The sequence below is a fragment of the Aegilops tauschii genome, chromosome 7, assembly GCF_002575655.3.
Source record: "Aegilops tauschii subsp. strangulata cultivar AL8/78 chromosome 7, Aet v6.0, whole genome shotgun sequence".
In the NCBI taxonomy this organism is placed as follows: domain Eukaryota; kingdom Viridiplantae; phylum Streptophyta; class Magnoliopsida; order Poales; family Poaceae; genus Aegilops; species Aegilops tauschii.
This window is the reverse complement of record NC_053041.3, coordinates 372,668,967-372,741,055: the sequence shown is the minus strand read 5'-3', so window position 1 is coordinate 372,741,055 and position 72,089 is coordinate 372,668,967. Positions and strand designations below refer to the sequence as shown.

Here is a 72,089-nt window from a genome sequence, read left to right as displayed (position 1 = left end):
TCATCAAGATCAATCAAGCAGGAAGTAGGGTATTACCTCCATAGAGAGGGCCCGAACCTGGGTAAACATTGTGTCCCCCGCCTCCTGTTACTATCGACCTTAGACGCACAGTTCGGGACCCCCTACCCGAGATCCGCCGGTTTTGACACCGACAAAGGTCGAGCCGTATTATGGACCATAGTCTAGCTATGCCTCCGTCTCTGCCCATGGTATTTTCAGTGCGTAGTTATGTACGCGCGGTACGTACGCCACCACTTGGTCGAGACTAAGACGGAGGTCGAATTGCTAGTCTAACTCCTGATGAGTCAGATTGTCATGCTGGGGAGTAGTTCGGACTCGTTTGACAGTGTCCGGGAACTTGGCCGCTGAATTAAAATTCTGCCTTAAAAGGCCGCTCTGTACTTCCGCTGCCAGGGTCGCGGTGTGCTCCTCGTTATGGGGGGAGCGCTCCGTGTTTCCATTGACTGTTATGACGCCACGTGGTCCGGGCATCTTGAGCTTGAGATAAGCATAGTGCGGCACCGCATTGAATCGACTGAATGCGGTTCGTCTGAGCAGTGCATGATAGCCACTGCGGAAGGGGACGATATCGAAGATCAACTCTTCGCTTCGAAAGTTGTCCGGAGATCCGAAGACGACCTCCAATGTGATTGAGCCCGTGCAGCGGGCCTCTACACCTGGTATAACTCCTTTAAAGGTAGTTTTTGTGGGCTTGATCCTTGATGGATCGATGCCCATTTTGCGCACTGTATCTTGATACAGCAGGTTGAGGCTGCTGCCACCGTCCATGAGGACTCGCGTGAGGTGGAATGCATCAATTATTGGGTCGACGACCAGTGCGGCTGAACCGCCATGACGGATACTAGTCGGATGGTCCCTGCGATCGAAGGTGATCGGGCATGACGACCATGGATTAAATTTTGGGGCGACTGGCTCTAGCGCATAGACGTCCCTGAGCGCGTGCTTGCGCTCCCTCTTGGGGATACGGGTAGCGTATATCATGTTCACGGTTTTGACCTGAGGGGGAAACTTCTTCTGTCCCCCTGTGTTCAGTGGACGGGGTTCCTCGTCCTCGTCCTCGCTTTGCGACCCCTTCTCCTTGTTCTCGGCATTTAACTTGCCGGCCTATTTAAAAACCCAACAACTTCTGTTGGTGTGATTGGCTGGTTTATCGGGGGTGCTGTGTATCTGGAATGGACGATCGAGTATGCGTGGATGAGCCCAGGTTGTTCCTTTTGAATGGCTTCTTCCACTGGCCGGACTTGGAGCCACTGAATCCGGCGTTGACCGCCGTGTCATTGGTATTGTTATCGTTGCTTCGATGCTTGTGTCTATTGCGTCGGGGCTTGCCGTTGTTATTTCTGGCTTCAGAGGTGCCAGGTTTACTTGCATTGTTATTGCTACGGGCTAGCCAGCTATCTTCGCCCGTGCAAAAGCAGGTCATGAGTGCCGTGAGGGCTGCCATGGACTTCCGCTTTTCTTGGCCGAGGTGTCGGGCGAGCCATTTGTTGTGGATGCTGTGTTTGAAGGCCGCTAGGGCTTCGGCATCCAGACAGTCGATGATCTGGTTCTTTTTAGTTAAGAGCCTAGTCTAGAATTTCCTGGCCGACTCTCCGGGCTGTTGGACTATGTGACTTAGGTCATCGGCATCCGGAGGTCGGACGTATGTACCTTGGAAGTTATCATAGAAGGCGTCTTCCAGGTCCTCCCAGCTGCCAATGGACTTTTCGGGCAGGCTGTTCAGCCAGTGCCGAGCTGGTCCCTTGAGTTTTAGTGGGAGGTATTTGATGGCATGAAGATCATCACTGCGGGCCAGATATGAAGAAGGAAATCTTCGATCCATACCGCGGGGTCTGTTGTCCCATCATATGATTCGATGTTCACGGGTTTAAACCCTTCTGAGAATTCGTGCTCCATCACTTCATCAGTGAAGCAAAGGGGGTGTGCGGCACCTCTATATCAGGCCACGTCGCGGCGTAGCTCGGATGGAGTCCGTTTGCGGTTTTCGGCCCGGGCGTGATTATGCTTGTCACGTCCAGCTAGGTAGCCATCGTCGCGTGTAGGGGCACGCCCCCGCGATCTGTAGATCGATCTAGTCTGTCCTGCTCTACTGTCCAGGTCCTGCCGCAGGTCATATGTATATCCCCGAGCTGTTTTATCTCTGCCTTTACGGCGAGGTAGTACGGGCTGGTGTTCGGCTTGAGTTGCCGCTTTGTCCAGGCCACGTGGTGGTCAGTCAGCCGCATTGCGCGCTGATGGTATGGGCTCCAGCGCCTCGTCATCGAATTGAAGTAGCAATTTGCGCTTCGGGTAACTTTGGTTGGGCGCTCGAGGATGTATTCCTCGACTGCCAGGACATTAGTCCATCTATCGTTAAGCAGATCTTGATCAGCTTGAAGCTGCTGCTGCTTCTTTTTCAGGCTCCTTGCAGTGGTTATTAGCCAGCGCTTAAAGCGCTCCTGCTCGAGAGGTTCCTCAGGCACGATGAAATCCTCGTTGATGAGGCTCACATCATCCTCGGAGAGCGGAAGATAATTACTGTCCTCCGAGTCTTCGTTTACGGCCTGTTCATCGGGTACTCGCCCATCTTCCTGTTCGTCCTGTTCGGAAGTTGGCTCAACGGGGTCTTCATTGTCTTCGGCATCATCCAGAGTATTGTTTTCTCCTGTGCCGGTATTGTTGTCTTTTCCACGGCGTGATTTAGAGCGGCGGCGCTGACGTCGGCGCTTTGGCTGTATCTCAGGAGGTTTATCCTCGACTGGAACTTCCTTATCGTCGCCGCAATTCTCTTTGGGTGTATCCACCATGTACACGTCATACAAAGAAGTGGCCGTCCAGCGTCCGGTGAACGGTGGGTTTTGGGCCTCCTCTTCTCCGGCATCGTCGTCCATACCATCGATGTTTCAGGAGTTGTAATCGAGCATGTCTGTTAAGTCCTCGACAGTGGCTATAAAGTGAGTGGTGGGTGGGACGTAAAATTCCCTGCTCTCAGCCCCTAGCCCGGGCTAGGCATAGTTCGGACGTTGCTCCTCTGTAATGATATTGGATCGCATTAAGTCCAGAGCCTCGCTTAAAGGCGAGGTTTGATTAGAGAGAAGAGAGTCTGTGGCGGCGGGAGGGAGACCCCTAGGCCGAACTCACATGATGTTGGTCCTGAGGATTCAGAGCCAGTATCCGGGGAAGAGTCCGAATTCGCGATGGATGCCGGTGACACTACTTCCTCCGACTCTCCTGTACTTGGTCTAGTGGCCGCAGATGGTCCGGCGAGCTCAGGGAGCCTGTCTTCGGATCTGGCGACACGCTCCGGATCTAAGGCCAGAGCGGACGTCGGGGGCGCGAATCCTTGGAAGATCAAGTCTCCTCGGATATCGGCGACATAGTCCAGATTTCCAAAACTAATCTGGTGGCCTGGGGCGTAGCTATCGATCTGCTCTAGATGGCCAAGCGAGTTGGCCCGCAGTGCGAAGCCGCCGAACACAAAGATCTGGCCGGGGAGGAAAACCTTCCCTAGGGCAGCATTGTTGTAGATGATTGATGGAGCCATCGAACCTTCTGATAACGACGCAACGGAACTCTCAATGGAAGCACCAATGTCGGTGTCAAAACCGGCGGATCTCGGGTAGGGGGTCCCGAACTGTGCGTCTAAGGTTGATGGTAACAGGAGACAGGGGACACGATGTTTACCCAGGTTCGGGCCATCTCTATGGAGGTAATACCCTACTTCCTACTTGATTGGTCTTGATGAATATGAGTATTACAAGAGTTGATCTACCACGAGATCATAATGGATAAAACCCTAGGTGTCTATCATGTATGATTATGATTGCCTCTACGGACTAAACCCTTTGGTTTATATAGACATCGGAGGGGACTAGGGTTGTACAAAGTCGGTTATAGAGAAAGGAATCTTCATATCTGAACGCCAAGCTTGCCATCCACGCCAAGGAGAGTCCCATCCGGACACGGGAGAGAGTCTTTTGTCTTGTATCTTCATGGCCCATCAGTCCGGCCCATGTCCAACAGGTCGGACGCCCGAGGACCCCTTAATCCAGGACTCCCTCACTCCTTCCCTGCGTGGTCAAGGGGTTATTTGTCAAAAAAACACCTAGACCGTTCGCATTCGCTTGACACATGGAAGCCGAGGCGATGGCAGCAAAGAATCAATAGAATATGATATTTAATGAGGAGCCAAACTATCGTCAATCCGAAGGATAATGAAGAACCCGCCTTGCAAAGCCGAATACATAAAGCCGGATACTACATCGTCATTGAAGGCAAGTTCAGGGGCTACTGAGGGAGTCCTGGATTAAGGGGTTCTCGGATGGTCGGGCTATGTGACATGGGCCGGACAGATGGGCCGTGAAGATACAAGATAGAAGGCCTTCCCCCGTGTCCGGATGGGACTCTCCTTTGCGTAGACGGCAAGTTTGGCGATCGGATGTGTAGTTTCCTTTCTGTGTAAACCGACTCTGTACAACCCTAGCCCCCTCCGGTGTCTATATAAATCGGAGGGTTTAGTCTGTAGAGGCAATCACAAATCATACCAGCTAGACATCTAGGGTTTAGCCATTACGATCTTGAGGTAGATCGACTCTTGTAACCCCTATACTCATCAAAGTCAATCAAGCAGGGAGTGGGGTATTACCTCCATTAAGAGGGCCCGAACCTGGGTAAACATCGTGTCCCCTGTCTCCTGTTACCTTCGATCCTTAGACGCACAGTTCGGGACCCCCTACCCGAGATCGGCGGGTTTTGACACCGACACCCACCCCCCTACACATACACCCCTAAGATAGATAATTGGGTAGTCTTCTCCAGGCTCCAGCGAGCTTCTTCATCCCCCCCCCCCCCGATATTTCTTCCTTCACGTAAAATGGACTCATCAAAATTGTGTTTTCAGGCGACTGTATACATGGTTCGTCCTTCACAGACTGCTTTTATGCAAGGAAGAAACATCATAGATGGAGTTGTTATCCTTCATGAAATAGTCCATGAATTACATCAGAAAAAGTTGAATGGGGTGGTACTTAAAATAGACTTTCAAAAAGTTTATGACAAAGTCAAATGGCCATTTCTTCAACAGACTCTCAGAATGAAAGGATTTTCTGTAGAGTGGCGCGCTATGATCCATAGCTTCATTTCTAGAGGTAGTGTTGCCATTGAGGTCAATGGCGGCATTGGACAATATTTCCAAACGAAGAAGGGATTGCGACAAGGTGACTCATTATCGCCCATGCTATTATTCAATATAGTGGTGGATATGCTAGCGGTCATGATTGAGGGTGCCAAGGTTGATGGCCAAATTGATGGGGTAGTAAGTCACCTAGTTGATGGTGGTCTCACTATACTTCAATATGAAAACAATATGATTCTCTTCATGGATCATGACATCGAGAAAGCGAGAAATGTGAAATTAATTTTATCAGCATTCGAGCAACTCTCAGGTTTGAAGGTCAACTTTCATAAAGGTGACTTGTTTTGTTCTGGCGAGGATCAAGACGAGGCCCACCTGTACGTTGAAATGTTTGGATGTGGGTTAGTTTCCGATCACTATTTGGGGATACCGACACATTAATGGAGACTCACAAATGCTGAATGGAAATGATACGTCTCCAACGTATCTATAATTTATGAAGTATTCATGCTATTTATTATCATTCTTGGATGTTTTACAATCATTTTGTAGCAACTTTATATCATTTTTTGGGACTAACCTATGACCCAGTGCCAGTGCCAGTTGCTGTTTTTTGCATGTTTTTTATATCGCAGGAAATCAATATCAAACGGAGTCCAAACACCGCAAAAGTTTTTGTGGATTTTTTATGGACCATAAGACCACAAATGGGCCGGAGCAGCACCTGGGGGGGAGGGTTCCCCGAGGGGGGCCAAACCCACCAGGGCGCGCCTGGGGGCCCAGGCGCGCCCAGGTCGGTGGCCTCCCGCACCCCCTCTTTACCCTATAAATTCCCAAAAATTCCAGAAACCCTTGGGGGGTTAACCTAGATCAGAAGTTCCGCCGCCGCAAGGTTCTGTAGCCACCAAAAACCAATCTAGACCCTGTTCCGGCACCCTGCCGAAGGGGGGAATCATCTCCGGTGTCCATCTTCATCATCCTGGCGGCCACCACGATGAGGAGGGAGTAGTCCACCCTCGGGGCTGAGGGTTTGTACCAGTAGCTATGTGTTTAATCTCTCTCTCTCTCTCTCTCTCTCTCTCTCGTGTTCTTGAGATGTCACGATCTTGATGTATCGCGGGCTTTGTTAATATAGTCGGATCATATGGTGTTTTCCCCTCTCTATCTTGTTGTGATGAATTGAGTTTTTCCCTTTGAGATTTCGCTGTTATCGGATTGAATACTTTTATGGATTTGAGAACACTTGATATATGTCTTGCAATTGAATACTCGTGGTGGCAATGGGGTATCATATTGATTCACTTGATATATGTTTTGGCACTCAACTCGCGGATTCCCGAGGTGACATTGGGGTAATCTATGCATAGGGGTTGATGCACGTTCTTGTCTTTGTTTCTCCAGTAGAAATCTTGGGGCACTCTTTGAAGTTCTTTGTGTTGGATTGAATATTATGAATCTGAATTTGCTTTGGTTTTATTTTAGTACGAACTCTTGGTTAGATCGATCGGAAAGAATAGCTGCGTGTTATTTTAGTAAAAACTCTAGTATAGCTTGATCGGAAAGAATAGCTTTGAGGTGGTTTTGTACCCTACAAACAATTCCGTCTTATGTTCTCCCCTAGATAGGAACTTTGGAGTGATTCTTCGTTGTACGTTGAGGACGGTTATATGATCCAATTATATTAGCATTGTTGAGAGATTGCACTAGCGAAAGTACGGACCCTAGGCCTCATTTTCAAGCATTGCAGTACCGTTTTTGTGACCGTTTACTATTTGTTACCTTGCTGTTTTTATTTATTCAGATTATAAAAATATATTTCTACCATCCATATTACACTTTTATCACCATCTCTTCGCTGAACTAGTGCACCTATACAATTTGTCATTGTATCGGGTGTGTTGGGGACACCAGAGATTTCTTGTATTTGGTTGCAGGGACGTTTGAGAGAGACTATCTTCATCCTACGCCTCCCAAGGGTTGATAAACCTTAGGTCATCCACTTGAAGGAAAATTGCTACTGTCCTACAAAACTCTGCGCTTAGAGGCCCAACACATGTCTACAAGAATAAAGTTGCGTAGTAGACATCAAGCTCTTTTCTGGCGCCGTTGTCGGGGAGGTGAGTGCATGAAGGTATATCTTTAGATCTTGCAATTGAATCTTTTAGTTTCTTGTTTCATCACTAGTTTGGTTTATAAAAGAAAACTACATAAAAATGGAATTGAGGTTGCATCATATTATTGATAATCTTTATAATATCTTTCTTGAAAATGATGGTTCGGAAAATTGTCCTCAATTGTTAGAAGAAGAGTCAATAAAATGTTTGGCACAAAATATTTGAATGATGAGCATGATTGCAATGTTGTTAGCATGAATTGATGATGCTAATGATATGCAAAGCCATAAGCTTGGGGTTGCTATATTTAATGAATATGATATTTTTAGTCCACCAAGTTTTGATGAGAAAATTTATATGATGATTGCATGCCTCCTATTTATGATGATTATATTGTTGAAAGTGGATTTGGAGAGGTCGTGACTTTATTTAGTGATGAATCCACTATTTCGGAAGAGGCTCCAATTGATTATGAGAAGAAAGTTGCTATCTATGATGATTATGGTGATGACATTTATTCTATAAAGAATAATGATAACCATGAAACTTGTCATCATGATTTTAATTTTCAATCCCATGATAGTTATTTTGTTGAGTTTGCTCCCACTGCTATTCATGAGAATAAATTAGCTTATGTGGAGAGTGAGAAAATTTCTTTGCTTATGTAACATGAAAAGAATACTTTATGTGATGATTATATTGTTGAATTCATTCATGATGCTACTGAAAATTATTATGAGGGAGGAACTTATGCTTGTAGGAATTGCAATAATATCAAGTTTTCTCTCTATGTGTTGAAAGTTTTGAAGTTATGCTTGTTTTGCCTTCCTATGCTAATTGATTCTTGTTCCTACAAGTTGTTTGCTCACAAAATCCCTATGCATAGGAAGTGGGTTAGACTTAAATGTGCTAGTCATATGCTTCATGATGCTCTCTTTGTGTTTCAATTCTTATCTTTTATGCGAGCATCATTGAAATCATCATGCCTAGCTAAAAGGCATTAAAGAAAAGCGCTTGTTGGGAGACAACCCAACACTTTTACCTACTGTTTTTGTGTGTTCACATGATTATTCTACTGTAGTGATCATGTTTTATTGCTTTTGTTTCAATAAAGTGCCAAGTAAAGACTTTGGGATCATGTTGGGTGATAGTTGATTTGATCTTGCTGAAAAACAGAAACTTTTGTGCTCATGAAAATAATTCTCATTTTTAAGAGAAGAGTGCTTTTGAGTTGATTCTTTTTGAATAAGTTTAATATACAAATATCTCACGTGGTCCTAATTTTTCAGAATTTTTGGAGTAGCAGAAGTATGGTTTGAGTACAGATCATTACAGACTGTTCTGTTTTTTTGACAGATTCTGTTTTCAATGCATAGTTTGCTTGTTTTCTAGTTTCTATGGCTTATATTGCTCAATATAAATTGTGGAAATGATATGCTACAGTTGGCATTGTGTGGAAACTATCAGCATCCTGGGAACGGGGGTACCCAGACTTGCCCGCATGCGGCCCAGGGCGCGGCTCAGCTAGCGGCCTGGTACGGCCCATCTTCATCAGCAACCACTCAAGACCCTCGCGAGGGGCCAAGCCTCATGAGGCGGACGACACAAGACCTCCTCAGGGGCAGCCTCACTAGGCTAGCTCCGGAGGAGCGGAGATATCTACGCAAGGGGTACCTCGCGAGGTTCGCGTGACGTGAGCCATGACGACCAAAGCCAGGCGGGCACTAGCGGGCGCAGAGTACCAGTTGCCTCTTTGGTGCTAAAGAGGCAGGCGCAGGCGAGGAGTCCCGAAGCGTCAGGCAAAGGTTTCCATATCGGTGCAATGAGACCAAGACCAGCAGGACGGCAAGACAAAGGTCACCGCAGAGCCCACGGCGGCGTCACCACCAGAGCCTTTGGCAGGCGAAGACCACCTTTTGTGAGGATAACTTGTACTATTTGTCTCCCTTCGAAATTGGACGTTGTGGGATCCCTTCCCGCCTAACATTTGGGAAGAGGACCCGGGCCTCTATAAATAGGACTAGCCACCACCCTAGCTAGGCGAGGATCATTCGGACCATCCTGCACACACAAGCTCACCGAGCTCAAGAACACCTCTCCTCAGGAGGCTGTTCATCCCTTGTACTTGTTCATCCTTAGCCTACAAGGCAATCCACCACACCACACTGGAGTAGGGTATTACACCACAACGGTGGCCCGAACCAGTATAAACTCTCATGTCTCTTGTTCCTTGGGTTCGTTGAGCTAGGCCTTAAGATCGTTGTGAGAGCGAGCTAGGGAGAGAGAGATCTTCGTGCGCAACCCAATGTTCGAACCTGAAGGGTTTGTCGGAACTCATAATCCGACATTTAGCATGCCAGGTATGGGTGCGCTGAAGCCTTTCTTCCGATCCACGCTCCATTGCTCCACCGCAACCATGGCTGACGCTGGCCGAGCCCGTGCTGAGCGTCGGGCCGCCCTCGTCACCCGCGTCGCTCAGACGGCACCCGTTGGCGGACCTCCCCACCGTTCTCCATCGCCCACTGCCAACGCCACCACCGGCCTGGAAGGGAATGAGCAGCAAGCTTCATCGCTGCACCCCTCCGGGCGGCGGGACGGACGCACCGCCACCCCGTCGGTGACTCCGGCCGGCTCGTCGTCCCACGCTCGTCGCGCGCCCACGGACGCGCAAGCCGTGCTGCTCATGGCACGTGAGCTCCTGCGTTATCGCCCGGTCGACGACCTCTACGACGACTGGCTGGACCGCATCGTCGAGCTTGTCAGTGCCGCTGGGGGCTCTCCTGCACCGTCCCTCTCGCTACCTCGCCCACCTCCAGCCGCATGAGATGGTTCTCGCGGAGCGCCTCCTCCACCTCCGCATCAAAACGGCGTCCTCGCACCAAGACGCGCGGTCCCGCGGCGTGACCCGCCATGCCGGGTGCCCGCCCACGAAGAAGGAAGCTGCCAAGAAGTCCCGAGGCCGCAAGAAAATGCCCCTGCACTCCCAGCACCACTGCGTCAAGACCGTGTGCCGCCTACGGCGGCGGCGCGAGGATATCAAGATCAGGCTCCGCCTCTGCGCAGCGTCGTCTGGCCCAGCAAGTTCAAGCCGAACCTGCCTCCGCGCTACGAAGGCACCCCCGACCCCGCGGAGTTCCTGCAGCTCTACAAGCTGAGCATCGAGGCGGCCAACGGTGACGAGAAGGTCATGGCGAATTGGTTCCCCATGGCCCTCAACGATGGTGTGCGCTCGTGGCTTCTGAACTTGCCCGCGGGATCAATCTCCTCCTGGGGCAAGATGCGCGAGCATTTCGTCGCCAACTTCCAGGGCACTCGCGACCGCCCGCCGGCCGCTGGTGACCTGCGGCGCATCAAGCGGCAGCCAGGGGAAACTCTGCAGAAATACATCCAGCGCTTCAACAACGTTCACCTCAAGATCCCCAAGGTGACGGACGAGGCCATCATCTCCGCTCCGATGGAGTCCGTGAAGTCAAGATGAAGGAGGAGCTCGCCATCCATGAGGACCTATGCACGGCCCTGGTGATGTTCAACATGGCGACCAAGTGCGCGAGGGCTAAGGAAGGGCGCCTTTCCCTCCTCGAGCTCCCGCTGCCGACCAGGAGGACAAGATGGCCAAGATCAAGGACGTGAAGCGCAAGGGGGCTGCCGTGCTCGCAGCAGAGCTGGAGATGAAGCGCGGCCGCGACCACCCTGAGTCGTACAAGGCCAACCGCCCGTTCTGCGCCTTCCACAACGTTCACAGCCACAACACCAGCGACTGTCAGGAGCTCAGGGCCATCCACGATGGGCGCTTCGGTCGATGCCCCGAGCACAACGACCGAGGATACAGCCAAGGAGGAGGACGAAGTGGGGGACGCTGGAACGACCGCGGCCCCCGTCAGGAGTGGCGCAACCGGCCTCGTGAGGACCGCTAGCAGGACCCGCCTCGCGAGGGCGCTTGGAGAGACCAGCCTCGTGAGGACCGTCCTCAGGGAACGCAGGGCTCCCTCCGCTGCCACCACCACCAAGGAGGAACGACGGCCATCATCAGGACGAGGGGGCTGGGGGCTTCCAGGAGCCACGCGCCATCGCCTGTATCTTGGCCAATGCAGTTTGCTCGCGAGGTGAACGCGGCTCTTCCCAGGCTCGAGGCCACGCGCCCGCTCAGGTGGTCCAAGTGCGCCATCACCTTCAGCTCATCAGACCAGCTCAAGTGCGCGGCAACCACCGGCGTCCTCCTGATGCTCTGCTCACCCGTCATCAGCAACGTCCAAGTCACCAAGACCCTCATCGACGGCGGTGCAGGGCTCAACGTCCTGTCCGTCGAGACATTCGACAGCCTCCAAGTGCCATACGATCAGCTGCAGCCTACCAAGCCCTTCTCAGGAGTGACCGACGGCTCCACCACCCCGATAGGGCAGGTCTGCCTCCCTATCACCTTCGGCCAGCGTAACAACTACCGCACCGAGCTCATCGCTTCGATGTCGCCCACATCCGCCTGCCATACAACGCCATCCTTGGGTATCCAGCCTTGGCCAAGTTTATGGCAGTGACCCACCACGGCTACAACGTCCTCAAGATGCCAGGGAGCAGCGGCATCATCACGGTCCCCTGTGAAGAAAGATATGCGGTGTGCTCCCTCGAGCACGCTTACCAAGCTACTGCGGCCGAAGACCCCGACAACGAAGGCATCTTGTACCCTCCTGAGGCCATCCCCAAGAAGAAGAAGCAGCTACTCCACCCAGGGCCTCAGGAGAGCGGCGTTTACAGCGGTACCACCTCAGGATCTGCGCACGCAGCCGGGGCGCCTCCCTCCCTCGCATAGGAAGGCGCGCCCGACGGATTCCTCAAGCTGGGCTCGGGGGCTCTCTTCTGGAGGGCCTCAGACCTAGCCAACGTCACGAGAGGCGCTCGGGCACCATGTGGAGGCGTGCTTCGCCGCGCGTTTCCCTCAAGAGGGCACAAGGCGTGGAGCGCCCAGTGCTCAGGAGTTCATCACCAAGGCGACACAGTAGCTTCAAGAGGCAAGGACCATGCGCGGCGACCGCCGCCCGCCACCCGGCGCGGCCCCCATCCTGGCGAGGACGGCGGGCTACGCGTCTGTGTCGACATTCCCGGGCTCAACCGAGCCGCATCTCAGGGAAGTTTCTGGCCTTCGTGCGTTGGACGGTGCGAGGGTCCACCTCACAGCTATGTTCGCATGCCATTTGGCCTGCCGAACGCGGCTGTCACCTTCCAGCGCCACTTGCGGAGCATTCTGGCTGCTCAGGAGGCCAGGCATCATGCTGTCCTGGTGGAGATCGCGACAGTTCTTCAGGAGCCACCTGGGCCTACGGGGCCTCCTGAGGCTCAGGACCCTAGCGGCTCATGAGGAGCAACTTCTTCGGCATGCATCTATGACTACTCCAACATCACTCCAGCTACGGTATCAGGTGACTCTTTCCAGTTCATTCAGTTGGGGGCGCCCCTCGGGCAGCATTATCCCCAAGTCGCATGGGCCTGTCCCTACGACATGTATCCTTTTGCATCTTTAGCTTACTCTGTTGGGAGCGCCTCTTGGGTTGCATCATCCCCAGGCCGCTCGGGTCTGTCCCAGTGGCATGTATCGTTCTTGCATCTATCTGAGCTAACCTGCCTCATCGCTTGAGTCATTTCATGATTAACACTAGTTTACCTGTTGCCCCTCGCGGCCACCCGCGTTGCTGACCGGCCTCCTGCTCATCCCGCAACGGGGGCTACACATGCTGACACGGTGTTTGTGCTCAGGTCCGTCCCTGCAACGCTGACAAACCTGAGCGGTCGAGCTCTGGCTCGCGGCAAGCCCCGCGCACGTCACCTCACCAGGCCCTCAGTGCCTTCATCTTCTTACGGAACGACCAATGGCAGACCAGCAAGCACGGTTCAATCTGTATTCCTCCCTCGCGCTAACCTGCAGGAATCTCCGGAGGCTGACAACGGGCGGCACCACAGGCTCCTTCTTTTTTCACACAATTTGCTTGCGCGTTAAAGGGGGGGCTCCTGAGCATGGCGTCTCAGGAGCTCCTACCGACTCTCCAGCCCTCACCCCCTGGCCTTGACCATGGCATCGCGACCTGGCATACCAACGGCGGCTGAGCTCGCTCGAGGGTCGGGACCAGAGGACGAAGAGCACCTAGAAGAGCGTGAAAAAGGGAGGCCAGCGCGGGCCTAACCCAATCGTCTCACAGCCGCTAACGCACGAATCGGATGCTGCACACGGAAGCCGACCCAGGGCCGATAAGATAAGTCTCGCACTCAAACCAGCCCAGCGCTGTGACATGGGATTCCCATCTCTTGCAGCCTTGCTACGGTGACGCCACCTTCCTTTCCTTCCTTCAGGTAGTTGCTTGCACGCTAAAGGGGACCTCTTGAGCATCGCGCCTCGGGAGCTCTTACCGGACCTCGGGCCGCTCACCTCCTGGCCTTGACCACGACATCGCGACCTGGCATACCAGCGACGGCTGCAGCCTGCCTGGGGACTGGGGCCTGTCGGCGTAGAGCACTAAGCTACCGCGAGGTTGGAAAGGGGGGACCAAGCCGAAGCAAGACACGCAATCATAAATCTTCGTAATAAGGACGATATTGACACAAAAGGCACTACAAATCCTTTACACACCCCCACGGGGTTCACCTTGATTCCTCGCAGGGAACAAAAGATGAAGGTTTCTAGGAGTCGCATCTACAGGCGTCGCCGCCGACGCCATCATCAATAGTGGGCCACGGGGGCTGACGCCAACCCCATCCAGATCAACGGCGGCGACGGGTGGATGCCACTGCAGCGCTCCGGGCACGGCGAGAGCTCGGGGGCACGTAGCTGTTGTCACTCATCTCCGGAGTCTCGTAGGGCTCGGGAGATTCACTGGACTCCCAGGCGCCGTCGCTGCTGCTGGAGGAACTGCCGGCAGGATCAAGGGCGGGGCTAGCACCCACCGCTGCGCCATCCTGGAGACCCCCTCCGGGGCAGCATTCTAGGCGACGGCCTTCCTCATCGAAGACCTTGAAGAACATCATGGAGGCGCCGTCGTACTCGAAGTGGATGGCGAGGGCGCCCTTCGAGCGGCAGGCGCGGGCGACCTCACCCCATCCGTGGGTCATGAAGATCTTGCCCGGGGAAACGACCTCAACATCTGCTCCCGTCGCCGGGGTGTCGCACTCAGCGTGCTGCAGCCACAGCTCGAGTGGCCCCCTCGATGGCATCTCTTCAGCGAAGAATTGCAGGAATCGGATCCACGAGCGGGTGGCATCGCCGCCCACACCACGAGTTCATGAGAGGAGCCCTCGGCGTGGGTTCGCGGGGCGGCGGCGCGCACCGCCGCGGCACGCCCACCACGGCCAAGGCGCGAGCGGCGCGGGCCGCTGCCTCCCCCTCCGGAGCCTTGCGCATAGGAGTACAAGGGCAACGGGTAGCCGGGGGGAGGCCGCTCGTGCCAAGGCCTCGTCACCTCCGGCCTCACGACAACGTCGCGAGAGCGGGCCAACCTCTTCTTCGGTGGGAGTGGCCCAGGCTCTTCGTGGGGGGTTTTCCCCTTCTCAGCGGCGGAGAATCTCCGTATCGGTGCCATGAGTGACGCAGCAAGGAGGAGGAAGAAGAAGCGGGCGGAATGGAGGAAGAGATGAGTGACGGGGGCTCCGCCCCCCTCCTCATTTATAGCCAGAAGGAGGCCAACCGCCGGCCTCCACGATGGTAGGTAATGATGGTTCTTCTTCTGCATGCAGCAGGGACTCGTCAAGTCGGGAGGCTGTCGAGGCAGCGTGGGGAAGCAGAGACGCCCACGTCCCGTCAGTCGCCATGCGTCAATCAAGGCCGCAGGCTATTGGGGCCCGCGGCGCTCCGCACTTGCCCTTTGGCTTCTCCTCGAAGCCAAGTCCGAGCGCGCCTTGGGCCGGGGACTAATGTCGGCGTCCTGGGAACGGGGGTACCCAGACTTGCCTGCCTGCGGCCCAGGGCGTGGCTGAGCTAGCGGCCTGGTACAGCCCATCTTCATCAGCAACCACTCAAGACCCTCGCGAGGGCCCAAGCCTCGTGAGGCGGACGACACAAGACCTCCTCAGGGGCAGCCTCGCTAGGCTGGCTCCCGAGGAGCGAAGATATCCATGCAAGGGGTACCTCGCGAGGTTCACGTGACGTGAGCCATGACGACCCAAGCCAGGCGGGCGCCAGCGAGCGCAGAGTACCAGTTGCCTCTTTGGTGGTAGAGGGGCAGGCGCAGGTGAGGAGTCCCGAGGCGTCAGGCAAAGGTTTCCATATCGGTGCAAAGAGACCAAGACCAGCAGGACGGCAGGACGGAGGTCACCGCGGAGCCCACGGCGGCGTCACCACCAGAGCCTTTGGCAGGCGAAGACCACCTTTTGTCAGGATAACTTGTACTAGTTGTCTCCCGTCGAAATTGGCCGTTGTGGGATCCCTTTCCCGCCTAACATTTGGGAAGAGGACCCGGGCCTCTATAAATAGGACTACCACCACCCTAGCTAGGCGAGGATCATTCGGACCATCCTTGCACACACAAGCTCACCGAGCTCAAGAACACCTCTCGTCAGGAGGCTGTTCATCCCTTGTACTTGTTCATCCTCAGCCTACAAGGCAATCCACCACACCACACTGGAGTGGGGTATTACACCACAACAGTGGCCCGAACTAGTATAAACTCTCGTGTCTCTTGTTCCTTGGGTTCGTCGAGCTAGGCCTTAAGATCGATGTGAGAGCGAGCTAGGGAGAGAGAGATCTTTGTGCGCACCTCAGTGTTCGAACCTCAAGGGTTTGCCAGAACCCGTAATCCGACAGAAATAATTATGAATCTTGTCTTTGATAGTACCAAAGTGAAATGGTTTGCTCTTTATCATACTAACCTCTCTCACGAAGTTCCGTTAAGTTTTGTGTGATTGAAGTTTTCAAGTTTTAGGTGAGATGTCGGTATGAGGAGAGCAAGGAGTGACAAGACCCTAAGCTTGGGGATGCCCAAGGCACCCCAAGGTAATATTCAAGGAAGATGCAAGCAACTAAGCTTGGGGATGCCCCGGAAGGCATCCCCTCTTTCGTCTCCAACATTATCGTTAACCTCACTTGGAGCTATGTTTTCATTCGTCACATGATATGTGTTTTGCTTGGAGCGTCAATTTATTTTGTTAGGATTTGCTTGCTGTTATTTAGAATAATATTTTGCATATTTTATTTCAATAAAAGTGGCATTGATAGCCTTTACTATGCTTATTTTACAAGTCTACATGTTGTTGTTTGAAAACAGAAAGTTTACCGCTGTTACAAAAATTCCCTAGAAAAGTCAGAATGTGATAAAATGTTGAAACTTTTTGAAAAATGAGCTCTGATAAATTCTATACAATTTTGTATATTTTTCATAATTTGTGGAGGTGAATAAGTATTGATACTCTTGCATTCTTTACAAACTGTACTATTTTGGTAGATTGCTGTTATGATTGCATTGTTTGCATATGTTTGCTTGTTTAATGATTCTATTTGAGGATAGGAGTATTAAATATGCAGAGGCATTTAGTATTCAATGTTGAATAATAATGTTAGTGATTTTCTACAGTAGAGAATGATAAGGTTTTTGCATTGGTTTATACTAACTTATCTCACGAGTTCTTGTTGAGTTTTGTGTGGATGAAGCTTTTGAGATTTAGGAAAACCGTGATATGAGAAGAATTAAGGGGACACAAAAGCTCAAGCTTGGGGATTCCCAAGGCACCCCAAGATAATATTTCAAGAAGTCTCAAGTATCTAAGCTTGGGGATGCCCCGGTAGGCATCCCACCTTTCTTCTTCAACAATTATCGGTTAGTATCGGTTGAGCCTAAGTTTTTGCTTCTTCACATGATGTGTGCTATTGTTGGAATGTCATTTTATTTTGTTTTTGCTTGATGTTTTAATAAAATACTTAGATCTGAAAGTTTTTAAATAAAATAGAGTCCTCAAATAGTTGTCAGGGAGGCTAGGTAAGCAGCACGCACATCCCGTCAACAAATCTCTTTTCTGTGGAATTGCTCTAGTGCTTCACTTATATCTTTTTGAGCACGGTGTGCTTTAGTATTTTTGAAGAAAACCTCTCTTGCTTCACTTAAATTAATTTGAGGGAAAGAAATATTATGCTCATGATCTTCACTTATATCTTTTTGGAGTAGCTTGTCATTTACTCTTGTGCTTCACTTATATCCTATGAGTAAATTGTTGAATAAATTGAATGTCATGAAATTGAAATCATATCATGCATAGTGGTAGCTTCACATCGGGTTTAGAAAGTGAAATCTTTCGAGGCTTGACAATCACAATATTGGTCATACTAGCAATTCACGAATAATTAGTATAAGGAAGAGAACTTTCACATGCAAATACACTATCTTGGAAATCTTTTGTGATTGTGAGCCCCCATCAAAATATTATATGCCAAAATTGTTGACGTTGGACAAGGAAGACAACGTAATGGTTTATGTTTGTTCATCTTCACATAGAATTTATATTGTCATAGATCCTTCAACATGTGGTGCTTGCCCCCCATCTTTGCTAGCCAAAAATTCCGCACCAAGTAGAGATACTACTTTTGCATCCAAAAACCCTTAAACCCAAATCTTATCTTCAAGAGTCCACCATACCTACCTAGGGATTGAATAAGATCCTTCAAGTAAGTTGTCATCGGTGGAATAAGGCAATAAAAATTGCTTCTAAAAGTGTTAGATCATTTAGTGTAAGAGAAAATTGAGCGTTGTACGAACTTGTGATGGCAAAGAATAAAAGCGATAGACTGCATAATAAAGGTTGCTATCATAAGGGACAATATAACATGACGTTCTTTTGCACTAAGGGGTTGAGCATACAAACAAATAAGCGCATGGCAACCTCTGCTTCCCTCTGCGAAGGGCCTATCTTTTACTTTTCAGTATTTACTTTTATGCAAAGATTCAAAGTTTTACTCTCTATTCCTTTTTATTTTTCTCCTTTGGCAAGCATCATGTGGTGAGGAAAGATCTAGGCACATATATCCAGTTGAATATGGGTAGCATGAGTTATTATTGTTGACATTACCCTTGAGGTGAATACGTTGGGAGGCAAAACAATAAGCCCCTATCGTCTATGTATCCGGTTGAAACGTTTTGCTCATGTGTATGTGGTGAGTGTTAGCAATCATAGAAGACTATATGATGGTTGAGTATGTGGAGCTCTTACTTAACCTCTGTTGAATAAGTTGAATTGCAATTGCTTGGTGACTGAGAACATAGGTTGTTGAGTTTCAAGAGAATTCATTGTTTGAACCTTAACATGTGAATTGGTTGCTACTTTAACATGAGAAGTTTTATAAGAAAGAATTGTTGTTATGATGCTAAGAAAAGTGATTGAAATTATCATTGGTCAAAGTTGTGCACTTTGCTAGCATTCACACTTCATAAATTATTTCTTTTATCATTTACCGACTCAAGGACGAGTAGGAATTAAGCTTGGGGATGCTGATACGTCTCCAACGTATCTATAAATTATGAAGTATTCATGCTATTTTATTATCATTCTTGGATGTTTTACAATCATTTTATAGCAACTTTATATCATTTTTTGGGACTAACCTATTGACCTAGTGCCCAGTGCTAGTTGTTTTTTTTGCTTATTTTTTACATCGCAGGAAATCAATATCAAACAGAGTCCAAACACCGCGAAACATTTTGTGGATTTTTTATGGACCAAAAGACCACCAATGGGCCAGAGCAGCACTTGGGGGGTTCCCCGAGGGGGGCACAACCCACCAGGGCGCGCCTGGGGGCCCAGGCGCGCCCAGGTGGGTTGTGCCCACCTCGGTGGCCTCCTGCACCCCCTCTTTACCCTATAAATTCCCAAAAATTCCAGAAACCCTCAGGGGGTTAACCTAGATCAGAAGTTCCACCACCGCAAGGCTCTGTAGCCACCGAAAGCCAATCTAGACCCCGTTCTGGCACCCTTCCGAAGGGGGGAATCATCTCCGATGGCCATCTTCATCATCCCGGCGGCCACCACGATGAGGAGGGAGTAGTCCACCCTCGGGGCTGAGGGTTTGTACCAGTAGCTATGTGTTTAATATCTCCCTCTCGTGTTCTTGAGATGTCACGATCTTGATGTATCGCGGGCTTTGTTAATATAGTCGGATCATATGGTGTTTTTCCCTCTCTATCTTGTTGTGATGAATTGAGTTTTTCCCTTTGAGATTTCATTGTTATCGGATTGAATATTTTTATGGATTTAAGAACACTTGATATATGTCTTGCAATTGAATACTCGTGGTGACAATGGGGTATCGTATTGATTCACTTGATATATGTTTTGGCACTCAACTCGCGGATTCCCGAGTTGACATTGGGGTAATCTATGCATAGGGGTTGATGCACGTTCTTGTCTTTGTTTCTCCGGTAGAAATATTGGGGCACTCTTTGAAGTTCTTTGTGTTGGACTGAATATTATGAATATGAATTTGCTTTGGTGTTATTTTAGTACGAATTCTTGGTTAGATCGATGGAAAGAATAGCTTCGTGTTATTTTAGTATGAACTCTAGGATAGATTGATCGGAAAGAATAGCTTTGAGGTGGTTTCGTACCCTACAAACAATTTCGTCTTATGTTCTCCGCTAGATAGGAACTTTGGAGTGATTCTTCGTTGCACGTTGAGGGACGGTTATATGATCCAATTATATTAGCATTGTTGAGAGATTGCATTAGCGAGGGTACGGACCCTGGGCCTCATTTTCAAGCATTGCAATACCGTTTTCGTGGCTGTTTACTATTTGTTACCTTACTGTTTTTATTTATTCAGATTATAAAAATATATTTTTACCATCCATATTACACTTTTATCACCATCTCTTCGCCGAACTAGTGCACCTATACGATTTGCCATTGTATTGGGTGTGTTGGGGACACAAGAGATTTCTTGTATTTGGTTGCAGGGTCGTTTGAGAGAGACTATCTTCATCCTACGCCTCCCAAGGATTGATAAACCTTAGGTCATCCACTTGAGGGAAAACTGCTACTGTCCTACAAAACTATGCGCTTGGAGGCCCAACACGTGTCTACAAGAATAAAGTTGCATAGTAGACATCAGGAAACACGTCGAGGAGAGACTACAAAAAAGACTTAGTAGTTGAAAAGGTAAACTGCTATCTCTGGGTGGAAGATTGGTCCTCGTAAACTCAGTACTAATTAACATGGTACTATATATGATTTCCTTACTAAGTAACATGGTAGTATATATGATTTCCTTCTTCCAGTTGCCGAAAGGAGTTTTACACAGATTGGATTATTTCTGATCAAGATTCTTTTGGCAAGGAGATAGCAAGCGAAAGAAATATCGACTGGCTAAATGGAGTGTGGTTTGCCGTCCCAAAGACCAAGGCGGGTTGGGCATTCATGACATTGAGGTTAAGAATAGGGCTCTCCTCGGCAAATAGTTGTTTACATTACAGGCCAAAGATGGTGTATGGCAAACCCTCCTGAGGAGGAAATATGTGGGTTCCAAGGTGGTATCCCCAGTATATTGGTGAAGGAAATATGCCCTAGAGGCAATAATAAAGTTTTTCTTTATTTCCTTATATCATGATAAATGTTTATTATTCATGCACATGATACATGTGTGAATACATAGACAAACAGTGTCACTAGTATGCCTCTACTTGACTAGCTCGTTAATCAAAGATGGTTAAGTTTCCTAGCCATAGACATGAGTTGTCATTTGATTAACGGGATCACATCATTAGGAGAATGATGTGATTGACTTGACCCATTCCGTTAGCTTAGCACTTGATCGTTTAGTATGTTGTTATTGCTTTCTTCATGACTTATACATGTTCCTATGACTATGAGATTATGCAACTCCCGTTTACCGGAGGAACACTTTGTGTGCTACCAAACGTCACAACGTAACTGGGTGATTATAAAGGTGCTCTACAGGTGTCTCCGAAGGTACTTGTTGGGTTGGCATATTTCGAGATTAGGATTTGTCACTCCGATTGTCGGAGAGGTATCTCAGGGCCCACTCGGTAATGCACATCATTATAAGCCTTGCAAGCATTGTAACTAATGAGTTACTTGCGGGATGATGTATTACGGAACGAGTAAAGAGACTTGCTGGTAACGAGATTGAACTAGGTATGATGATACCGACGATCGAATCTCGGGCAAGTAACATACCGATGACAAAGGGAACAACGTATGTTGTTATGCGATTCGACCGATAAAGATCTTCGTAGAATATGTAGGAGCCAATATGAGCATCCAGGTTCCGCTATTGGTTATTGACCGGAGACGTGTCTCGGTCATGTCTACATAGTTCTCGAACCCGTAGGGTCTGCACGCTTAAAGTTTCGATGATGATTATATTATGAGTTTTGTGTGTTGATGTACCAAAGGTAGTTCGGAGTCCCGGATATGATCACGGACATGACGAGGAGTCTTGAAATGGTCGATACATAAAGATTGATATATTGGAAGCCTATATTTGGATATCGGAAGTGTTCCGAGTGAAATCGGGATTTTACCGGAGTGCCGGGGGTTACCGGAACCCCCCCCCCCCCGGGGAAGTAATGGGCCTTAGTGGAGAAGAGAGAGGGCAACCAGGAGGTGGCGCGTGGCCCCCCTTTCCCCAGTCCGAATTGGACAAGGGAAGGGGGCGGCGGCCCCCCTCTCCTTCCTTCTCTCCACCTCCTCCTTCCCCCCTTCTCCTACTCCTACTAGGAAAGGAGGAGTCCTACTCCCGGTGGGAGTAGGACTCCCCCCTTGGCGCGCCCTCCCTGGCCGGCCGCCTCTCCCCCCTTGCTCCTTTATATACGGGGGCAGGGGGGCACCTCTAGAGACAACAATTGATCTCTTGATCTCTTAGCCGTGTGCGGTGCCCCCTCCACCATATTCCACCTCAATCCTATCGTAGTGGTGCTTAGGCGAAGCCCTGCGACGGTAGCATCATCATCACCGTCACCACGCCGTCGTGCTGACGGAACTCTCCCGTGAAGCTCTACTAGATCGGAGTTCGCGGGACGTCATCGAGCTGAACGTGTGCTGAACTCGGAGGTGCCGTACGTTCGGTACTTGGATCGGTCGGATCGTGAAGACGTACGACTACATCAACCGCGTTGTGCTAACGCTTGCGCTTTCGGTTTACGAGGGTACGTGGACAACACTCTCCCCTCTCGTTGCTATGCATGACCATGATCCTGTGTGTGCGTAGGAATTTTTTTGAAATTACTGCGTTCCCCAACAGTGGTATCCGAGCCAGGTTTTATGCGTAGATGTTATATGCACGAGTAGAACACAAGTGAGTTGTGGGCGATACAAGTCATACTGCTTACCAGCATGTCATACTTTGGTTCGGCGGTATTGTTGGATGAAGCGGCCCGGACCGACATTACGCGTACGCTTACGCGAGACTGGTTCTACCGACGTGCTTTGCACACAGGTGGCTGGCGGGTGTCAGTTTCTCCAACTTTAGTTGAACCGAGTGTGACTACGCCGGTCCTTGAGAAGGTTAAAACGGCACTAACTTGACGAACTATCGTTGTGGTTTTGATGCGTAGGTAAGAACGGTTCTTGCTCAGCCCGTAGCAGCCACGTAAAACTTGCAACAAAAAAGTAGAGGACGTCTAACTTGTTTTTGCAAGGCATGTTGCGATGTGATATGGTCAAGGCATGATGCTATATTTTATTGTATGAGATGATCGTGTTTTGTAATCGAGTTATCAGCAACTGGTAGGAGCCATATGGTTGTCGCTTTATTGTATGCAATGCAATCGCCCTGTAATGCTTTACTTTATCACTAAGCGGTAGCGATAGTCATAGAAGAAAAAAGTTGGCGAGACGACAACGATGCTACGATGGAGATCAAGGTGTCGCGCCAGTGACGATGGTGATCATGACGGTGCTTCGGAGATGGAGATCACAAGCACAAGATGATGATGGTATCATATCACTTATATTGATTGCATGTGATGTTTATCCTTTATGCATCTTATTCTGGTTTGATTGACGGTAGCATTATAAGATGATCTCTCACTAAATTTCAAGATAAAAGTGTTCTCTCTGAGTATGCACCGTTGCCAAAGTTCGTCGTGCCGAGACACCACGTGATGATCGGGTGTGATAAGCTCTACGTTCATCTACAACGTGTGCAAGCCAGTTTTGCACACGCAGAATACTCGAGTTAAACTTGACGAGCCTAGCATATGCAGATATGGCCTCGGAACACTGAGACCGAAAGGTCGAGCGTGAATCATATAGTAGATATGATCAACATAGTGATGTTCACCATTGAAAACTACTCCATCTCACGTGATGATCGGACATGGTTTAGTTGATTTGGATCACGTGATCACTTAGATGATTAGAGGGATGTCTATCTAAGTGGGAGTTCTTAAGTAATATGATTAATTGAACTTAAATTTATCATGAACTTAGTACCTGATAGTATTTTGCTTGTCTATGTTGTTTGTAGATAGATGGCCCGTGCTGTTGTTCCGTTAAATTTTAATGCGTTCCTTGAGAAAGCAAAATCGAAAGATGATGGTACAATTACACGGACTATGTCCGTAACTTGAGGATTATCCTCATTGCTGCACAGAAGAATTATGTCCTGGAAGCACCGCTGGGTGCCAGGCCTGCTGCAGATGCAACTGACGATGTTAAGAACATCTGGCAGAGCAAAGCTGATGACTACTCAATAGTTTAGTGTGCCATGCTTTACGGCTTAGAACCGGGACTTCAACGACGTTTTGAACGTCATGGAGCATACGAGATGTTCCAGGAGTTGAAGTTAATATTTCAAGCAAATGCCCGGATTGAGAGATATGAAGTCTCCAATAAGTTCTACAGCTGCAAGATGGAGGAGAATAGTTCTGTCAGTGAACATATACTCAAAATCTCTGGGTATAACAATCACTTGATTCAACTGGGAGTTAATCTTCCGGATGATAGTGTCATTGACAGAATTCTTCAATCACTGCCACCAAGCTACAAGAGCTTCGTGATGAACTATAATATGCAAGGGATGGATAAGACAATTCCCGAGCTCTTCGCAATGCTAAAGGTTGCGGAGGTAGAAATCAAGAAGGAGCATCAAGTGTTGATGGTCAATAAGACCACCAGTTTCAAGAAAAAGGGTAAAGGGAAGAAGAAGGGGAACTTCAAGAAGAACAGCAAACAAGTTGCTGCTCAAGAGAAGAAACCCAAGTCTGGACCTAAACCTGAGACGAGTGCTTCTACTGCAAGCAGACTGGTCACTGGAAGCGGAACTGCCCCAAGTATTTGGCGGATAAGAAGGATGGCAAGGTGAACAAAGGTATATGTGATATATATGTTATTGATGTGTACCTTACCAGAGCTCGCAGTAGCACCTGGGTATTTGATACTGGTTCTGTTGCTAATATTTGCAACTCGAAACAGGGACTGCGGATTAAGCGAAGACTGGCTAAGGACGAGGTGACGATGCGCGTGGGAAATGGTTCCAAAGTCGATGTGATCGCTGTCGGCACGCTACCTCTACATCTACCTTCGGGATTAGTTTTAGACCTGAATAATTGTTATTTGGTGCCAGCGTTGAGCATGAACATTATATGGATCTTGTTTGATGCGAGACGGTTATTCATTTAAATCTGAGAATAATGGTTGTTCTATTTATATGAGTAATATCTTTTATGGTCATGCACCCTTGAAGAGTGGTCTATTTTTGTTGAATCTCGAAAGTAGTGATACACATATTCATAATGTTGAAGCCAAAAGATGCAGAGTTGATAATGATAGTACAACTTATTTGTGGCACTGCCGTTTGGTTCATATTGGTGTAAAGCGCATGAAGAAACTCCATACTGATGGACTTTTGGAATCACTTGATTATGAATCACTTGGTACTTGCGAACCGTGCCTCATGGGCAAGATGACTAAAATGCCGTTCTCCGGAACTATGGAGCGAGCAACTGATTTGTTGGAGATCATACATACTGATGTATGTGGTCCAATGAATGTTGAGGCTCGCGGCGGGTATCGTTATTTTCTCACCTTCACAGATGATTTAAGTAGATATGGGTATATCTACTTAATGAAACATAAGTCTGAAACATTTGAAAAGTTCAAAGAATTTCAGAGTGAAGTGGAAAATCATCGTAACAAGAAAATAAAGTTTTTATGATCTGATCGTGGAGGAGAATATTTGAGTTACGAGTTTGGTCTACATTTGAAACAATGCGGAATAGTTTCGCAACTCACGCCACCCGGAACACCACAGCGTAATGGTGTGTCCGAACGTCGTAATCGTACTTTACTAGATATGGTGCGATCTATGATGTCTCTTACAGATTTACCGCTATCGTTTTGGGGTTATGCTCTAGAGACAGCTGCATTCACGTTAAATAGGGCACCATCAAAATCCGTTGAGACGACACCTTATGAGCTGTGGTTTGGCAAGAAACCAAAGTTGTGGTTTCTTAAAGTTTGGGGCTGCGATGCTTATGTGAAAAAGCTTAAACCTGATAAGCTCGAACCCAAATCGGAGAAATGTGTCTTCGTAGGATACCCAAAGGAAAGTGTTGGGTACACCTTCTATCACAGGTCCGAAGGCAAAACATTCGTTGCTAAGAATGGATCCTTTCTAGAGAAGGAGTTTCTCTCGAAAGAAGTGAGTGGGAGGAAAGTAGAACTTGATGAGGTAACTGTACCTGCTCCCTTATTGGAAAGTAGTTCATCACAGAAACCGGTTCCTGTGACTCCTACACCAATTAGTGAGGAAGCTAATGATGATGATCATGAAGCTTCAGATCAAGTTACTACCGATCCTCGTAGATCCGCACCAGAGTGGTACGGTAATCCTGTTCTGGAGGTCATGTTACTAGACCATGACGAACCTACGAACTATGAAGAAGCGATGGTGAGCCCAGATTCCGCAAAATGGCTTGAGGCCATGAAATCTGAGATGGGATCCATGTATGAGAACAAAGTGTGGACTTTGGTTGACTTGCCCGATGATCGGCAAGCAATTGAGAATAAATGGATCTTCAAGAAGAAGACAGACGCTGACGGTAATGTTACTGTCTATAAAGCTCGACTTGTTGAGAAAGGTTTTCGACAAGTTCAAGGGATTGACTACGATGAGACCATCTCACCCGTAGAGATGCTTAAGTCAGTCCGAATCATGTTAGCAATTGCCGCATTTTATGATTATGAAATTTGGCAAATGGATGTAAAGACTGCATTCCTGAATGGATTTCTGGAAGAAGAGTTGTATATGATGCAACCTGAAGGTTTTATCGATCCAAAGGGAGTTGACAAAGTGTGCAAGCTCCAGCGATCCATTTATGGACTGGTGCAAGCCTCTCGGAGTTGGAATAAACATTTTGATAGTGTGATCAAAGCATATGGTTTTATACAGACTTTTGGAGAAGCCTGTATTTACTAGAAAGTGAGTGGGAGCTCTGTAGCATTTCTAATCTTATATGTGGATGACATATTGTTGATTGGAAATGGTATAGAATTTCTGGATAGCATAAAAGGATACTTGAATAAGAGTTTTTCAATGAAAGACCTCGGTGAAGCTGCTTACATATTAGGCATTAAGATCTATAGAGATAGGTAAAGACGCTTAATTGGACTTTCACAAAGCACATACCTTGACAAAGTTTTGAAGAAGTTCAAAATGGATCAAGCAAAGAAAGGGTTCTTGCCTGTGTTACAAGGTGTGAAGTTGAGTAAAGACTCAATGCCCGACCACTACAGAAGATAGAGAGAAAATGAAAGATGTTCCTTATGCTTCAGCCATAGGCTCTATCATGTATGCAATGTTGTGTACTAGAGCTGATGTGTGCCTTGCTATTAGTTTAGCAGGGAGGTACCAAAGTAATCCAGGAGTGGATCACTGGACAGCGGTCAAGAACATCCTGAAATACCTGAAAAGGACTAAGGATATGTTTCTCGTTTATGGAGGTGACAAAGAGCTCATCGTAAATGGTTACGTTGATGCAAGCTTTGACACTGATCCGGACGATTCTAAATCGCAAACCGGATACGTGTTTATATTGAACGGTGGAGCTGTTAGTTGGTGCAGTTCTAAACAAAGCGTCGTGGCGGGATCTACATGTGAAGCGGAGTACATAGCTGCTTCGGAAGCAGGAAATGAAGGAGTTTGGATGAAGGAGTTCATATCCGATCTAGGTGTGATACCTAGTGCATCGGGTTCAATGAAAATCTTCTGTGACAATACTGGTGCAATTGCCTTGGCAAAGGAATCCAGATTTCACAAGAGGACCAAGCACATCAAGAGACACTTCAATTCCATCCGGGACCAAGTCCAGGTGGGAGACATAGAAATTTGCAAGATACATACGGATCTGAATGTTGCAGACCCGTTGACTAAGCCTCTTCCACGAGCAAAACATGATCAGCACCAAGGCTCCATGGGTGTTAGAATCATTACTGTGTAATCTAGATTATTGACTCTAGTGCAAGTGGGAGACTGAAGGAAATACGCCCTAGAGGCAATAATAAAGTTAGTATTTATTTCCTTATATCATGATAAATGTTTATTATTCATGCTAGAATTGTATTAACCGGAAACATGATACATGTGTGAATACATAGACAAGCAGAGTGTCACTAGTATGCCTCTACTTGACTAGCTCGTTAATCAAAGATGGTTAAGTTTCCTAGCCATAGACATGAGTTGTCATTTGATTAACGGGATCACGTCATTAGGAGAATGATGTGATTGACTTGACCCATTCCGTTAGCTTAGCACTTGATCGTTTAGTATGTTGCTATTGCTTTCTTCATGACTTATACATGTTCCTATGACTATGAGATTATGCAACTCCCGTTTACTGGAGGAACACTTTGTGTGCTACCAAACGTCACAACGTAACTGGGTGATTATAAAGGTGCTCTACAGGTGTCTCCGAAGGTACTTGTTGGGTTGGCGTATTTCGAGATTAGGATTTGTCACTCCGATTGTCGGAGAGGTATCTCAGGGCCCACTCGGTAATGCACATCATTATAAGCCTTGCAAGCATTGTAACTAATGAGTTAGTTGCGGGATGATGTATTACGGAACGAGTAAAGAGACTTTCCGGTAACGAGATTGAACTAGGTATGATGATACCGACGATCGAATCTCGGGCAAGTAACATACCGATGACAAAGGGAACAATGTATGTTGTTATGCGGTTTGACCGATAAAGATCTTCGTAGAATATGTAGGAGCCAATATGAGCATCCAGGTTCCGCTATTGGTTATTGACCAGAGACGTGTCTCGGTCATGTCTACATAGTTCTCGAACCCGTAGGGTCCGCACGCTTAAAGTTTCGATGACGATTATATTATGAGTTTTGTGTTTTGATGTACCGAAGGTAGTTCGGAGTCCCGGATATAATCACGGACATGACGAGGAGTCTCAAAATGGTCGAGACATAAAGATTGATATATTGGAAGCCTATATTTGGATATCGAAAGTGTTCCGGGTGAAATCGGGATTTTTACCGGACTGCCGGGGGTTACCGGAACCCCCCTCCCCCCCGGGGAAGTAATGGGCCTATTGGGCCTTAGTGGAGAAGAGACAGGGTAGCCAGGAGGTGGCGCGCGGCCCCCCTTGCCCCAGTCCGAATTGGACAAGGGAAGGGGGCGGCGGCCCCCCTCTCCTTCCTTCTCTCCACCTCCTCCTTCCCCCCTTCTCCTACTCCTACTAGGAAAGGAGGAGTCCTACTCCCGGTGGGAGTAGGACTCCCCCCTTGGCGCGCCCTCCCTGGCCGGCCGCCTCTCCCCCTTGCTCCTTTATATACGGGGGCAGGGGGGCACCTCTAGAGACAACAATTGATCTCTTGATCTCTTAGCCGTGTGCGGTGCCCCCCTCCATCATATTCCACCTCGATCATATCGTAGCGGTGCTTAGGCGAAGCCCTGCGTCGGTAGCATCATCATCACCGTCACCACGCCGTCGTGCTGACGGAACTCTCCCGTGAAGCTCTGCTGGATCGGAGTTCGCGGGACGTCATCGAGCTGAACATGTGCTGAACTTGGAGGTGCCGTACGTTCGGTACTTGGATCGGTCGGATCGTGAAGACGTACGACTACATCAACCGCGTTGTGCTAACGCTTCCGCTTTCGGTCTACGAGGGTACGTGGAGAACACTCTCCCCTCTCGTTGCTATGCATGACCATGATCCTGTGTGTGCGTAGGATTTTTTTTGAAATTACTACGTTCCTCAACAATTGGAAGCCTGGAGATTCTCACTTTTAGGCGGGTCTATTGGCTACGCAGGAACATTTCTTCTCATATGGATCCTTCTCGATTAAGGACGGCTCGAAAATTAGATTCTGCGAGGACAAGTGGCTAGAAAATGCCACACTTTGGGAACAATATCTGGCTCTATACAACATTGTGCGTCACAAGGGTGATACTATCGCCATGGTAATGAAATCATTTCCACCAAATATGACGTTCAGAAGAGATTTAATTGAATCTAGACTCCAATAGTGGTACATCCTGCTTGAACGATTGTCCATGGTGCAATTGTCACATGGATCTAATGTATTTCGATGAAACCTACATGGGAATGGACAATTCTCACTGGAGTCTATGTATAGAGCGTTAATCCAGTTTGATGTGCCAGTTGATAATAACTAGAAGATCTCGAAGATGAAGATACCTCTGAAGAATAAAATATTTGCATGGTATCTTCGTCACGAAGTCATTCTTACTAAAGATAACTTTATCAAGAGGAATTGGAATGGAAGTCCGCATTGCGTTTTTTGTCATCACGATGAGACAATAAAATATTTATTCTTCCAATGCAAACTGGCTCGGTCTATATGGTGAGTCATCTAGATAGCTTCTGGCTTGTATCCTTCTTGTAGTGTTGCTAATGTATTTGACAACTAGTTACATGAGATTGATCACTGGTTTAGAACTCTTTTTAAGGTGGGAGCGCTTGCTGTTATTTGATCGCTTTGACTATGTAGAAATGATGATGTTTTTAACGATAAAAGTACTTCTCTAATGCATGTTATCTACATATGTACCAAGAATTTTCGTTTATGGTCCTCACTACAACGCGTGGAGAATCAAGACCTATTTACGAGGGGTGTGTATACGATTGAAGGATACGGCGAGGGATACTTTTACCCAATATGGGTGGTAGCATGATCTTTGAATTGACCCACCTCCGCTTTAGACGTTATACAGACTCTACATGTTTCTTGGTAATCCGCCTTTTTTATTTTTGTATAAGACAACTTTTTTTGGCTGTATACATCTTAGTTATATAAAGGCCGGATGTAACGCTTAAATCTTTTAAGTAATAAAGTGTCCTTTTTCAAAAAAACATGCAGCTAAATTAATAAGACTATCTTATCAACCATGATACATTGCTATAAGAACATGACACCAATTATACCTTGATAGATGGTGTTTTTCCGTCGAAGAGACGTGGAATGCGGAGGATACGGCCAACTCCGACGTCCACAATGAAAGTAGATCAGGAACATTAACAGTGCAACTTCAGATCGATCACATGGCTTCCAGCTTTATACAAGTCAAATATTCGGTAACACATAGTGGGACAGAATAAAGCTCAAGCAATTAGACGGTAAATAATAATAATTGTTATTGTTGGACCAAGTAATAATTGTGTATTTTTGCATAAATATACTAAGTAGATTCCCTGACAAAAAGAAATCAGTGGCGACAGGTGAACACATGCACGAATTAATGAAATTAAATTTATTGTTTCCATATAATACTACTAAAAGAATACCGCCCTCCACCCCACCCACGGGCCCAGCACTCCCAGCCTCTCTCATCTCTATACATCGTCGAGCATGTACATCCCGTACCCGGTAAGTCGTCTCCCTTGTTCTTCGCGTAATGTATAATTAAGTACATAATTAATTACCACAGGTAATTAAGAACTAAATCAAATCAACACCATCTTTTTTCTGGACAAAACTAAAAAGAAACGGGCAAAAAAGTGAAGAAAAAAATTAAAAAAATGCAAACTTTGGCGGGCTCTGCTTCTCGATCAGATGGATGCATGCACTGTTCAGTGGATTGTTGTTTCTTGTCGCAGGTCGTCGTTGTCTTGTCCGGATGCGCGGCGGCAAAGTCGTCAACAGGGACCTCACGGCCAGTTGTAGTACCCTGCGTCGACGAACTTCTTGCCATGGTGACCATGCACCGTTGTGTGCTTGCCTCCCGAGCTATGCATGTGGGGGATGTTGATGTAGAGCACGGCGGTGATGACGAAGGTGAATGCCCACCAGACGAGCACCACGACTGGCGTCTTGCCGTGCTTCCCCAGGATGCCCTTGGCGAACGGGTAGAGGTGGAAGAGCACCCAGAAGTTGAAGAAGACGCCGCCGGCGACCTTGAGCCAGTGCGTCCACTCGCCGTCGAGCACCTTGGCGAAGGCCACCGCCGACCCGATGATGTTGACGAAAATGATGATGATGGGTGTGATCATGAGCGGCGTCCAGCGCACCACGTAGAGGTCGGCGTAGGGGTCCTTCTTCTCGTCTCCCGACGGTAGCTTGGATGTGAGCTTGAAGGAGATGTCACGCCGGAATATCACCTTGGTGAGCACCTGGCACACGGCGGCGAGGTAGGCGGAGCAACTTGCCGTCATCCAGAACTGGCCGTTCCTGAACCACTCGAAGACGGTGACCCCGGCCCACTTGACCTCCAGCACGGCGATGACGAGCAGCGTGGAGAGCACGATGCCCAGGTAGACGTAGAACATGGTGGTGGGGCGCTGCACGATGAAGTGGCCAGTGACGAAGGAGAGCGCCGGCACGGTGGTGTAGAAGATGAGGAAGATGGCGGTGAACGGGTAGGTGGTGATGTTGATGTAGGCGACGCGCTGCAGCGGGTGGAGGTAGGTGCTGCCGAAGAGCGGGTTGTTCTTGGAGAAGAAGATCTCGAGGGAGCCCGTGGACCAGCGAAGCACCTGGAAGAGCCTCTCCGTGAGGTTGATGGGTGCGGTGCCGATGAAGGCGTGTGGGTAGATGGAGCAGTAGCGTGACCGCCACCCCTTGATATGCATCCGGTACCCGGTCACCACGTCCTCCGTCACGGTGTCGTACACCCAGCCGATCTCTTTGCCCCACCCGGTCTTCTTCTCGAACGCCGCCGCCGTCACGTTCACCGCCTCCACGATGGTCGCCTCGTCGGCCACGATGCCCTCAGCCGCCGCGGCGTAAGGCGACGGGTGCGACGCGCGCGGGATGCTGTCCACGAAGGCGTCCGACTTGCCGTACGTCTTCTTGGGCAGAGGCAGGAAGCCGTGCTTGCCCTTGGCGGGCACCGGCGCAGCCTTGGCCTTGGCCATGGTCATCTCGAGCCCAGGCTTCTCGTACTTGGTCTTGGCGAAGAGCCCGGCGAGCCTGGGGAAGCAGGGCCCGCCGACGTTGATCCTGGGCGGGTCGAAGCCGTAGACGGTGATGCGGCGGAAGAGACAGCCGGTGCCGACGTAGATGGGGCCCTGCATGCCGTCGAGGGCACGGAGGGTGCCGTCGAAGAAGATGCGGTTGTGGTTGGCGTAGAGGTCGGTGGGGTCGACGCCCTCGAAGCGCTGCGGGAACTGGACGAAGGCGACGGTGTCGCTGTCGCGTCCCACCATGAAGCAGATGCCGGCGCGGAGGGCCTGGGAGTTGTTGATGTAGTGGTCGCAGTCGAGGTTGAGGATGAAGGGGGAGTTGGAGAGCAGCGCGGAGGCGCGGGTGAGCGCGTTCATGGCGCCGGCCTTCTTCTGGTGGTCGTGTCCGGGGCGCTTCTCACGGGACACGTACACCAGCATGGGGAGACGCACATCCACGCCGCTGAAGTCCAGTGGGTTGTCAGCACTCGCCGGCGGGCCCGTCTGCCGGCGGTGGCTCGGGTGGTTCAGCAGCACCTGCATCCATTGCACAGACACCATTGTCAGCACTCCATTCCTCTTGCACTAGTACAATCACAACTTGAGCATAGGTAGATACAGTAGTGGTAAAAAAACAAGGTTAAATGAATGACATGGTTAATTTTCGCTGCTCCATAGTAAAAGGTCAAATGATTCTTACTGGAGTGTTACTATTACCTTAAGGTGATTAGTGGTTGGAGTAATTAATTATTACTACTATACAGGGTTAAGAGTTGGGCAGAGTAAACTGATGAATGATTGAGGCAGTTAAGAAAGCAGGGCCGGTGAATTGAATTAAATGGGTCATAAAGTGGACGCTGTAGTGCTGTCGGGGGGAAAGGACCACCCCAACCACCATTCCTCGTCACGGCATGAATGAGTGGAACCACACGTTGCTGGCCACAGGACGACGCGAGAAGAGGAGCATGCATGTTTTCTTGCATGTCTGTCCACAAGTGTGCTTGGCTGGCCGGCCGGTGGTTGCACTCTCGACTATCACCACGTCCATTCTGTCAAAATCTCCCTTGGATCGGCACAGCAGTGCAGGCAGGCATCACATCAGATGGCCACTAATAACGAGGGCCTAACTAACCAAGATTCCAAGAACAGCAGCATGCATGCATGCAATGCAGACATGTAGTAGGAAAGAAACAGTAAGTAGGAGTAAACGGTAGTGATAAGAATAGCTAGTACTGACCAGGACGATGCCGGCGTGGTCGCCCCTGCGGTGGTTCTCGGAGGCGTCGACCCAGGTGCCCTCCCACTGGGTGCCGTCGGCCATCCAGGTGGGTCGGGGCTCGCCTTCCCGGTGGGCGTTGGCGGCGTTGTACCCGTCGTTGCGCTGCTTGATGTCATGCTCCAGGCTGTTGATCCTGGCCTTGAACTCGTCGTACTCCTTGCGGACGCGGCGACGGTCGTTCACGAACTCGTCCTGGGCTCTCCCCATGTAGGGGTGGGACTTGAGCTCAAAGTAGCTCTCCGGGCCCCTGGGCTCGATCCCGTGCTTGCGGCAGAAGGGCACCCAGAGGGTGGCGAACTTGGAGGACTCAGCCAGGGCCTCGTAGGTGAGCAGCATGCCACTGTCGTCAGAAACGTAGCATGTGTTGCGGTCGACGGGGTAGTCGGCGGCGAGGATGGAGAGCACCGAGTTGGCAGTGGAGAGGATGGGCTCCTTGATGGGGTCGGCCGTGGTGACGAAGATGTCCAGCCCCGGGAGGGTGGAGGTGCCGTCGGGGCGGTCGAAGCGCTGCCGCAGCACGGCCAGGTCCGGCACGCGGTTGATGGGGTTCAGCTTGGGGAGCTGATCCAGCAGCCAGGAGAAACCGAACCAGAACTCGCCGCAGATGGATGTCACCCACAGCCACATGGCGTCAGGGTTCTTGTGGGAAATACGCCAGATCACGAACAGGGTGAAGGCGATGAGACGGACGAAGATCAGCACCCTGCATTGCATTATTCACATTCACCGTCAGTTACAGTTCATCATCAACTCACTCTTAGTAAAAATTGTTTGGATTAATCGAGTGCTGGCTATGTTGGTGCGATGATTGGGTGCAATTATTGGAGGGAACATGCGCCATGTTCATCTTTTCCCTTTGCATTTCTTTTCCCTATCAGACAGCTAGTTTTAATTTTTTTGCAAATGCCAAAAGGCGAGAGGGAAGGGCATCATGTTCGCATTGACAGCCAAGGCGGGTGCTGGCAAGTCAATGAGTGTGAGCTGGCACACTTGGCAGCAAACGGCGCCGTGTATGAGCACCGACATGCCTCGGCTGTCAGTAGGCCCGGGCCCCTCCCTCACCCGTCGTACGAGGGCATGGACGCGACCGCCAGAGGTGGTGCCGCTGGATTCCTTGCTCCATTAATGGGCCTCTTTTCTCGTTAAGTTTTCTTCTTCTTATTTATTTATGCTATTGGCGCCAAAAAGTCGTTGGAACCTTCTCCTGCTAATCGTTACTACTAGTAGGAGTAGTACTTTGGAGTAGTAGTAATCTTTTTCTTGTTAATCTTTGCAGTACTTTGAAGATGTTGTGCCGAGTGCACTTGACATATGCTAGTAGTGTTTATCTAGCACGCGCATTTCTTCTGAGTTGTAACTCTGCCACTTTAATATGGCTTTTCTCGGTGCCAACATGACTCACGCATTCTTCTGGGAAAAAAGGCATTCATGCGGTGGCACCACTTCTTTTTCTTCTCCTCCTTTCTATGACACGATATGGCATGATAATCTTCTTCTCGTTTTCTCCAATAAAACGGCTGAACAAAAACTAACGTACTACAGGCTCCATCTATAACTAGACTAGATGCCGAAAAATCTCATATACTACCATACCATACATACATGCATACGTTTCTCCAGTGACAAAAAAGGACATGTTACTTGCTTTTATATCTTGTCCCAACCCCAAAAGTTTAACCAACTTTCTCACTGCGACGTCCCCAGGGAGGATGGCGACGAGGCTTTTAATGATGTGGCTTGGATTCACGTGCAAGCCATGCCCACTGTCATCTCGTTTCACCTCGGATTCCTATTGCTATTGCACACCCAGATTTTATTAACTCTAAAGTGGCAAGGATTTATTAGCCGCCAGGGTGGCCACCGGGGCCCACCTGCCAGGCAGGCCCAACGGCTAACGTCCCCTCAAGCGGGCCCATGCAGCAGTGACTACGACTACTAGTAAAATGGAAGAACCAGCGCCCCGCCGCACCGAGCCGACAGCCCACACCGGGACGCGCTGTTTTGGGTGGATTCGAGCCATCATTGAACCGCCTCTAACGTGCACCTGTCTCGGACTTGTCAAATTTTAATCCAAGTTTACATTAATTAACTACTCCATTAATTACTGTGATTAACACCGACCAGACCATGCTACTACTAGTCCTAGGAGTACTAGCGCCACCGGTCAAGATCAAATAATCGTGACTGTCAACCTTGGCGTTGTGCTTGTTGGCTTAATCATTTTAGACTTGTTGTGCAAAAGAGTGGTAATAATAAATACTTATACAGTAAGTATGAAATACGTAATTGTTACTGTGACGCAGATATAGTAGGGAGTTTAGTTGCACGTACCGGTAGGGGTGGAGGAGGACACCCTTGATTTTCTCGGTGCGGAAGACGGGGCGGTCGTCAACGGCGGCACCGCTTTCGTCGGTCTCGCCGTCCTCGCCGAGCTCCACGCCCACCCAGCTCTCGTCGTTGACGGCGCCTATCTGCCCCATGGCCACGATGTCCATGTCGAGCGAGGAGGCGGCAGACGCCACCGCGGCCGATCCCGTGCAGGCGCACACCTGGAAGCCGCAGACGCAGGGCTTCCCGCTGGCGGGCGCGGTAGCGGCAGCAGCCGGCTCGTTGCTCCGCACGCGGCCTCCTCCGGCCACCGCTGGCGCCATGGCCGTCGTCCTCAATGCACGCACTCACTCTCCTTTACGACAAGGAGAACAAGCCGAACAATGGCAGGGAGGCAGGCAAGGTAGCTCTCCACGCTCAGGCAATGGGCGAGGCAGCCTTTAGCATGTGCAGGGAGAGAGAAAAGGAAGCAATGAATGAATGTAGGGGAGGGAGAGGGGAGGAGGAGGAGGTGCGAGAAATGACGAGTAAAGTACGTGGGGGATTTATGGGCTGGGAGGCACAAGAAGTGTCGGTAGGGGTTTCAAGCTTTGCTCTGCTCAGCTCGCTTGTCTTGCTGAGCTATCCAACCAACGGGTTGGAGGTGTCTGTGGGTTGTAATTGTGTTTGAGCGGTGTGCGGGTGTGTTTATATGTAGGTGGTGGACTGGCGAGCACATTGCTGCGTGTACGCGTGTATGCCCAGCCCAGCCCAGCCCATATGCATATGCATATCATCTCGCCGCACCGCACCGCACCTCACCTACCTACCAGGTTGCTTCCACTCATATTCCTGCCCCTGCCTGCTGTGCCATGTGATTTGTGATGCCCTCCCCTCCCCTCCCTGCGCAAGAAAACTAGTGATAATTAGCTTGCATTTCCGGTTTTTATTTTATCTTTTCGCTTGCATAAGTACTTCATTGTTGATTAATTAATGAATTGATTGGTGCCGCAAGATGGGACGATTTCCTTTTCCACCGATTGATTGTTATGTTAATGTAATATAGTACTAATCAGAGAGGAGAAGGAGAAGGAGCTGGGCGTAGAATAAAGGTACCAGGGCGATGAGTGGCGATGATGATTAGTTTGTTTGTTATGTGCCTGTTTTTTCTCTCTCTTTTATTAATTAACTTGGTGGGGTTTGTGAGCTTGGGCTTCTTTGCTGCCCTTGATTGAAAGATTCTTTTCTTGCGCCTTTTCTGCTCTCCCCCAGTCCAAGCTGAAGCCAGCCTGACCCGTGAGTCCCTGTAGCCATCCTGCAGCATCGCCATGCATCAGTGAGCTGTTTTGAGTACCGTACAAGCCTCTTTGCTCTGCTGTGACCATGCAGCCCAACGGAATTTTTAGCCTCTTGATGTGTATGTGCAAGTTGGGTTGGGAGAAACATTTTGGAGCACTAGTAGCAAACTGCGAGGACTCGCTCATACGTATTCTTGTCTTGTTGGTTGAAAAGTGGCATGCAGCAGAGCCACGGAAGGCAACAGTGGTCGGAGTAATATCGGTCACAGCAAAAGGTGGACATGCAGAGCCCGGTTCTACTACTGCCCCTTTCCTTTCCCCCCTTTGGTTTTGGTTTTGGTTTTGGTTTTGGCGAGGAAATGCTTCACGAGAAGAGAAGGAATGCGTTGGTCCCCTGGCCGGTTCATTGCCACAAGGAGGCTTGCCGTTCTGCCCGTTACGACGTCCCTATAGGAGCGGCGGGGAACGTCGCGCGCGTATCCGACGAGAAATCACGGCGGGAGGAGCATATAATCCGTCCTGATGGAGCTCCCTGAACTAACTAACGGGAGGAATTAAGCATGAGGTCTGCAGCTCGCTCGCGCCCGGCCAATTTGCAAACTAGGCCAGTTGTTAGGACAATGATGCGCGCGCGCCAGGCCACACGGCCCCGTGTCCAGACCCCGAACTAACCATACCGCCACTGAGAGGACAATTAAACCAACACACAAGAACAAGACGATCGAGGATGGAGAGGCCGGAAGAGTAATTAACCGGCGGTTGCTGTTGCTGTTGCATCGACGATCCAACCACATATGCGGGCACGCTAGCCCCCAGCATTCATGATAAACTATACTACTGTTACTACACTCAACGAGTCCCACAACATTTACGAGGAGAGGGGATGGGAGGGAAACGGACGCAATTTTAACGCTTCACGCCAACGGTAATGTAATGTGCGTGCATCTCCATCCGGGGCACACGTACTGACTCACTTGTTTGTGTGCGCGCGTCCGTGGAGAGGACGCTAATGACCTTATTGACGCCCACAGCTATGCCATCTGCAAAGCAGATTTCAGGCCCTTTACTGAACCACTACATCAAGATAATTCCTAAGCTGCTTCCCTCTGTTTCCCTAGAAATACAGCCCTTAAGGCATCGTTTTAGACTTGAGTTTTGTTTACATTAAAGTTCACCATGCAAGGTGTGTATTTCGTTGTGTCCAATGACCAGCCCAAGACTTTCCTCTTCAATTGCAATCTCAGTTTCTTGCTTGTTCTTTATTTGCCTACAGGAAATAGACCCTCGTGGTCAGGTTGATCATGCTCCGATATGGTCATTAACCTTTCGAAGTTGGATTAGCGATTGCTAAGGCGCGACGTCTTTGCACGTTTATAGTTGGATCATCAAAGTCGATTTCCACCGAAAATGGTAGTTATTATCTCATCGATATTGGAAATATGCCCTAGAGGCAATAATAAATTGGTTATTATCATATTTCCGGTTCATGATAAATGTTTATTATTCATACTAGAATTGCATTGACCGAAAACTTAAATACATGTGTGAATACATAAACTACACTGTGTCCCTAGTAAGCCTCTACTAGACTAGCTCGTTGATCAAAGATGGTTATGGTTTCCTGACCATAGACATGAGTTGTCATTTAATAACGAGATCACATCAGTAGGAGAATGATGTGATGGACAAAACTCAACCGTAAGCTTAGCATGACATCATATCATTTAGTTTTGCTATAGCTTTATTCATGTCAAGTATTTGTTCCTTCGACCATCAGATCATGCTACTCCCGGATACCGGAGGAATGCCTTGTGTGCTATCAAACGTCACTTTCTAACTAGGTGATCATAAAGGTGCTCTACAGGTATACCTGATGGTCTCTGTTGGGTTGCATGGATCGAGACTGAGATTTGTCACTCCGTGTGACGGGGAGATATCTCTAGGCCCTCTCGGTAATACAACATCACAAGAAGCTTCATGTGACTAATGAGTTTAGACACGGGATCTTGTATTACGGAACAAGTAAAGGGACTTGCCGGTAATGATATTGAACTAGGTATGGAGATACCGACGATCGAATCTCGGGCAACTAACATATAGCCGGACAAAGGGAATTGCATACGGGATTACCAAAATCCTCGACATTGTGGTTTAACCGATAAAGATCATCGTTGAATATCTGTGGACCAATATGGACATCTAGTTCCCGCTATTGGTTATTGACTAGAGAGGAGTCTCAGTCATGGTTGCATGATTCTCGAACCCGTAGGGTCGCACGCTTAACGTTCGTTGACGCTAGAGTAGTGTTGGGATATGTACAATGGTGACCGAAGGTTGTTTGGAGTCCTGGATGAGATCCCGGATGTCACGAGGAGTTCTAGAATGGTCCCGAGGTAAAGATTGATATATAGGGTGTCATTTCTAGGGTACTGGAAAAGTTCGGGGGAATACCGGCATTGTATCGGGGGCCACCGAATGGTTCCGAGGGACCACCAGTGGGTCCCACCAGCCCCAGGGGCCACTATGGGCTGAAGGGGGGTGCCCTAGCCTAGTGAGGCTAGGCGCACCAGCCCCAAGAGTCCATGTGGCTTGGGGGACAAGAAACCCTGAGGGGGAAGGGAGGAATCCCATCTGTCGTACGGGAGAGGGACTCCTCCCCCCTTGGCCGCACCCCTCCTTGGAGGAGGGGCTAAGAGCTGCACCCCCGCCCTTGCCCCTATATATAGTGTAGGGAGAGGAGGGGAGCCGAACCCTAAACCCTTTCCCAGGCTCCTCCCCCTTCCTACCACCATATTCTCTCGGTACGGCTTGGTCAAGCCCTAATGGAGTAACTCCACCACCATCTCCACCACGTCGTCGTGCTGATCGAGATCCCATCTACTTCTCCCCCTTCTCTTGTTGCATCAAGGAGGAGGAGACGTCACTGAGCCGCACGTGTGCTAAACTCGGAGGTGCCGTCCGTTCGACGCTAGATCCGTTTGGATCGTGATTGGATCACGAAGAGTACGACTACATCAACCGAGTTATATACGCTTCCGCTTTCGGTCTACAAGTGTATATAGACACACTCCCCTATCGTTGCTATGCATCTCCTAGATTGGATCTTGGGTGTTTTGTAGGAATTTTTTTTGATTTCCATGCTTTGTTCCCCATCAGTAGCATCATGAGCTAGGTCTATGCGTAGATGTATATGCACGAGTAGAACAAAAAGTTGTTGTGGGCGTTGATGTTCAGATTGCTTACTTCCCTTGTCTTATTTGGATTCAGCGGTATTGTGGGATAAAGCGACTCGGACCAACCTTACATGTCCTCGCACATGAGACCCGTTCCACCGTTTGACATGCAACTAGTATAGCATAAAAGTGGCTGGCGGGTGTTTGTTTCTCCTACTTTAGTTGAATCTGATTTGAAAAAGACGGTCCTTGTAGAAGGTTAAAAGGCAACTTGAATATCGTTGTTGTGATTTTGCATAGATAAGAACGGTTCTTATAGTTTGCCCTAGTAGCCACGTAAAAATTGCAACAACAAAGTAGAGGACGTCTAACTTGTTTTTGCAAGGCATGTTGCGATGTGGTATGGCCAAAACGTGATGTGGTATATGTTGATGTATGAGATGATCATGTTTTTTAATAGGTTCATGACGTGCATGGTGATGAGTATGGCAACCGGTAGGAGCCATAGGGTTGTCTTTAATTTATCGTAAGACTTGCGTGTCAACTAATAATTAATGCCATGTAATTGCTTTACTTTATCGCTATGCGTTAGCGATAGTTGTAGAAGCAATACTTGGCGAGACAACCACGTGACGACACAATGATGGAGATCATGGTGTCATGCCGGTGCTGATGGAGATCATGCCGGTGCTTTGGAGATGGAGATCAAAAGCACAAGATGATAATGACCATATCATGCCACATATTTTGATTGCATGTGATGTTTATCTTTTATGCATCTTGGTTTGCTTAGGACGACAGTAGCATTATAAGATGATCCCTTTGCTAAATTTCAAGATAAAATATGTTCTCCCTTAGTATGCGTTGTTGCAAAACTTCGACGTTTCGAAGCACCTCGTGACGATCAGGTGTGATAGACTCTTCGTTCGCATACAACGGGTGTAAGCCAGTTTTGCACATGCATAATACCTGGGTTAAACTTGACGAGCCTAGGGACAGACATGGCCTCGGAGCACGGAGGGTCGAAAGGTTGAACATGAGTCATATAGTAGATATGATCAACATGGAGATGTTCACCATTGATGACTACCCCATCTCACATGATGATCGGACATGGGTTAGTTGATATGGATCATGTAACACTTAGACAACATGAGGGATGTTGATTTAAGTGGGAGTTCACTAGTAATTTGATTAACTAAACCAATTATCATGAACATAGTCTTAATGTCTTTGCAAATTATGTTGTAGATCAATGGCTCACGTTGTAGCTCCCCTGAATTTTAGTGTGTCCCTAGAGAAAGAAAAGTTGAAAGATGATGGAAGCAACTATGCGGACTGAGTCCGTAATTTGAAGATTATCCTCACTGCTGCACAGAAAGGCTAATGTCCTTGAAGCACCGCTAGGTGTGCCACTGCTACCTCTTGAGCACTGCGTTGGTTTTCCCTTGAAGAGGAAAGGGTGATGCAGCAAAGTAGCATAAGTATTTCCCTCAGTTTTTGAGAACCAAGGTATCAATCCAGTAGGAGGCTACGCGCGAGTCCCTCGCACCTACACAAACAAATAAATCCTCGCAACCAACGCGATAAGGGGTTGTCAATCCCTTCACGGTCACTTACGAGAGTGAGATCTGATAGATATGATAGGATAATATTTTTGGTATTTTTATGATAAAGATGCAAAGTAAAATAAAAGCAAAGTAAAAAAGCAAAGGAAATAACTAAGTATTGGAAGATTAATATGATGAAGATAGACCCGGGGGCCATAGGTTTCACTAGTGGCTTCTCTCAAGAGCATAAGTATTTTACGGTGGGTGAACAAATTACTGTTGAGCAATTGACAGAATTGAGCATAGTTATGAGAATATCTAGGTATGATCATGTATATAGGCATCACGTCCAAGACAAGTAGACCGACTCCTGCCTGCATCTACTACTATTACTCCACTCATCGACCGCTATCCAGCATGCATCTAGAGTATTAAGTTCATGAAAACAGAGTAACGCCTTTAGCAAGATGACATGATGTAGAGGGATAAATTCATGCAATATGATAAAAAAACCCATCTTGTTATCCTCGATGGCAACAATACAATACATGCCTTGCTGCCCCTACTGTCACTAGGAAAGGACACCGCAAGATTGAACCCAAAGCTAAGCACTTCTCCCATTGCAAGAAAGATCAATCTAGTAGGCCAAACCAAACTGATAATTCGAAGAGACTTGCAAAGATAACCAATCATACATAAAAGAATTCAGAAGAAGATTCAAATATTGTTCATAGATAAACTTGATCATAAACCCACAATTCATCGGTCTCAACAAACACACCGCAAAAAGAAGATTACATCCAATAGATCTCCACGAGAGAGGGGGAGAACATTGTATTGAGATCCAAAAAGAGAGAGGAAGCCATCTAGCTAATAACTATGGACCCGAAGGTCTGAGGTAAACTACTCACACTTCATCGGAGAGGCTATGGTGTTGATGTAGAAGCCCTCCGTGATGGATGCCCCCTCCGGCGGAGCTCCACAACAGGCCCCAAGATGGGATCTCGTGGGTACAGAAGGTTGCGGCGGTGGAATTAGGTTTTTGGCTCCGTATCTGATCGTTTGGGGGTACGTAGGTATATATAGGAGGAGGAGTACGTCGGTGGAGCAACAGGGGCCCATGAGGGTGGAGGGCGCGCCCTGGGGGGTAGGCGCGCCCCCATACCTCGTGGCTTCCTGCTTTGTTTCTTGACGTAGGGTCCAAGTCTCCTAGATCTTGTTCGTTCCGAAAATCACATTCCCGAAGGTTTCATTCCGTTTGGACTCCGTTTGATATTCTTTTTCTGCAAAACTCTGAAATAGGCCAAAAAAACAGCAATTCTGGGCTGGGCCTCCAGTTAATAGGTTAGTCCCAAAAATAATATAAAAGTGAATAATAAAGCCCAATAATGTCCAAAACAGAAGATAATATAGCATGGAGCAATAAAAAAATTATAGATACGTTGGAGACGTATCAAGCATCCCCAAGCTTAATTCCTACTCGTCCTCGAGTAGGTAAATGATAAAAACAGAATTTTTGATGCGGAGTGCTACTAGGCATAATTTTAATGTAATTCTTCTTAATTGTGGTATGAATATTCAGATCCGAAAGATTCAAGATAAAAGTTCATATTGACATAAAAATAATAGCACTTCAAGCATACTGACTATGCAATTATGTCCTCTCAAAATAACATGGCCAAAGAAAGTTCATCCCTACAAAATCATATAGTTTAGTCATGCTCCATTTTCGTCACACAAGAATGCTCTCATCATGCACAACCCCGATGACAAGCCAAGCAATTGTTTCATACTTTAGTAATCTCAAACTTATAAACCTTCACGCAATACATGAGCGCGAACCATGGACATAGCACTATGGGTGGAATAGAATATGATGATGGGGGTTGTGTGGAGAAGACAAAAAAGGAGAAAGTCTCACATCAACGAGGCTAATCAATGAGCTATGGAGATGCTCATCGATTGATGTTAATGCAAGGAGTAGGGATTGCCATGCAACGGATGCACTAGAGCTATAAATATATGAAAGCTCAACAAAAGAAACTAAGTGGGTGTGCATCCAACTTGCTTGCTCACGAAGACCTAGGGCACTTGAGGAGGCCCATTATTGGAATATACAAGCCAAGTTCTATAATGAAAAATTCCCACTAGTATATGAAAGTGACAAAACAAGAGACTCTCTATCATGAAGATTATGGTGCTACTTTGAAGCACAAGTGTGGTAAAGGATAGTAACATTGTCCCTTCTCTCTTTTTCTCTCATTTTTTTGGGCCTTTCTCTTTTTTTTATTCCTCACTTGGGACAATGCTCTAGAAAATGATGATCATCACACTTCTATTTATTTACAACTCGATACTAGAACAAAGTATGACTCTATATGAATGCCTCCGGCGGTGTACCGGGATATGCAATGAACCAAGAGTGACATGTATGAAAGAATTATGAATGGTGGCTTTGCCACAAATACTATGTCAACTACATGATTATGCTAAGCAATATGACAATGATGAACGTGTCATGATAAATGGAATGGTGGAAAGTTGCATGGCAATATATCTCGGAATGGCTATGGAAATGCCATAATAGGTAGGTATGGTAGCTGTTTTGAGGAAGATATAAGGAGGTTTATGTGTGAAAGAGCGTATCATATCACGGGGTTTGGATGCACCGGCGAAGTTTGCACCAACTCTCAATGTGAGAAAGGGCAATGCACGGTACCGAAGAGGCTAGCAATGATGGAAGGGTGAGAGTGCGTATAATCCATGGACTCAACATTAGTCATAAAGAACTCACAACTTATTGCAAAAATCTACGGAGGTGTTTGTTTCGTCAAATTCTGCCCGTCACCTATTTACAGTGTAAACCGATACCGTTACGTGCGTTTGATGAGACAACTCTGTAATCACGTTCCTCTGTAATCAGTTCCAGGCCATCTATCGAACGATACCCCCCACCCCCCAGCGGTAAAGGCTTCCTTACCGCTCGACTCTGCCCCTCACCCGCGACTCGCTCCTCCCCTCGATCCGTCCCGCGCCGCCGCCTCCCTTCCAGTCCAACGATGCCGCGCCGCCGCCTCCCTTCCAGTCCAGCGACGCCGCGCCGCCGCCTCCCCTCGACCCCCTTCGGTTCTCTCCTCCTGGTCCAGCCGCCGGGTTGACCTCGCCGCATTAGTCGCCGGGAACGACCACGCCAGCCGCCTCCTACGCCGATGAGGGTGGACCATTGAAGCCGCGTACGAGGAGCACAAAGGCCCATCTGCCCATCTCCGGATCGATCTCTTCCTCCATCAGTCTCCTACTACAGATCTGAAGGTTAGGGTTACTAGTCCATCTGTTCTTGATCTTGAAGTAAAAAAATATGTGTGCTTGATCTATTCTTGATCTACTAATGATCTGTTATAGGTTGATGTCTAGCATATATTTCCATCTGTTCTTGATCTTGAAGTAAAAAAATGTGTGACTTGATCAGTTCTTGATCTACTAATGATCTGTTATAGGTTGATGTCTAGCATATATTTCCATCTGTTCTTGATGTTGAAGTAAAAAAATATGTGTTCTTGATATATTAATGATCTGTTATAGGTTGATGTCTATTAATGATCTATTCTTGATCTTGAAGTAGAAAGATATGTGTTCTTGATCTGTTCTTTTATTAGTGATGACTAGTGGAGTATAATTGGTGGTCTGTCCTTTGTATTTTTCTGATGTGTTCATCATCTGCCTAGTTAGGTAACTAGGCAAATAGATGAATTAGGTTGGCTGGTCACAAAAAGGAAGGAAGGTGTCTTGTTCGATGCATGTTCCTGTTGACAATTGGACCATCTTCTTTAGCTTTCTGATGTGAAATCATATCCAGATACTTGGAACTTTGCATGACCAGTAGATCGACGGTGATATCCACATATCAACTAGATATTTGTTGACTATTCCTCTAGTTTTTTGATATGCAATTTTCCTATCCATATGCAGCAGTTGTATTTGTATATGACTTAATTAGGCTTCTGATGTGCAAGTTTTTTTGAATCCATTGTACCTTTGCATGACAAATGCATGTGCAAGTTTTTTCATCATCCTAAAATCTATCCAGTTTCTTGTTTTGTACTACCACCAATTTTTAGGAAAGAAAGTCATACCAACCTTAAATAGGTATATTTTCCTTATGCAGTTATGGCTCGTCTTCCTTTAAGTGCGAGGCGTGGAAGGAGAAATGCAATATTTTTTAATCTGACCACTTCCATTATGCTTGTATACTATTATGTGTGGTTCATGTTTGCATTAGCTTATAGGAGAAAATGTTGGCAAATAGAAAGGAGAATTAAAATTAGAGAGTTAAGGGGAGAGAACTTGTATCGACTAATTGGTGAGAGCGACGCTATGTGTATAAGTCAACTTCGTATGGATAGGAGAACATTTCATATATTATGTGAGATGGTGAGAGATGTTGGTGGTCTAAAGGGTACAAGGAACACATCATTAGAGGAGATAGTGGCATCATTCTTGTATGTGTTATCACACCATCTCAAAAATAGGACAGTAGGAAAATTCTTCTATCGAAGCCCTGAGCCAATTAGTAGAAACTTCAACGCTTGTCTTCTAGCTGTCTTGAAGCTGCACCATGTGCTACTTAAGAAGCCTGAACCTATACCCGAGGATTGCACCGATGATAAGTGGAAGTATTTCAAGGTAAATAGCTACTAATAAAAAATATTATTCACTAGATGATCTCAATAGTGGTAAAAGATGCTAATATTTGCACATTGTTCTTTATGTTGTAGAATTGCCTTGGAGCATTAGATGGCACACACATAGGCGTAACAGTCCCAGCTAATTTGAAAGGAAGGTATCGATCAAGGTTGGGTGATATAGATACAAATGTGTTAGGTGTAGTCTGTGTTAGCTAAGAGAGTGCTTTTCATTTCATTGGTCTTGCAGTATACATCATTTTCCATTGTTATCTTTGTCAAAGTGTTGAAATGCATGGAGCAGATTCCCACCTTTTCCTTCGTCAAAGTGTTGATGAGAAAGAACAATCATGTTATAGTTGCTATTATTATTTTTATTATTGGTTGTTGCTTGTGTGTTTCTTTATCCTCATTTTAACTCGTGCTTATTAGCAGATGAGAAAATAAGCAAGGTTCATTAGAAAATGGGATCAGTGGTGTGGCGTGGAAGATGAAGATGAATGGAAAAGCTTCTTTTCAAGATTGTGAACTTGGCCTTTCTATTTATCCTATAATATAAAAACAAATTTAGGGACTAATTATGTAGTTTATTTCGAAGTGTCGTTGAATTCCGAGTTCGTATCATTTTCATTTTAAAAATGTGTAATGTCGTTAAAATGGAGCCAAATTCTGGTTAAAGGATGTCTTTGCATTGGATGAATGCAAAAATATTTCTAAATTGTGTGCTTGTTTGATGCATGTGAAAGCCCATGTTGTGTTCTGTACTGTGAAAGGTGCATGTTATTGTGTCAAACCAAACACTGTTTAGGTACCTGTTTCCTTTACACTGTAGAACCAAACAAAATGGGGTTTGTCCAGTCCAGTGCTGTTACAGTCTGTAAACAGTTCCCATTTACGTTTACGTTACCACTGGACGAAACAAACACCTCCTACAAGTCATCAAAAACCAAGCACTACGCGCATGCTCCTAGGGGGATAAATTGGTAGGAAAAGACCATCGCTCGTCCCCGACCGCCACTCATAAGGAGGACAATCAAAGAACACCTCATGTTTCAAATTTGTTACATAAGGTTTACCATACGTGCATGCTACGGGACTTGCAAACTTCAACACAAGCATTTCTTAAATTCACAACTACTCAACTAGCACGACTTTGATATCACTACCTCCATATCTCAAAAAAATCATCAAGTATCAAACTTCTCTTAGTATTCAACACACTCACAAGAAAGTTTTTACTAATCTTGAATACCTAGCATACTACGTTTATTTAAGCAAAATACCATGCTATTTAAGACTCTCAAAATAATCTAAGTGAAGCATGAGAGATCAATAGTTTCTATAAAACAAATCCACCACCGTGCTCTAAAAGGTATAAGTGAAGTACTAGAGCAAAACTATATAACTCAAAAGATATAAGTGAAGCACATAGAGTATTCTAATAATTTCCGAATCATGTGTGTCTCTCTCAAAAGGTGTGTACAGCAAGGATGATTGTGGCAAACTAAAAAGCAAAGACTCAAATCATACAAGACGCTCCAAGCAAAACACATATCATGTGGTGAATAAAAATATAGCTCCAAGTAAAGTTACCGATGGAAGTAGACGAAAGAGGGGATGCCTTCCGGGGCATCCCCAAGCTTTGGCTTTATGGTGTCCTTAGATTATCTTGGGGGTGCCATGGGCATCCCCAAGATTAGGCTCTTGCCATTCCTTGTTCCATAATCCGTCAAATCTTTCACCAAAACTTGAAAACTTCACAACACAAAACTCAACAGAAAATCTCGTGAGCTCCGTTAGCGAAAGAAAACAAAAGACCACTTCAAGGTACTGTAATGAACTCATTATTTATTTATATTGGTGTTAAACCCACTGTATTCCAACTTCTCTATGGTTTATAAATTCTTTTACTAGCCATAGATTCATCAAAATAAGCAAACAACACACGAAAAACAGAACAGTCTGTAGTAATCTGTAACTAGCGCAAACTTCTGGAACTCCAAAAAATCAGACAAAATAGGACGACCTAGACAATTTGTTTATTGATCAGCAGCAATTGGAATCAATATTGTATCACGTTCTGGTCATTTTTAACAATTATTTTCATGAACAGAAAGTTTCTGGAAATTTCTGCAAGATCAAATAACTATCATCCAAGAAGATCCTATAGGTTTAACTTCGCACAAACACTAATTAAAACATAAAAACACATCTAACTAGAGGCTAGAACAAATATTTATTCCTAAACAGAAGCAAAAAGCAAAAAAAACTAAAAATAAAATTGGGTTGCCTCCCAACAAGCGCTATCGTTTAACGCCCCTAGCTAGGCATAAAAGCAAGGATAGATCTAGGTATTGCCATCTTTGGTAGGCAATCCATAAGTGGCTCTCATGATAGATTCATATGGTAATTTTATTTTCTTCCTAGGGAAGTGTTCCATGCCTTTCTTTAATGAAAATTGGAATCTAATATTCCCTTCCTTCATATCAATAATTGCACCAATCGTTCTATGAAAAGGTCTACCAAGAATAATAGGACATGAAGGATTGCAATCTATATCAAGAACGATAAAATCTACGGGCACATAATTCCTATTTGCAACAATAAGAAAATCATTAATTCTTCCCATAGGTTTCTTAATAGTGGAATCCGCAAGGTGCAAGTTTAGAGAGCAATCATCAAAATCACGGAAATCTAGCAAATCGCACAAAGTTTTGGGAATAGTGGAAACACTAGCACCCAAATCACATAAAGCATAGAACTCATGATCTTTAATCTTAATTTTAATAATAGGTTCCCACTCATCATAAAGTTTTCTAGGGATAGAAACTTCCAACTCAAGTTTTTCTTCATAAGATTGCATCAAAGCATCAATGATATGTTTGGTAAAAGCTTTATTTTGACTATAAGCATGAGGAAAATTTAGCACGGATTGCAACAAGGAAATACAATCTATCAAAGAGCAATTTTCATAATTAAATTCCTTCAAATCCAAAACAGTGGGTTTATCAACATCTAGGGTTTTTGATTTCTTCAATCCCACTTTTATCAATTTTAGCATCAAGATCTAAAAACTCCGAATTTTTGGAACGCCTTCTAGGTAAAGGTGGATCATATTCAATTCCATCATTATCAAGATTCATATTGCAAAACAAAGATTTAATAGGGGACACATCAATAACTTTTAGATCTTCATCTTTATTTTCATAGAAATTTGAAGAACACGCTTTCATAAAGCAATCTTTCTTAGCACGCATCCTAGCGGTTTTTTCTTTGCACTCATCAATGGAAATTCTCATGGCCTTGAGAGACTCATTGATATCATGCTTAGGAGGAATAAATCTAAGCTTTAACGAATCAAGATCAAGAGAAATTCTATCAACGTTCCTAGCCAATTCATCAACTTTAAGTAATTTCTCTTCAAGCAAAGCATTAAAATTCTTTTGCGAATTCATAAACTCTTTAACACTAGTCTCAAATTCAGAGGGCATCTTATTAAAATTTCCATAAGAGTTGTTGTAGGAATTACCATAATTATTAGAGGAATTGCTAGGATAAGGCCTAGGATTAAAGTTTCCTCTATACGCGTTGTTACCAAAATTATTCCTACCAACAAAATTCACATCCATAGATTCATTGTTATTATCAATCAAAGTAGACAAAGGCATATCATTAGGATCGGAAGAAACACTCTTAGTGGCACATAATTTCATAAGGTCATCCGTCTTTCCACTCAAAACATTAATTTCTTCTATCGCATGCACTTTTTTATTAGTAGATCTTTCAGTGTGCCATTGAGAATAATTAACCATAATATTATCTAGGTGTTTAGTAGCTTCTCCTAAAGTGATTTCCATAATAGTGCCTCCCGCGGCCGAATCTAAAAGATTTCTAGAAGCAAAATTCAATCCGGCATAAAAATTTTGTATAATCATCCACAAATTCAAACCATGAGTAGGGCAATTACGTATCATTAATTTCATCCTCTCCCAAGCTTGTGCAACATGTTCATGATCAGGTTGCTTAAAATTCATGATATCGTTTCTAAGAGAGATGATCTTAGCGGGAGGAAAATACTTAGAGATAAAAGCATCTTTGCACTTATTCCAAGAATCAATACTATTTTTAGGCAAAGACGAAAACCAAGCTTTAGCACGATCTCTAAGCGAAAAAGGAAATAGCTTCAATTTAAAATATCATTGTCCACATCTTTCTTCTTTTGCATATCACACAAATCAACGAAGCTATTAAGATGAGTGGCGGCATCTTCACTAGGAAGGCCGGCGAATTGATCTTTCATGACAAGATTCAACAAAGCAGCATTGATTTCACAAGATTCAGTATCGATAAGAGGAGCAATCGGAGTGCTAAGGAAATCATTATTGTTGGTATTGGTAAAGTCACATAATTTGGTATTATCTTGAGCCATCATGACAAACAAGCAATCCAACACACGAGCAAACAAAAAGCAAGTGAAAAAGAGGCGAACGAAAAAGAGAGGGCGAATAAAACGGCAAGGGTGAAGTGGGGGAGAGGAAAAAGAGACGCAAATGGCAAATAATGTAATGCGGGAGATAAGGGTTTGTGATGGGTACTTGGTATGTTGACTTTTGCGTAGACCTCCCCGGCAACGGCGCCAGAAATCCTTCTTGATACCTCTTGAGCATTGCGTTGGTTTTCCCTTGAAGAGGAAAGGGTGATGCAACAAAGTAGCGTAAGTATTTCCCTCAGTTTTTGAGAACCAAGGTATCAATCCAGTAGGAGGCTACGCGCGAGTCCCTCGCACCTACACAAAACAAATAAATCCTCGCAACCAACGCGATAAGGGGTTGTCAATCCCTTCACCGTCACTTACGAGAGTGAGATCTGATAGATATGATAGGATAATATTTTTGGTATTTTTATGATAAAGATGCAAAGTAAAATAAAAGCAAAGTAAAAAGCAAAGGAAATAACTATGTATTGGAAGATTAATATGATGAAGATAGACCCGGGGGCCATAGGTTTCACTAGTGGCTTCTCTCAAGAGCATAAGTATTTTATGGTGGGTGAACAAATTACTGTTGAGCAATTGACAGAATTGAGCATAGTTATGAGAATATCTAGGTATGATCATGTATATAGGCATCACATCCAAGACAAGTAGACCGACTCCTGCCTGCATGTACTACTATTACTCCACTCATCGACCACTATCCAGCATGCATCTAGAGTATTAAGTTCATGAAAACAGAGTAACGCCTTAAGCAAGATGACATGACGTAGAGGGATAAATTCATGCAATATGATAAAACCCCATCTTGTTATCCTCGATGGCAACAATACAATATGTGCCTTGCTGCCCCTACTGTCACTGGGAAAGGACACTGCAAGATTGAACCCAAAGCTAAGCACTTCTCCCATTGCAAGAAAGATCAATCTAGTAGGCCAAACCAAACTGATAATTCGAAGAGACTTGCAAAGATAACCAATCATACATAAAAGAATTCAGAAGAAGATTCAAATATTGTTCATAGATAAACTTGATCATAAACCCACAATTCATCGGTCTCAACAAACACACCGCAAAAAGAAGATTACATCCAATAGATCTCCACGAGAGAGGGGGAGAACATTGTATTGAGATCCAAAAAGAGAGAGGAAGCCATCTAGCTAATAACTATGGACCCGAAGGTCTGAGGTAAACTACTCACACTTCATCGGAGAGGCTATGGTGTTGATGTAGAAGCCCTTCGTGATGGATGCCCCCTCCGACGGAGCTCCGCAACAGGCCCCAAGATGGGATCTCGTGGGTATAGAAGGTTGCGGCAGTGGAATTAGGTTTTTGGCTCCGTATCTGATCGTTTGGGGGTACGTAGGTATATATAGGAGGAAGGAGTATGTCGGTGGAGCAACAGGGGGCCCACGAGGGTGGAGGGCGCGCCCTGGGGGGTAGGCGCCCCCCCATACCTCGTGGCTTCCTGCTTTGTTTCTTGACGTAGGGTCCAAGTCTGCTGGATCTTGTTCGTTCCGAAAATCACATTCCCGAAGGTTTCATTCCGTTTGGACTCCGTTTGATATTCTTTTTCTGCAAAACTCTGAAATAGGCAAAAAAACAGCAATTCTGGGCTGGGCCTCCAGTTAATAGGTTAGTCCCAAAAATAATATAAAAGTGAATAATAAAGCCCAATATGTCCAAAACAGAAGATAATATAGCATGGAGCAATAAAAAATTATAGATACGTTGGAGACGTATCAGCCACCCGCTCCTGCAAATCTCGACGCTTTGAACATCTGGAAGACTAGAAGTGATGAATACACGAAGTTCAGTGCGCCATGCTTTACGGCTTAGAACCAGAGCTCCAAAGACATTTTGAGCACCACAGAGCATATGAGATGTTCTAGGAGCTAAAATTGGTATTTCAGGCTCATGCCCGGGTTGAGAGGTATGACACCTCCGACAAGTTCTTTAGCTGTAAGATGGAGGAGAACAGCTCCGTTAGTGAGCATGTACTCAGAATGTCTGGGTACTACAACCACTTGAATCAATTGGGAGTTAATCTTCCGGATGAAGTAGTGATTGATAGAGTTCTTCAGTCATTACCACCAAGCTACAAAGGCTTCGTGATGTACTATAACATGCAAGAGATGGAAAAGATGATCCCCAAGCTATTCGCGATGCTTAAGGCCACGGAGGTAGAAATCAAGAAAGAGCATCAAGTGTTGATGGTCAATAAGACCACCAGTCTCAAGAAGAAATGCAAGGGAAAGAAAGGGAACTTCAAGAAGTATGGAAAACTAGTTGCCACTCCCATGAAGAAACCCAAGGCTGGACCCAAACCTGAGACTGAGTGCTTCTATTACAAGGGGAATGACCACTGGAAGCGGAACTGCCCCAAGTACTTGGCAGATAAGAAGGCTGGCAATGTCAACAAAGGTATATGTGATATACATGTTATTGATGTGTACCTTACTAGTGCTCGAAGTAGCGCCTGGGTATTTGATACTAGTTTGTTTGCTAATATTTGTAACTCGAAACAGGAGCCGCGGAATAGAATGGAGACTGGCTAAGGACGAGGTGACAATGTGCGTTGGAAATGGCTCTGAGGCTGATGTGATCGTCGTCGGCACGCTCCCTCTGCGTCTACCTTCGTGATTAGTTTTAAACCTAAATAATTGTTATTTGGTGCCTGCGTTAAGCATGAACATTATATCTGGATCTTGTTCATTGCGAGACGGTTATTCATTTAAGTCAGAGAATAATGGTTGTTCTATTTATATGAATAATATCTTTTATGGTCATGCACCCCTTGTGAATAGTTTATTCTTGTTGAGTCTCAATCGTAGTGATACACATTCATAATATTGATGCCAAAAGATGCAAATTTAATGATGATAGTACCACATACTTGTGGCACTGCCCCTTAGGTCATATTGGTGTAAAATGCATGAAGAAACTCCATGCTGCTGGACTTTTGGAATCACTTTATTATGAATCATTTGAAACATGTGAACCATGCCTCAAGGGTAACATGCTAAAACCCCATTTTTCGGTACAATGGAGCAGACAAGTGACTTGTTGGAAATAATACATACTGATGTATGTGGTTTGATGAGTGTTGAAGCATGCGATGGATATTGTTATTTTCTAACTTTCGCAGATGATTTGAGTAGATATGGGTATATTTGCTTAATAAAACACAATTCTGAAACATTTGAAAAGTTCAAGGAATTTCATAATGTAGTGGAGAATCATCATAACAAGAAAATAAAGTTTCTACGATCTGATCGCCAAGGCGGATATTTGAGTTATGAGTTTGGCTCACATTTAATACAATGTGGAATTGTTTCACAACTCACGCCACCTGGAACACCACAGCGTAATTGTGTGTCCGAACGTCGTAACCGTACTTTATTGGATATGGTGCGTTCTATGATGTCTCCTACCGATTTGCCACTATCGTTTTCGGGTTATGCATTAGAGACAGATGCATTCACTATAAATAGAGCACCATCAAAGTCCGTTGAGATGACACCTATGAGTCATAGTTTGGCAAGAAACCTAAGCTATCATTTCTTAAAGTTTGGGGATGCGACACTTATGTCAGGAGGCTTCAGCCTCATAAGCTCAAACCCAAAGCAAAGAAGTGCGTCTTCATAGGATACCCTAAAGAGACCATTGGTATAACTTCTAAAAGTGCAACTAACCCTCGGGTGGTTTTGGTAATTCATAACAACATATACCTCACTGAACTAAGATCCATTCAAGATAAATATTTCAGGATGTTCAATGTTTGGCATGGCAAGGACTAGAGATGTGGGCCCCTCAAAATGTGAAGGACAGGGATTGGCAAAAGCTCAAGACTCTACATTTTTGTTTAAGTGATCCAAGATCACATTGAGTCCATAGGAAAATACTATTAAAAGGGGATGAAGTGTTGCTTAATGATCTATTTGCTCAAAGTGCTTAGTGATATTGCTCTAAAACCCTCAGCCACTTTCTCTATCCAAATATGTCCAAACCCTACATTCCAACTCGGCCCCACCGATATTTCCTACCCAGAGCCACCGAGTTCATCTGGACTTAGCACATGCCAAAACCCTAACAATTCAGATTCACAGATAAGGATCTCGGTCCCACCAAGATGGCCTTGCCAGTTCTCTGTTGCTTGTTGCAATTATTTCGATCCCACCGAGAATTGCAATCGGTCCCACGAAGATGGCTTGACCAACTCTCTGTTGCCTTATTGCTTCACTTCGGTCCCACTGAGATGATGCAATCGGTGCCACCGAGACGAGGTTTGCCCTAAGCCCTTGCACATCGGTCCCTCCGAGTTGTTCCCGTCGATCCCACCGAGAATCCTAACGTTCATATTTTTACACAAATCGATGCCACCGAGATGGGTCAAAAGTGTGTAACGGTTGGATTTTGTGTGGAGGCTATATATACCCCTCCACCCTTTCTTCCTATTTGTGGAGAGCCATCAGAACATGCCTACACTTCCACCATTCATTTTCTGAGATAGAACCACCTACTCATGTGTTGAGATCAAGAGTTTCCATTCCTACCATTTGTACCTTGATTTCTAGCCTTCCCCAAGTTGCTTTCCACTCAAATCCTTCTTCCACCATAGCCAAATCTGTGAGAGAGAGTTGAGTGTTGGGGAGACTATCATTTGAAGCACAAAGAGCAAGGAGGTCATCATCAACACACCTTCTATTACCTTTTGGAGAGTGATGCCTCCTAGATTCGTTAGGTGTCGCTTGGGAGCCTCTGACATGATGTGGAGTTGAACCAAGAAGTTTGTAAGGGCAAGGAGATCACCTACTTCGTGAAGATCTACTCGACTGAGGCAAGTCATTCGTGGATGATGGCCATGGTGGGATAAACAAGGTTGCTTCTTCATGGACCCTTCATGGGTGGAGCCCTCCCTGGAGTCGCGCAACTGTTACCCTTCGTGGTTTGAAGTATCCATCGACGTGGATGTACGATAGCACCACCTATCGGAACCACGCCAAAAATCTTCGTGTCTTCATTGTGTTTGCCTTCTCCAAACCCTTCCCTTTACTTACATGTGCAATGTTTTACATTCCACTGCTATACTCTTAGACTTGCATGTGTAGGGAGTTACTTGACTTGTCACAATTGCTAAAATCTGCCTACAACTAAAATTGTGAAAAGGATAGATTTATATTTGGTCAAGTAGTCTAATCATCCCCCCTCTAGACATACTTTTGATCCTACAAGTGGGATCAGAGCTTTGGTCTCTGTAAGCCTTGATTTCCATTGCTTTGGTGAACATAGCCTTGGTTTCACAACCTAGGAGAGTATGGTGTGTAGTGAGAGTAACTATCACTGTAGAGGTCCTTCGATGGCACGAATTTTGCTAGTTGTAAGCATAAGATGAAAATGCATATTTTGGTCATAACCCTGCTGTTTGGGCTGTTGTTCGTATTGGTTTACAAGGTGAATTCTTTGAGGATGGTAGAGAACCGGATCGTGAAGCGACTGCCGAAGAATTGAAGATGTTGCAATACAATGCTCAAGCTTGCAATATTCTCTTCAATGGATTGTGCCCCGAGGAATTCAACAAAATTAGTCATCTGGAGAATGCAAAGGAAATTTGGGATACTTTGGTTGATATGCACGAAGGTACCGAGTCCGTCAAAGAATCCAGGTTGTATGTGCTTCAAAGTTAACTTGACAAGTTCAAGATGAAGGATGGTGAAGGAGTCGCTGAAATGTACTCTAGGCTTGGTCTCATCACAAATGAGATTGCCGGCTTAGGAAGTGAAAAGATGACCGACAAGTTCATCATCAAGAAGATCCTTAGAGCTTTGGATGACAAATATGATACCGTGTGCACATTGATCCAAATGATGACCAACTACAAAGATCTCAAACCCACAGAATTCCTTGGTAGAATTGTTGCTCATGAGATGTCACTCAAGGATAAGGAAGAGCTCCACAACAAGTCAAGTGGTGCATACAGAACTTCAAGTGATGCTCCTACAACATCAAATGACAAGCAAGTCTCCAATGAAGAATTGAGCTTAATGGTGAAAAACTTCAACAAGTTCTACAAGAGTAGAAGCAAAGATAGAAGCTCCGAGTCAAGGTCCTACAGTGAGAAAAGATCTTCTAGTCATGATCATAATCGCTACAATTGTGGAAGACCCGGACACTACTCCAATGAGTGTATGACTCCCTACAAGAAAAGAGAAGACTCACCAAAAAAGGAGAAGTAGAATAGATGAATCACCTCATACAGAGAGAAGGAGTAGAGATGATCGTTAGGAACGAAGACCCTCTCGAAGAAGCAAGGATTCGGAAAGGAAAGACAAGTCATCAAAGAGCTACACAAGACGAAGAAATCAAGCTCATGTTGGTGAATGGGTTTCCGACTCCGACTCCGACAACTACTCTGAGAGAAGCTATCACTCCGACTCTGAATATACTCAAGATGAAGGTGTTGCCGATCTTGCACTAGTGTCATCCAACTCCATGACATATTTGATTCACCAAACGAACAAAGTGGAAGATGCTTCATGGCTAAAGGCCCCAAGGTATCACACCCCGAGTATCTTGATTTCAATAGTGATGAAGATGATTTGCTAGGTGATGATGATTTGCTTGTTGATAAGGCTAGTGATGTGAACTATAATGAACTTGCTAGTAATCATAGTCAATATGAAACGAATGACAATGATAAGAAGTAGATTGAGCGTCTAACTAAAGAACTAAACACTCTTATGTTAGCTCATGAAATAACTCAAGAGGATCATAGAGAGTTCCTAAGAACTCATGAGAAGCTACGCTTTGAGAAGCTAAATTTAGAGCAAGAGCATGAGTTTCTAAAAGCAATCAATGTTGGTCTTCGAAAGAAGAGTTCTTCTTGCATTGCCAAATGTCTCCTCTTGTCTACTTACATGCCACAAGTTGAACCTAGTAACAAGAGAAAGAAATATTCTTCTTCTAGTAGTAACAATAACCATGCTAAATCCAATATTGTTGCTTCTAGTAGTTCTCTTGATTCCAAGAATGATTCTCTTAGCCAAGTTACACTTGAGCAAGAAAATAGCTTATTGAAGGGGATTATAGAGAAAGGTATTGGTTTTGAATGGAAGTTCAATGCCAATGTAGTTGAATGGGAAGAATATCAATACCCCAAGACGAAGTTTGTTCCTCAACAAGAGAAGTATGACCCCGTTTCTTTTGAGGGAACACAAGCTCAAGATGATCTTCCACCACAAGACCACAAGCTAAAAGGCAAGGACAAGCTTCAAGAGGAGTTTGACTCATTTGAAGAAGCACCTAAAGCCAACTCAAGCTCTACTCAAGTGGGTTCCAAGACTACTCAAGCTCTACTTCATCAAGTTAAACTACAACTCCAAGGATTCCCATCAAGTTGAAGTGGGTCCCAAAGAAGAAGAACTAGAGTGTTCTTGAGGGTGACTCTGCCAACATATTTCACTCATATTCATATTGGCAAGGACTTGTGCAACCAACTTTCACATCTTGCACTAGTTCATGGAGTCACAAACCCTCTTATTGATAATACAAGGGACACGGTAACCTAATGCTTTCATGGACATCATCATTTGCGCAATTCACTCTATGTCTATGGATATCCTTGTATGTTCCTTGTGGGACTAACCCATGTAGGTATTGAAAGTGCAAAACTCCAAAGGATTGCTCCCAACTCTTGATGGTCTACATCAACATTGAGCATCCACATCTTCACTATCTACATGAAGTCATCGTCGACAAACCCAAGGTTAGTTCATCCCTCTTTGGGGGGATATCACATCTAGGGGGAGCTTTGCTCTAAAAATTGATGCCTTATGTAAAACTCGCAACCCCACTTGTGCTTAAACAATTAGTATGACCTATGAGCAAATGTTCTCATTTGACTCCTAAGTCAATATACTCATATATAGATGACCTAGTCATCGCCAATTGCTTGATAGATGCTAGAATTGGTTGTGCCTGTTTGACACATTTCATTTGCTATTTATTGTGTGAGCATGTTGGTTTGCATATTTTCTCCATTCGAGGACATCCATTTGTTGTTTTGATGTCTTGTTTTTTCTGGCCAAGTGGATGTACAAGAATGCCTAAGAACCTGCTCTAGCTATCTATGCTTTCTTGTCTCAAATTCTTTTCATGCTACATCACAAAAATTGAACAAGTCCTTTTGGGACCCTCCAATTTGAAAGGGCTGACTTCCAAAACCTTCAAAAATGTTTTTGGTGTGACCAATCCACTCCTACTCGGACTCACTGAAACAAGTTTGATTGATCTAGGTTTTCAATCTCGGTGCTACCGGTTAGACCAACTCGGCGTCACCGATTTGCTGTAACTGCACGCATTTACACGACTCGGTGCCATCGATTTGTTCCATTCGGTGCCATCGACAGAAGCTGGGTATATATATCCCGTAGGTCCCATATGGTTGAAATTTCTCAAACGTCACGTTTCTGCACCCCTCTGCTGGCGTCACCTGATAACCCACAAGTATAGGGGATCGCAACAGTTTTCCAGGGTAGAATATTCAACCCAAATTTATTGATTCGACACAAGGGGAGCCAAAGAATATTTGTAAGTATTAGTAGTTGAGTTGTTAATTCAACCACACCTGGAGATTAAATATCTGCAACATAGTGATCGGTAGCACAGTAAAATGATAGTTTTGATAGCAGTGGTAACAGTAGCAATGGTAACGGTAACAGTAGTAACATTTTTGTAGCAGTTGTAATAGTAGCAATAGCAATAGTAACTTAGCAAGAACAATATGTGGAAAACTTGTAGGCATTGGATCGGTGAATTCGTTGATGATATTCATCATATATCAGTCATAACCTAGGGCGAGACAGTACTAGCTCCAGTTCATAAATATAATGTAGGCATGTATTTCGTAAATAGTCATACGTGCTTATGGAAAAGAACTTGCATGACATCTTTTGTCCTACCCTCCCGTGGCAGCGGGGTCCAGAAGGAAACTAAGGGATATTAAGGCCTCCTTTTAATAGAGAACTGGAACAAAGCATTAACACATAGTGAATACATGAACTCCTCAAACTAAGGTCGTCACCGGAAAGTACCCCAATTACTGTCACCCTAGGGTTTACGGATCATAACACGTAATAGGTGCATATGACTTGCAAGATCAGATCTAGAACATAGATATAATGGTGAAAACATAAACGGTTTAGATCTGAAATCATGGCACTCGGGCCCTAGTGACAAGCATTAAGCATAGCAAAGTCATAGAAACATCAATCTCACAACATAGTGGATACTAGGGATCAAGCCCTAACAAAACTAACTCGATTACATGATGAATCTCATCCAGCTCCTCACTGACCAGCGAGCCGACGAAGGAATTACTCACTCCCAGTGGGGAGCATCATGGAATTGGTGATGAAGGAGGGTTGGTGATGCCGAAGACCGAAGATTCCTCTCTACGGAGCCCCGAATGGGCTCCAGATCTGGCCTCCCGATGAAGAACAGGAGGTGGCGGCGGCTCCGTATAATAAAACATGATGAAACTTCCTCTCCCTTTTTCTGGAATTAGGGTCAGCGGAGCCCTGAGGGCCCCACCACCCACCAAGGCACGCTAGAGGGGGGGGGCACCCTGGTGTCTTGTGGGCAGCCAGCCCCCCACTACTAGGAAAAGGGCTATAGCTAATATGGACATTAATGGCGCAACATGTATGTGGTGCGCCACTGCTATATAGCAGTGGCGCACCAGATACAGGTGCGCCATTACTAGTTTAGAAAAAAAAGGTAAAAAAATTGTTAGCAGTGGCGCACCAGGGGATAGTGCGCCATTACTAGTTCTAACTAGTAATGGCGCACTGTCCACTGGTGCGCCACTACTAACATGTTTTTTTTTTCAAAACTAGTAATGGCGCACCACTCACTAGGTGCGCCATTAGTAACCCTGGTTACTAATGGTGCATTCTTAGGTGGTGCGCCATTGGTAACCTGGGAGTAGCTAGATATTTTGGACAACCACCTACCACACTCACTTTCCCCACTTCATTCTCTCCACCTCTACCAAGCTTGGTCTCGGCTGCCTCCTCCTCCTCACCTCATTTGCACCATAGATTCACCCAAATTAAGTGGTTAAATTTCCTTTTTTGATAGGTAAGTAAGGGGAAAGCTTTCTTTATGTTCTAGATCTACTTTTTTCTCCCTCCAACAACGTACACACTTTTTATGGCCTAGATCTACGTATGTTTGTGGTGTTGCATATGTTTGTGTTTGCAGGTACCGGTATTTGAAATGCGATAGTTGCCAATATTTTGCCGGAATGTTGATTCATTTCCGTTTCGGCGAGAATTTGGCACTATGCATTATTTTTGGTCTTATTTTTAGGCAAAGTCATGCCAAATTTTTTGGTTCTAAAATATCGTTTTGCTCTACCCCGCAGGCGACCATGGTCCGCAGGATGACTGAAGGCATCGTGAATAGGTTTTTGAGCTCCGCGAAGGCCGAGATGCTTCAAAAGAACGAGATGGAGATAAGATGTCCGTGTCGAAGATGCAAGCTGAAGAGCCTTATGGACCCGGATTCCGTAGAGGTGCGGGACCACCTGCTCTTGCGTGGTTTCATGGATGGCTATCGGTGGCAAGGTGATGAAGATGACAATGAAGTCGTCCATGGGGGCCGGGCAAGAAATGAGGAAGGACAGCAAGACAACCGCGGCGAGGGCGGGCGAGAAGACGAACATGTCATTCTGGCACGAACGTCTTCCCAAGGGGAACAAGTGCCCGACCAGTTTCGAGGAGGCGTAGAAAATCGTGTGTCCTCTGGATTTACCGCACGTGAAATACCATGTGTGCATGAACAATTGCATCATTTATCGAGACGAGCACGCGGAGTCTACCATATGTCCGGTGTGCGGCGTCACTCGATACAAGAAGAGGAAGAAAGCTCCTCGAAAAGTGGTGTGGTAGTTTTCTATCACTCCTCGTCTGCAGCGGTATTTCGCGGACCCTAAGCTAGCAAAGCTCCTGCGCTGGCAGGCGGATAGGGAGGAGAAGAAGCGAGAAGATGACGGAAATGATCCGGAGATATATAAAAAAGACAAGATGCTGAGTCACCCTAAGGATGCGAGCCAGTGGCAAGCATTGAACTTCGAACACCCGGAATTTGGGGACGATCCAAGGAACATCGTGCTGGGCGCGAGCACCGATGGAGTCAATCTGTTTGGCAGCCAGAGAAGCACACATAGCACCTGACCTGTGTTTGTGTGGATGTACAACCTTCCCCCTGGTTTTGCATGAAGAGGAAGTACATTCACACGAGTATGCTAATTGAAGGGCCGAAACAACCAGGGAACGACATCAATCTGTATCTGGGGCTGCTGAAAGAGGAGCTAGACACGCTGTAGAAAACGCCAGCCAATACGTGGGACGCCGTAGAGAAAGAATATTTCCCTATGAGAGCCGCACTGCTCACGACGGTGCACGACTATCTCGGTTACGGATATGTCGCGGGGCAGGTGGTCCTCGGATTTTCTGGATGCGTCAGGTGCATGGATGACACAACTTATCGCCAGCTAGATAGAGATCCCGGGTCTTCGAAAACCGTGTTCATGGGACATCGAAGGTGGCTTCGCGATGATGACTCATGGAGAAAACGCAAGGATCTGTTCGATGGTGAAACCGAACCCCGAAGACGCCCGCGTACGAGGAGCGGCGAGGAAATAGACGAGCTGTTGAAAAATTGGAAAGATTGCCCACTGCCGGGAAAGAAGCGAAAGGCACCAGAGCCGGGAAAGAAGCGAAAGGCGCCAAAGCCGCTGCTGAAGGTATGGAAAACGAGGTCTGTTTTCTGGGACTTGCCGTACTGGAAGATCCTCCGTGTGCCTCACAGCCTTGATGTCGTGCATATCACGAAGAACGTGTGCGAGAGTCTTCTTTGTACCCTGCTCAACATGCCAGAGAGGACCAAAGATGGGCCGAAAGCAAGGGCAGACTTGAAATCCATGGGCATCAGGGAGGAGCTTCACGCTAATGATGATGATGATGAGGCGAAGGACACGGAAAGTCGTCGCAAAGGCAAAAAGGCCAAGAAGATCGGAAATGACTACCCTCCCGCATGCTTCACTCTAAGTCAGGAGGAGATTGAGCAGTTTTTCACCTGCCTCGCAGGAGTAAAACTTCCTTACGGTTACGCGGGGAAGATAAGAAGATACCTAGACTCAGCGAAGCAGAAGTTCAGCGGGATGAAGTCTCACGACTGTCACGTGCTGATGACGCAGATACTTCCAGTTGCAATCCGTGGGATCATGGATGCACACGTCCGTAAAACGCTATTTGGCCTATGCAACTTTTTCGACGTCATCTCTCGGAAGTCGGTTGGCGTGAGGAAACTCAGAAGGCTACAGGAAGAGATAGTGGTGATACTATGCGAGCTTGAGATGTACTTCCCGCCTGCATTCTTCGACGTTATGGTGCATCTGCTGGTCCATATCATGGAGGATATCATCCAACTCAGGCCGACGTTCCTGCACAGCATGATGCCGTTCAAAAGGATGAATGGTGTCATCAAAGGATACATTCGCAACATGTCCCGTCCAGAGGGAAGCATAGCCAGGGGCTTTTTGACCGAAGAGTGCATCTCCTACTGCACGAATTATCTAGGCATCGAGAACCCCGTTGGTCTGCCCGTCAACAGGCACCTCGGCAGGCTCGCTGGATGGGGTCACCGCGATGGTCGCCGCGAAATGCATGTTGACTTCGAGGGTCGACTCGCCGACTTTGAAAGAGCAAACCTAGTCGCGCTACAACACATAGACGTGGTTGATCCTTGGGTGGTAGAGCACAAAACCTTTATTGAGAAGACGTACAATGACCGAGGCCAACAGAGGATGGACGGAGATATAATCAAAGAGCACAACTCATGTTTCACGCGTTGGTTCAAGGAGAAGCTTCTGTCGTACCCTTTACATGGGGATTCTTCCGCGAAAGAAAAACTCATATTCTCCTTGTCACAGGGCGCCGAGCACAACCTGATGACCGATGAGGCGTACGATATCAACGGCTACACATTCTACAGCGAGGAAAAGGACATGAAGAGCGATGGTTATCAGAACTCCGGGGTAACGATGGAATCCTACACCGGTAACGACAAGGACAGATACTACGGAAGGATCGAGGAGATCTGGGAGCTGAGCTATGCTGGAGAGAAGGTCCCGATGTTCCGTGTCAGATGGGCCAAGAGCGTCCTAAAAGAAGACCGGTATTTCACCACCATGGTTATACCCGAAGCTAAATCCAAGACCGCGGGCGCAAACGTCACCGTGAAAAATGAGCCATGGGTACTAGCTTCCCAAGTGGACCAATGCTTCTTCATTACCGACCCGTCAAATCCCAGTCGTGTTGTCGTGAGGAGAGGCAAAAGGAAGATCATCGAAATGGACGGAGTCGCCAATGAGCAAGACTTCGACAAGTACGGCGACCCGAAGATGGAACATGACGACGACGATGAAGTACCATACACCACAAGAAGAAGCAGGACCACCCTCCTAAAGGACGTCCGTTCAAAAGAAGAACTCCTTTTGCGAAAAAGAAGGGCAAGAAGATTGTAAAAAGATAGCTAGCTAAGATCGATTGTATTTAAATTGTAGTCTTCATTTCTCGATTGTATTTCGACATATGGAAATGACATTTCTTCTGTTCTAGTCCTCATGAATATTTATTTATGTTTATTCTGGTATTTATGTTTATTATGGTATACCAATTTTTATTTGTTAATATTTGTTAATATTCCTATGTTAATTTTTTGAACTCATGAGTATTTTTTTAATATTTTTTGAACTCATGAATATTTTTTAAACTCATGAATATTTTTAAATTTCATGAGCACTTTATGAATTCATGAATATTTTTTCAAATTTGATGATATTTTTTCATATTCATAAATGTTTTACCAATTCACAAATGAATACAACTAAAAACCAAAAAAAAAAAGTTACTAATGGCGCACCGGGAGAAGGTGCGCCATTGCTATCAAGGTACTTATGGCGCACCCCTAGGAGGTGCGCCATTGGTATACCAATTTTTTAATATTTTTTGAAATCATGAATATTTTTAAACTCATGAATATTTTTTGAACTCATGAATATTTTTAAATTTCATGGGCACTTTTTGAATTCATGCAACTAAAATTCATGCAACTAAATTAGTAATAACTACTTATATCGTAACATTTTAAAATTTATGGTCATTTTCTAAAAAAATATTACATACAACTAAAAATCAAAAAAAATAGTAATGGCGCACCAGCAGAAGGTGTGCCATTGCTATTGCGGTGTTTATGGCGCACCCCTAGAAGGTGCGCCATTGCTAACCCTCCCCCCACTAAAATCCCTAATCCCCGATCAATCTCACATCTCTCTCAGCCCCGACCCACTGCGCCGCCGCCCCTACCTGCGCCGCCGCCCTGCCTCCTCGAGCCCCCCTCCCCACTTGCCCCCTCGCGTTTCCCCTCGCCCTCTCCGCCTTCTCCTCTCCCCCAGATCCGCGTCGGCAACCCGAGCGCGCCGCGCCCGTCGCCGGCCACCTCGCACCGCCGTGGCAACCGTCGACCTCGTGCCACACCGATGTTCTGCTGTCCTGCGCCGCCGTTCTGCATTTTGCACTGAGGTTAGTCTTCGTTCCATTTTGCAAGGGCGCGCCGGCTCGTGGCCCTGGCGGCGACTGGGTCTTCTTCGATTGGGTCCGGTGGCTGATTTCGTGGTTGCTCTCGCAAGGACCAAGGTCGGGTAAAGGCCCGGGGTGGTCGTCGGCGGGAAGGACCTGGAGCACGACTGCGGGGCGCACCGCGGGATCGGCTACTTCATCGAGCCGCTCCTTCTGCTCGGGCTCTTTGCCAGGTCGCCCTTGTCCATTTGTCTCAAAGGTGAAGGGCGTTTGCTTACCCTGTTTCTTCTTGAGGTCAATTGATTCATTGCCATGTTCTCTACTAGAACTCTGGAATTGCGATGCTATCTCAGCCAGAGGTCGTGCGATTAGGTTGTTCTAGATAGAATTATTAGCTAGCCAGTCTGATTCATTGTTCAGTCCAATGGGTTGTTTCGGTTGGTGTATATGTGTGACTTATGTGAGTGGACTCTGTTCTGGTGTGGACTGTTTTCACAAAGGTGGTTTTATATGTGTGACTTATTGGTTTTCACAAAGCTTGTTCTTGGGCTAAGTTGCTTTCTGTTGGTTGGTGAGCAAAGTTTTAGCATATCTTGGCACAGGCACGGATGCCACAAACACACTGCCGTGATCATTTTGTGGTTTTACCATATCCAAGGAGGTGTTTGTTATTTAGGTGGTGGTAGCTTTCTGGTTGTGTTAAAAGGAGGAGTAAGAAGAGTAAGAAAGCAAAGCATTCTGGCTTTGTGGTGGTCTCTTTTTGGAGATTGTGGCATGTAGCTCCTCCCTGGATGCTGATGCTGATGCTGAGTGGTGTCTCTTTTTGGAGATGGTGCACCGCCGCTCTCTACTGCTTCTACTCCATCTCCTTGCACCCCTGTTGTTCCTCTTCAGAGTCTGGACCTCAACTTCTTGCTGCTGCTATCTCTCTCAATCTATTCTCTAAATTTCAGTGAACATTGAGAAGTGTATTTGATGTAAGGTTCAGATCTGACTAGCACGTGAAATTGCTATATGTTTAGTCTTGTATGATATAGTGCATTTATATGTGTGATCTCTTTCTCCCTCTTTATTCTCTAAGTTTGTTGTGTAATATTTAGTACTATGTGATGTTCAGTTTTGATAAATGTGAGTGAATGCTATTTGTTCAGTTTAGTACTATGGTACTGATGGTCGCTTATTGTTGGGTTTCTGCAGCTGCTGAAGAAGTCCGGGTGGAAGAAAGCCGGCGTTTGTGAGGTAAAAATAAGCAATTTTCTCTTTTGTTTTAGCTTGATATAGGAAGAACAGTGTCTAATCCATTATAGACCTAGATAGCCAGGCAGATATACAGTACTTATCATCTTAGCTTCAATTAACAAAGATTGGCAGAATATCTTGTTTCTGCCAAGAAAGGAGTACTATGCATGAGGACCATGACTTCATGAGTAGGAGACTAGGACTACATTTTCCTTTTATAAAAGAAAGGAGTACATTATCCTTCTTATTTGCCACTACATTTGTTTTTGCTTATTTGCCACCGATGACAAAAATGCCTTCTACCTAGATCATCAAGCCAAAATATTTGTGAGGTGTAAATAAGCAATTTTCTCCTTTTATTTTAGCTAGATAAGAACCATAGCTAATGCACTCTAGATATACTTATCATCTTAGATTCAGTTAACAAAGATTGGCAGAATATCTTGTTTCAAATATAGCCTATGCATGTCTTGTTTTCTGGTTATGGATATTGTATAGTACTACATATCTTGTTTTTTTGTAATATAATGCTTACCAAAGGTTTCAATATTTTGCTGTTACCATTGTTCTTTGAGCATAATTCTTTTTCATTTCCTACTAACCTTTTTCATTTCCATTTATATGTGTGAACTTTTATTTTGTCCATATGAAAGCAGAGGACCATATGGTCTGTGGCCTTTTCATCCATATGAAAGCAGAGGCACATTGTGGTGCTGCTTTGTTTCTATGATCACATTGTGGTGCCTGACACATTTGTCCCATCACTTCGTTACCCATTTCTCCTGAAATGTTGATTAATTTCCGTTTCGGTTGAGATTGGGGCACTCCTAGGTCAAGAAAATTAGCAAAGGTCATGCCCGATTTTCTTGACCTAGAAGGTGCCCGATTCTCAACCGAAATAAAAATTAATCAGCATGTATCTTGACAACAAAACTAATCTCTGGTCAAAATGATGGGCTAATCATGATTAAATGATAGGATTAACCAAATTAGCGCGTTGTTGTAGACGAAGGAAGGACTGTTTGAAGGTGCTACTAGCACATTCCACATTAACACCTTTGAAAGATAAACTAGAAATATGATGAGACCTGGACCATCATATAGTGAGGTCCAAAAGGAAATTCAGGCTAGGCAACTCACTGATGCAAGTGTCATGCTCTCTCATGTACAACATGTTGCTACCACAGTATCCACACTCGTAGCTCCCCCATGTGTTCTCGCAGCTGCAGTCCTTGCACTGGCAGAAGAGCCTCTCTTTGCATTCATCAACATCTGCAAGTGCCAAGCAAGAGAGATATTGTGTATAAGAAATTACTTGAGAAGCTCAAATAGTTCATCATTTGAGCCATTATTCTAGGTTTGCTAATACTAGGTAGAACATGCAACAATACTGCCCACAAGGTTGCAGAACAATGTTCCTAATGGTGATACCTTCGCAACCGTGTATGCCGTCACCCTTGAAGCCTTGCGGGCATTTGCAGCCCTTAGCTTGTTCATTCTGTAGATTTCCAAAATTCAGTTTTGTACCGCACACCAAAGCCCCAAGAAAGAAAACTGCAATCTGAAACAGATGATCAATTTTTATCCCTTGGATTATTTTAGTATTTTTTCACACACTCAGACACCCTTGCTTGCCATGTGTGTGAGAGAGATAGTGAGAGCAGACAAGAAGAAGGGGGGTTAGGAAGGGACTTGGACCTTAGCAACAACACACTAACAGGTTCCATCCCAAAACACCTAGGCAATATCACAAACATCTCTCAATTGTTCCTTGACAATAACCAATTTTTTGGCGACATTCCTCGAGAATTAGGTTATTTGGTCAACTTAGAGATCTTGTTCCTTGACAATAACCAACTTTTTTACCAAAGTTTTTTCCTATTTAGAGCGAACATGGCCCACAACGATGAGGCCGGCGGTTCGGGCAAGGCATTCTGGGAGCTGTCCCAGGAGATGGAGGAAGAACCTCACCACTATGAGGACGCCGCGTAAGACACCAATCCTGACTACACAACCCCTAGTGGCGTCGGGGATGAGACCACTGATGGTGCCGCCGAGGATGCCACCACTGATGATGGCAGCGCACGCACAGATGGCAGCCAACCGAAGAGGCAACGGAAGGACCGGCGCCCGAACGTGCTCGGCACCGTCAAGGAGGAATTTACTGAAGTGTCCTCCGGTGGGCATCCAACGGAGCCCAAAGAATTAGTCAAGGGGTACGAGGGACAGATCGGGTGCATTCTCCAGAGCACTGTCTCGATCAACACCGAGAACCTAAGGCATCGTGACCGAGGGAATTTGCGCAACCTCCTCTTCACGAAGCTGCACGAACGATACAAGTTCCCCGGTGACTTCGCAAACACACGCCTCTCAGGGAATAAAGTGAACAGTGCCGCCCTCACGAAGATGAGCACGGCCCTGGCTACTTGGAGAGCCGCAGTGAAGAGAAGGATTGAAAAAGGTGATAGTTATGAGAAGATCAAGGAGACAAATCCTTCGATCAGCGAAGCTGACTACCTGGAGTTCAAGATTAAGTGCGAGAGCAACGCAACCGCGGAATCAAGTCAGTGGGGGAAAGATATGCGGGACTTGAACTTAGGGGTCCACAAACTCGGTCCTGGCGGTTACAGAGTGGCGGAACCTATATGGGACAAGGAGGACGCGGAGCGTGCCGAGCAAGGCCTACCGCCCCTCTTCGATAAATACCGTGACAAGCAGACCAGGAACTATGTCAGGGCCTGGTACAAGATTGACCCGGTAACAAAGGAGCTTACCACAGATCCGAAGACCAAGGCGCTTGAGCTTGTTCTGGTAAGGAATACACCCCCGCGTAATTAGCTCCATATGGTTGCATTCTAATTAATGAAGCCAAATTTCTAAATGGTTCACGTTCCTTCCGCAGGACACTGAAAGCAGTAGCACGGGGTCGTCTAAGAGCTCCCCTTGGGACACCACTTTAAATAGGGCGTTGAACGTAATGAAAAACAAGGATAAGCTCAGTAAGCCGTCGTCAGCTGGTCGTGTGGCCGGAAAAGGCTTGTCCACGAAATGGTCGGAAAACTATACCGCTGGGCGAAAGGAGAGAAAGACCAGCTCGGAAAGCCAGGAGCGCAAGGTTCAAGAACTCAAGGCACAAGTGGCGCGGATTCCGGAGATAGTCGAAGAGCAAGTGCGAGAGCAACTGGGAGCAACGATCACCGCCATTGTGCCCACCTTGATTGAGGGGCTGCAGGCGTGGATTGCGGGCGGCCAACAGGGGCCGCCCCCGATTCCCAGCTTCACGGGCAGCAACTCACACAACGCGCCGGCGGCACCATTGGTGTCTCCGGCGGAGGCGGGATTGGTGTCTCTGGCGTCGGCGCCGGCATTGGACCTTAATGCACCCGGGTGTAGGAAGAATACGCCGGCCGGCACCTCGGCAGCAAGCGGCCCCTCCGTCACTTGCATGCCCGCCGTTGGCGGTGCCTCGACATTAGCTGAGCTCGATGCCATCACGGTAACTAAGCCTCTCGGACGATGACTTCATCTCCTTGCCTTTGACTGGGCATCCCTGACGCCCTATATGTTTTCGCAGGGTGCCGCCGACGTTCCATGCACTCTCCTGCACTTCGTGGACGGCAAGTTGATCGATGTCGCCAAGGCCAGAATCGTTCAACCGGGCAGCCGCGTGTTCCACGGTAATCAGATGCCACCCACCGTGTATAGGGTTCAACTGGTTCGGGTGCTGCAGGGCTTCGATGACTTGTTACCTCTGTATCGACCCCCTGGGGCCAACGAAGATGATGTGATGACCCTTAGCGCCTGCATAAGCTGGCCCATGCTTTAGCCGAAGAGCCAGATTCGTTTGGGGGCGGGGGACACCACCCCACAGACAACACCGCCAGTCGTGCCGGCGCCAAGCCATGGCAAGACCGCCGCAACGCTACCGCCGTCAGCTGATCCGGACATGCATATGGCACAGGATCCGGACGACGACGATACATTTACCAACATCGATAAGTACTTCAACGAACATGGGTACGATGATGAATTCTTGGGGCCTCCTTCTCAAGAACCCAACCCTGCAAAAGACGATCGCGATCTAGCTAGTACCGCGGAGAAACCCAATTGCAACAGGCGTCGTCTGGCGTTCAGTTCTCAGGAGACGCCTCCAGCTGCCGCCTTCACCGAGGCTCAGATAGCCGAGGTGCGAAATATTATCAGCCCCAACACACTCAAGAAGGTGGTCTCTGAGCAGAACTCGATCCCATTACAGCAGAAGAAGCAGAAGGGACGGAAAAGAAAGAATAACAAGGGTGCGAGCTAGCCGGCACCGAGTACGATCGGTGCTCAGGACGGGCCACCTTCACCTAAGGATATCTCGAGGAGGGTGTATGTGGCGGGTAGGCCGATGCTACCGACTAATCTGCTCAATGCTGCAACCGGTGCTATGCGGAGTCTGCATGACAGTGTTCTTTCTTTGGAGAAGCGGCGTCTCTCCGAGAATGATGTGGCATACCCAGTTTTCATGGCCAAGGTGCCAGAGGGAAAGGGCTTTGTGGATAGCGCCCTCGGGGGTATGATCGTCCAGCGGTTTGATGACATCTTCGCTATGTTTAACCTTCATCCGCTGCACTACACCCTCGTTCGGCTATTTTCGCTGAGTATGGAGATGCGGATCATTAGAGACGAGACCCCGGACATCGTGATAGTCGACCCCTTCTACATGCGCTGGGGACCGGCAAGTCGCGAGTTCATACCTCGAAGGCGTCATTCTGGCGAACCCAGATAAGGATAACTTCCTCGTGCCTTACTTTCCCGAGTAAGTCATCCCCTCACAGCCCCGTAACATATGATTT

The 72,089-nt window shown here is 46.5% G+C and overlaps 1 protein-coding gene and 1 long non-coding RNA gene across 2 annotated transcripts in view; one reads left to right on the top strand and one right to left on the bottom strand.

Annotated features, from left to right (window-relative positions):
• Positions 1-30,941: 30,941 nt before the first annotated feature.
• On the bottom strand, positions 30,942-36,927 carry LOC109773098 (probable mixed-linked glucan synthase 6). The gene is made up of 3 exons (XM_020331793.4): positions 36,197-36,927; positions 33,824-34,568; positions 30,942-33,123 (listed from the first exon to the last, which is right to left on the bottom strand). The coding sequence occupies exons 1-3, from the start codon at positions 36,514-36,516 to the stop codon at positions 31,354-31,356; spliced, it is 2,835 nt and encodes a 944-aa protein (XP_020187382.1). The 5' UTR covers positions 36,517-36,927; the 3' UTR covers positions 30,942-31,353.
• Positions 36,928-65,773: 28,846 nt separating this feature from the next.
• LOC123495038 (uncharacterized) overlaps positions 65,774-72,089 on the top strand; it is a 7,655-nt gene continuing 1,339 nt past the window's right edge. Inside the window, exons 1-3 of the long non-coding RNA XR_006666862.2 lie at positions 65,774-66,015; positions 66,123-66,271; positions 67,210-67,251. This is a non-coding gene — a long non-coding RNA (uncharacterized lncRNA). The remainder of the gene's footprint in view (positions 66,016-66,122; positions 66,272-67,209; positions 67,252-72,089) is intronic.

What these genes read in the sequence shown, in the direction of transcription:
- LOC109773098 (XM_020331793.4), bottom strand. Translation starts at nt 36,516, where the DNA reads ATGGCGCCAGCGGTGGCCGGAGGAGGCCGCGTGCGGAGCAACGAGCCG. An exon ending in GTCCTCCTCCACCCCTACCG is followed by an intron (nt 34,569 to 36,196) that starts GTACGTGCAACT and finishes AATGCAATGCAG; the next exon opens with GGTGCTGATCTTCGTCCGTC. An exon ending in ACCACGCCGGCATCGTCCTG is followed by an intron (nt 33,124 to 33,823) that starts GTCAGTACTAGC and finishes CAATGGATGCAG; the next exon opens with GTGCTGCTGAACCACCCGAG.